This window comes from Ostrea edulis, chromosome 9 (genome assembly GCF_947568905.1).
Source record: "Ostrea edulis chromosome 9, xbOstEdul1.1, whole genome shotgun sequence".
NCBI lineage: Eukaryota > Metazoa > Mollusca > Bivalvia > Ostreida > Ostreidae > Ostrea > Ostrea edulis.
In genome coordinates this window covers 22,469,771-22,541,859 of record NC_079172.1, presented here as the reverse complement: position 1 = coordinate 22,541,859, position 72,089 = coordinate 22,469,771, and the positions used below count along the sequence as shown (strand labels likewise).

At 36.1% G+C, this 72,089-nt stretch overlaps 4 protein-coding genes across 12 annotated transcripts in view; 2 read left to right on the top strand and 2 right to left on the bottom strand.

Moving 5' to 3' along the window:
* The window catches only part of LOC125659644 (SH3 domain-binding protein 2-like), a 34,701-nt gene extending 3,307 nt beyond the window's left edge, over positions 1-31,394 (bottom strand). The window contains exons 1-12 of the mRNA XM_048891383.2: positions 31,229-31,394; positions 17,667-17,729; positions 15,757-15,843; positions 15,488-15,590; positions 14,636-14,756; positions 13,488-13,564; positions 13,022-13,170; positions 10,213-10,377; positions 5,091-5,182; positions 4,657-4,685; positions 392-470; positions 99-175 (exon numbers count right to left, since the gene is read on the bottom strand). Of these exons, the coding sequence (XP_048747340.2) occupies positions 99-175; positions 392-470; positions 4,657-4,685; positions 5,091-5,182; positions 10,213-10,377; positions 13,022-13,170; positions 13,488-13,564; positions 14,636-14,756; positions 15,488-15,590; positions 15,757-15,843; positions 17,667-17,706 (1,019 nt within the window). The 5' untranslated portion in view covers positions 17,707-17,729; positions 31,229-31,394. The remainder of the gene's footprint in view (positions 1-98; positions 176-391; positions 471-4,656; positions 4,686-5,090; positions 5,183-10,212; positions 10,378-13,021; positions 13,171-13,487; positions 13,565-14,635; positions 14,757-15,487; positions 15,591-15,756; positions 15,844-17,666; positions 17,730-31,228) is intronic.
* A 4,343-nt stretch (positions 31,395-35,737) lies between these two features.
* On the top strand, positions 35,738-47,603 carry LOC125659646 (uncharacterized). Of its 8 annotated transcripts, none has more exons than XR_008798491.1 (6): positions 37,953-38,052; positions 38,821-39,075; positions 39,176-39,271; positions 43,742-43,759; positions 46,043-46,111; positions 47,386-47,603. XR_008798491.1 is itself a non-coding variant. In XM_048891390.2 (6 exons), exons 1-5 carry the CDS (start codon positions 37,968-37,970, stop codon positions 46,064-46,066), a joined length of 489 nt encoding a protein of 162 aa, XP_048747347.1. In that variant the 5' UTR covers positions 37,953-37,967; the 3' UTR covers positions 46,067-46,111; positions 47,386-47,603. The 8 variants fall into 8 exon arrangements, 7 of the variants coding, with proteins under 7 accessions (XP_056004825.1, XP_048747343.1, XP_056004826.1 ...); XM_048891390.2 differs by having other exon boundaries at positions 43,742-43,770; XM_056148850.1 differs by lacking the exons at positions 37,953-38,052; positions 46,043-46,111 and adding an exon at positions 35,738-36,030.
* A 2,745-nt stretch (positions 47,604-50,348) lies between these two features.
* Positions 50,349-63,376, bottom strand: LOC125659648 (translationally-controlled tumor protein homolog). Of its 2 annotated transcripts, XM_056148853.1 has the most exons (6): positions 63,224-63,376; positions 58,903-58,973; positions 57,578-57,774; positions 54,783-54,901; positions 52,444-52,550; positions 50,349-50,687 (listed from the first exon to the last, which is right to left on the bottom strand). In XM_056148853.1, the coding sequence occupies exons 1-6, from the start codon at positions 63,249-63,251 to the stop codon at positions 50,685-50,687; spliced, it is 525 nt and encodes a 174-aa protein (XP_056004828.1). In that variant the 5' UTR covers positions 63,252-63,376; the 3' UTR covers positions 50,349-50,684. The 2 variants fall into 2 exon arrangements, with proteins under 2 accessions (XP_056004828.1, XP_056004827.1); XM_056148852.1 differs by having other exon boundaries at positions 50,349-52,550.
* A 3,227-nt stretch (positions 63,377-66,603) lies between these two features.
* LOC125659645 (alpha-latrocrustotoxin-Lt1a-like) overlaps positions 66,604-72,089 on the top strand; it is a 17,604-nt gene continuing 12,118 nt past the window's right edge. Inside the window, exon 1 of the mRNA XM_048891384.2 lies at positions 66,604-66,788. The gene's annotated coding sequence lies outside the window, so the exon portion shown is untranslated. The remainder of the gene's footprint in view (positions 66,789-72,089) is intronic.

Below are 72,089 nucleotides of genomic sequence, written 5' to 3'. Positions count from 1 at the left end.
TACATAAAACTATATATATAGATGACAGAATTATATAGAATGAAGCCAAGCAATAAAGCAATATTTGGCGGTTTGATATCAAATGAAGAGTTACGTACTCCTGCGCTCGCTCTTTCTCCTCGCCTTCATAGTAAATATTCTTCCAGTAGTCTTCGTTATCCTCTTCCTCCTCGTCCTGTACATACAAACTTTAATCAACAGTCTGCACGAGGTATTTCACATGATATCAAATAAAATACGGCATGTCGTATGATTGGAACGAATAGGTACAAATTTCTAAACATGTTTCCATTATGCCTGATATTAAGAAAAGAAGTAGTTACATATGTAGAATGAATTTTTATTAAACTGAGTAGATTTAAAATTAAGAGAGAAACAAAATATTTTCGACCTCTTCTGGTTCTACTGCGATGTTTGCATTTCTGCCGGAAAATGGACTGTTTTCCTTGCCCCTTTTACCTCTTGAATGACTGACAAAAGAAAAACAGTATTTAATCTTAATAAGGGGCCCATGGGACACATCGCTCAAATGAGACACCTTGACCCATATCTAAAGATTTTCCCTATATATACTACTCAAAATTTGATAAGGATCATAGATATTTTTTCTGTTTAAAAAACTTAATAACTGCATAACTGGCAATATTGTGTCCAAGTGAAATCAAAAACGTCTTCAACAAACTTGCACGTGCATTTCATGCCATGGGAAATGCGTTTCTCATCACAGTTTATGCTTTTGCTACCATTGCACGATTTTCACTCAGGCATCGGTGTCTGATTCTTTCTAAAATTTCAAACTCACTTGAGTGTTTACACTACGTTTATCAACACAATGCCCCCTCAACGTGTAAGGCGTCGCCTGACGACAGAACAACTGGGCAGATATATTGGAATGCTTGACGCTGGCTATTCACAGCGTGACGTTGCAAATGCATTAAACGTCAGCAAGAGCGTTGTAAACAGGGCCTGGAACCGACAGCAAACTTTTGGTACAGCAGCACACCGACATGGGGGTTGTCGTCAGAGGTCGACAACCCAACGTCAAGACCATTTTGTGGCTCTTCAGGCACGACGCCATCCCTTCCGGACAGCAACCAGCCTACGTAACTACCTCCTGAACGCCTCGGGGGTGAATGTGTCCACTCAGACGATACGGAATCGGCTTCACAATGCAGGTCTCAACTCGAGAAGGGCATGTGTTCGAGTCCTTCTGACTGTTCGACACCGGCGGGAGCGATTGGACTGGGCTGAAGATCATGTCACTTGGACACAGAACGATTGGGTTCAAGTTCTGTTCACCGATGAGTCCAAGTATTGTTTGGACTTTACAGACAGGAGGCACCGAGTGTGGCGACGACAACGTGAACGTTTCCATGATGCCAACATCAGTGAACATGACCGTTATGGTGGTGGTTCTATCATGGTCTGGGGTGGAATCAGCAGGGATGGAAGAACAGATCTTCATGTCCTGGAGAGAGGAACAATGACGGGGTGTGGTACCGGGATGAGATCCTCGATGTTTACGTCAGACCCTACGCTGGTGCTGTTGGCCCTGAGTTCATCCTGGTGGATGATAACGCCCGTCCTCATCGCGCCAGGGTGGTGGAGCAGTACCTTCAGCAGGAGACAATTGTCCGTATGGACCGGCCAGCGCTCTTGCCGGACTTGAACCCGATTGAGCATGTATGGAACATGCTGCAGGTTGCCCTTTCACGCCGTGGAGCACAACCCACGACTTTGGCAGAGCTCGGAAACGCCCTCGTGGAAGAGTGGAACAACCTTCCCATTGGAAACATCCGGGTGCTTATTGACAGGATGGCTCGACGTTGTCAAGCCGTCATTGATGCAAGGGGAGGCCATACCCGGTATTGACACTTCATCGACTAAGTGTAATGATGGAATATCCCCAAAAACTGTGTAATTCTTTCTCTGGTTTGCTGTTAACTTTTTGTAATGAAATGCCTTTTGGTGTTGTTATCAGATTTCAAGCATTCCGTATTGATAAAAGTTCATGCCGTTCATGAGTTTTCATTCATAACCTGAGTAAACACGTTTCTGAGTAAAATTGATGTCTTTTGTTATGTTAGTGGTAAATTACACACATATAACCTAGTGATCCTTATCAAATTTTGAGTAGTATATTTGCATGTAAAACTTTGATCCCTATTGTGGCCCAAACCTACCCCCTGTGGTCATGATTTTTACAAACGTGAATCTGCCCTATATAAGGAAGCTTCATGTAAATGTAAACTTCTTTGGCCCAATGGTTCTTGAGAAGATTTTTAAAGATTTTCTCTTTATATCTATATATAGAATTGGGGCCTCATCCTAATAACAACAACCACCCCCCCCCCCCTCCTGTCCCGGGAAGGGGGCATGATTTTAACAAACTTGAATCTGCACTATATCAGAAGGATTTCATGTAAAGTTTTCTGGCTCATTGATTCATCAGAAGATTTTTAATGATTTTTCCTATATATTTGTATGTAAAACTATGATCCCTTATTGTGGCCCCCATTGTACCCTGAGGGCCATGATTTTTACAAACTTGAATCTGCACTATGTCAGGAAGCTTTCATGTAAATTTGTACAAGTACTTTCCTAGCCCAGTGATTCATGAAAAGAAGATTTTTGACAGATTTTTCCTATATATTTGTATATAAAACTTTGATCCCCTATTGTGGCCCCATCCTACCCCAGGGGTCATTATTTTAACAAACTTAAATCTGCACTATGTTAGGAAGTTTTCATGTAAATTTCAGATCTTCTGGCCCAGTGGTTCTTAAGAAGATTTAAAAAAAATCTCTATATATTTTTATGCAAATTTTGATCTTCTATTGTGGCTCAATTCTATCCCCGGGGGTCATGAATTTAACAAACTGGAATCTCCACTATGTCAGGAAGCTTTCATGTAAATGTCAGCTCTTCTGGCCTAGTGGTTCTTGAGAAGATATTTAAATGGCCCCACCTATTTTTGTGATTGTCTCCCCTTTGAAGGGGGCATGACCCTTTATTGGAATAAACTTGAAAGCACTTCACCCAATGATGCTTTCCGCCAAGTATGGTTGAAATTGCTCCAGTGGTTCTGGAGAAGAAGTTGAACATATAAAAGTTTACAGACAGAGGGACAGACGACGGACTACAGGAGATCAGAAAAGCTCACTTGAGCTTTCAGCTCAGATGAGCTAAAAAGATGACAAGTTGCAAGTAAAACATACAAGGAAACGAACAAGACAGATGTTCATGTAATCATTTTTAATATTATGTTACACTGTACGTGTCTGGTACAGAGAAAGTAATGTGTTGTATACCTATACATCTTATCCCTTATCAATCCTAGAACTCATCAATCCTAGAACCCAATATCAATCCTAGAACTCATAAACCCTAGAACCCAATAGCAACACTAGAACTCATAAACCCTAGAACCCAATAGCAACCCTAGAACTCATAAACCCTAGAACCCAATAGCAACCCTAGAATCCAATAACAACCCTAGAACACATCAACCCTAGAACCCAATATCAACCCTAGAACCCAATAACAACCCTAGAATCCTCATCAACCCTAGAACCCAATAACAACCCTAGAACACATCAACCCTAGAACCCAATATCAACCCTAGAACCCAATAACAACCCTAGAATCCTCATCAACCCTAGAACCCAATAACAACCCTAGAACCCAATAACAACCCTAGAACCCAATAATAACCCTAGAATCCTCATCAACCCTAGAACCAAATAACAACCCTAGAACCCAATAACAACCCTAGAATCCTCATCAACCCCAGAACCCAATATCAACCCTAGAACCCAATAATAACCATAGAATCCTCATCAACCCTAGAACCCAATATCAACCCTAGAACACATCAACCCTAGAACCCAATATCAACCCTAGAACTCCTCAACCCTAGAACTCAATAACAACCCTAAAACTCCTCATCAACTCTAGAACCCAATATCAATCCTAGAACCCTATATCAACCCTAGAACCCAATATCAACCCTAAAAGTCATCAACCCTAGAACCCAATATCAACCCTAGAACACATCAACCCTAGAACCCAATATCAACCCTGGAACTCATCAACCCTAGAACCCAATATCAAACCTAGAACTCAAACCCTAGAACCCAATATCAACCCTAGAACCTAATATCAACCCTAGAACCTAATATCAATCCTAGAACTCCTCATCAACCCTAGAACCCAATATCAATCTTATAAACAATATAAACCCTAGAACCCAATATCAATCTTACAACCCAATAGCAACCCTAGAACCCAATATCAACCCTAGAACCCAATGTCAACCCTGGATCCCAATATCAACCCAAGAACCCAATATCAACCCTAGATCCCAATATTAACCCTAGAATCCAATAGCAACCCTAGAATTGCAGAATATATTACAGAAAACTAAACACCCGCACCATCCCGTGAAAAAAAGTCACAACCACAGTTCGAATTTTCTCAATAGCTATATAGACCTTTGACCCGAGCGCCTATGAGTTAAACGTATACAATATTTGATATCCCAATCGACCAATAATGAATCATGAAAAGTAAATGGACATCAGATCTTAAACATTATTATGAAATTGTTAAGTTTTTTAAATATAAGAATTGAAACATTGTATAAGTTTTGCATACCTGCTTGAGAGTGACTCTGTTAACTCTTTCTGTAAAACAATTGACAATATATGTATTTGCTAATAAACAGAAAGTTATATTGCATTTCATAGTGAAAAGATGAAAACAACGAACAGTGAACAATCTCGTAAATCTTTAAAAGAATGCTAAATTTAGAGCAGGGCAAACAAAGACCCTTAGAAACACTAGAGGTAGGATCAGGTGCCCAGGAGGAGTAAGCATTTCCTGTTCACCAGTCACATCCGCCGTGAGTCTCTTATTTTGATCAGGTAAACTGAGTAACCGTCTGACTTTATATAAGTTTTAATGCTTAACTTCAAGACAAAATCACAGTCAAATCAACTGTAGCCGCGTTATCTCGTTCTTTTAATGAGTGGTGACATTAATACAATGTTGAAAATAAATTCAAAATAGAAGAAAAAAACTATATTTACATGAACTCTAGCGACCGCTTCCTCAGATTCCCTTCGCCTTTGTCCATTCCTCTGTCCAGTTTCTGTCCTTTGTCCATTTCTCTGTCCAGTATCTGTCGAACAAAATGTATATTCCACAACTTACATTCACAATATTTAGTCATAAAACACTCAACATATCTCCGAAATAACTATCTCGCCTTGTCTTGGTTTCTGTTCGGAAAAAAATCAGGAGATTCCGTAAGTGCAGGAACGAATTGAATGATCTGATTTCTCTGGTCTGAATTTCTCGAAAGAAAAAAAAACTAAAGTGGAAACTTGGACTTAAGTCTGAGATTTTACTCAAATTTTGTCTGCTCAAATAAAATAAAATTCAAACTTAAATCTGCGATTTGTTTTTAGAGATCCAAGTCTATCACATAAGATTTATTAAAAACAATTATACGTAAACACTTAACAATCAATGTTGATGTTGATCGCGAGACAGCTTTTACGATACCCCTCCCCTAATTGCCAGTCTGCAACGTCTTTGTGGGTTTTTAAAATATTTTTTACCGGTGATAAACTCATTCCCCAATGGCACAATCGGTAAACGTAATAGCGTGTACTACGGGTCGCCAGAAAAGCAAGTTGAAGTGAAACGCAGAATAAGTGTCGTATCAGTAGTAAACCCAAATCGTTTCAATGCATTTATTTCTCCATAAAAGCAATGACATGACGTAAACGCCTGCAAAATACCGGTATAAGAAATGCTTAAGTTACTTCTATCATGAAGGATAGAACAACAAAAATAAAATCAAAGGCCTTAAGGGCCTGAGAGTCAACTCTCACTTCACTGTTAACTCTATAAACAATGTACAAGAATAAAAAAAAAAAGTACATGTATTCTATGAGTATTAGAGTATTACATAGAAATATACGTCATTCTCTCACTAGAGATCGGTAGACGCAAGCCTCATTTACATTTCGATTAACGCTTGAAAAAATAGTTCCCAAATCACGTGTCAATTTAATTGCTTGCTGAAAAAGATAAAGATAACGAACAGTGATAATGATCATAAATCCTATAAAAATTACAAAATCGAGAATAAAGCAAACTTGCAATTCTTTTACATGGATTCCAGAAACAGACATAAGATCTCTTCAATTATTTGACTAATTTTGCTATATAAGAAAGTAGCTACAACTGTACTTGCCACAACCGGGCTCTCAGATCTGCTAGAGAGTGTCAGTAATATATGATAAATGTTTTGTTTTCCTTCCTTCGTTATGTTTTTCACTGACATTTGAATGACATGATTTAGCGTAGTTCTGCTCTGTATATTTCGATGTATTCATAACTGTTTGCATTTCATGTACATTTGAATATGATTACATAATCCTCACATGAGGGAAGTAAAGTATGAATGAATGATCAAACCCTAGATTTATCTACAGGCCGGTGTGAATGAATGACCAGCCCTGTCCCCCATAAACCCTAGATTTTATCTACAGGCCGGTATGAATGAATGACCAGCCCCGTCCCCCATAAACCCTAAATTTTTCTACAGGCCGGTATGAATGAATGACCAGCCCCGTCCCCCATAAACCCTAGATTTTTCTACAGTCCGGTATGAATGAATGACCAGCCCCGTCCCCCATAAACCCTAGATTTATCTACAGGCCGGTGTGAATAAATGACAAGTCCCGTCCCCCATAAACCCTAGATTTTTCTACAGGCCGGTATGAATGAATGACCAGTCCCGTCCCCCATAAACCCTAGATTTATCTACAGGCCGGTGTGAATGAATGACAAGTCCCGTCCCCCATAAACCCTAGATTTTTCTACAGGCCGGTATGAATGAATGACAAGTCCCGTCCCCCATAAACCCTAGATTTATCTACAGGCCGGTGTGAATGAATGACAAGTCCCGTCCCCCATAAACCCTAGATTTTTCTACAGGCCGGTATGAATGAATGACCAGCCCCGTCCGCCGTAAACCCTAGATTTTTCTACAGGCCGGTTGCCTCTCTTTCTAATACTTTACTACGTAGTAGTGAGTGGTAGTGGATGCATAAGGTTGAACCGATGAATGGAAAGAACACGCTCTTGTCCGTTTCCCCTGCACCGATTACGATTTAAAGATTTGGTTTTTCTAAAATTATTATTGCTTTTATATTTGATTGTCAAATATTTTCAGACAATTGTATCAACTTCTCTGACTGCCGCATTTTGAAGAAGAAAAATACAAATTGAAAAAACGATGCTATGTGCCTTGATTAAACATAGTTATTATTTAATTTAAGGTAACACCACCCGCATGTAACATATGAATATCAATGGTTCAAAATAGATAAAAAAAAAACAACAATAATTAAATGACATATATTGCCATGTTTTTAAAAATGTCAGACATAGATAAACAGAAGTATGCGTCAACATTAAAAAAAATTACACATGTTCATCATGAAAGGTGAAGATAACGAACCACTCGACCGGTCACATCCGCCGTGAGCCCTATATCCTGATCAGGTAAATGGAGTTATCCGTAATCAAAATCAATGTGCCAAGAACGGTCTAACAATCGGTATGAAACACGCCAGACAGCATTTGACCAAATCATAGGTTGTATTGGCAAACTAGATCGTTACAACGACCATAGAATTTGCAAAATGCTGACTTTAATCGAGACTGTTGAAACCATCAACTTGTTTGTCAGTAGCTTGCTTCAATTTAAAAACTGACCATACAAAACAAGCTCTTGTGTATCGAATCAGTTGAGAGATATAACACCATATGCAGAGGATAATGGAATATTGCTACATAAATTTGGGAAGTTGACGATGATACATACAGCATGATAAATATGCATAGAACTGGTTTTAATGACAAAAATCTAATTTCAACACTTTCAAAAAACTGTTATTTTATAAATGTAGTTAAAGTAATAGTGAATATCAGGGAAATAATAATAGACATACAATAAAGAAATACCAGCATAAGAGTTACTGGCCTTGGCAACATTTTTTGATATATATACATGTACTATATAAATAATCATTTATAGAAAATATAAACTTTTTTCAGTATCAAATAGTTTACCAATTTTTTTATTCACCCTATGAATAGAAATTCCCGGAATGATATATACATGTATTTCTATCATGCAAAGAGTTTAAATAAATTTGATGAAATAGCGAAAACCCTAAAATAAAGCAGGTGTCCTATAGTAATCACCCTGTCTGTCTGTCAGTGGGTACTATATAGTAATCACTCTGTCTGTCTGTCAGTGGGTACTATATAGTAATCACTCTGTCTGTCTGTCAGCGGATACCATATAGTAATCACTCTGTCTGTCTGTCAGCGGGTACCATATAGTAATCACTCTGTCTGTCTGTCAGTGGGTACTATATAGTAATCACTCTGTCTGTCTGTCAGCGGATACTATATAGTAATCACCCTGTCTGTCTGTCAGTGGGTACTATATAGTAATCACTCTGTCTGTCTGTCAGCGGGTACCATATAGTAATCACTCTGTCTGTCTGTCAGCGGGTACTATATAGTAATCACTCTGTCTGTCTGTCAGTGGGTACTATATAGTAATCACCCTGTCTGTCTGTCAGTGGGTACTATATAGTAATCACTCTGTCTGTCTGTCAGCGGGTACTATATAGTAATCACTCTGTCTGTCAGCGGGTACTATATAGTAATCACTCTGTCTGTCAGTGGGTACTATATAGTAATCACTCTGTCTGTCTGTCAGCGGGTACTATATAGTAATCACTCTGTCTGTCAGTGGGTACTATATAGTAATCACTCTATCTGTCTGTCATTGGGTACCATATAGTAATCACTCTGTCTGTCAGTGGGTACTATATAGTAATCACTCTGTCTGTCAGTGGGTACTATATAGTAATCACTCTGTCTGTCTGTCAGCGGGTACTATATAGTAATCACTCTGTCTGTCAGTGGGTACTATATAGTAATCACTCTGTCTGTCTGTCAGTGGGTACTATATAGTAATCACTCTGTCTGTCTGTCAGTGGGTACTATATAGTAATCACTCTGTCTGTCTGTCAGCGGATACTATATAGTAATCACTCTGTCTGTCTGTCTGTCTGTCTGTCTGTCTGTCTGTCTGTCAGCGGGTACTATATAGTAATCACTCTGTCTGTCTGTCAGTGGGTACCATATAGTAATTACTCTGTCTGTCTGTCAGCGGGTACTATATAGTAATCACCCTGTCTGTCTGTCAGTGGGAACTATATAGTAATCACTCTGTCTGTCTGTCAGTGGGTACTATATAGTAATCACCCTGTCTGTCTGTCAGTGGGTACTATGTAGTAATCACTCTGTCTGTCTGTCAGCGGGTACTATATAGTAATCACTCTGTCTGTCTGTCAGCGGGTACCATATAGTAATCACTCTGTCTGTCCGTCAGCACATTCTATGGCACGCATAACATAAACTTCCTCGGAAAGATTTTTGTAAATTTTATACATAGTACTTGGATTAGGCAGAGGAAGAAAGCTTTTTGACAGTTTTGCCCTTACGGAGTTATGCAACTTAGAATTCTCTATATGATAAGGCAATGCCACGGGATAAATTAAGGTTATATGAAAAGATTTTCCTAAATTTTGTACGCAATACACTGACTCTAAATATATATTGCATGGCTCTTTCTGGCCTGCCATTGTTTCTAGTAAACCAAAATATTAAGGACATTATTGAAAGAATATATGTTTGCACACCTGCCTGATAAAAGATACGAGTTAATTCCTTGTATGAACTCAAATATAGAATTCTTTATCAGGATTAATTTAAAACAATCAACAAGGATAGCGCAATAAATTTGGACAATGATACAAATTTCCATTGTTTTGATACAGTTGTCCCCATAACAAACAAAAATCTGTAGATTTTCTGTTTTAAATTGTATACAAATCTATCACACTACTTAACCTGTACTGCATTATTCACCAACAATTTGAAAACACAGGTGCTCGTGTACAAGACTTCCGGTAACAACCCTACCCCTTGTATTTTTGAATGTTCAATTCCTTGAATATTTAGGGTGTGTATTTTCATTATATATATATATATATATATATATATATATATACACATACAATATTGGATCCCCAGCTGGTTTCATTTCCATACCTCTCGCTGGTTTCGATGAAGTATCTCCTTTGGTCTGTCGAGGAGGGACTGATGGTCTGTCCTCCTGACCTGGTAGAGGAGCTGGGGGTCTTTCTTTGTAAGCATCCTTTGCCAGTCCCCTCCGTGGGGGCGGGGCGGGAATCGATATATCCTCGTCATCCGATGCTACATTATGATATACGAAAAAATAATTTTAAAACTCTGCATTTCAATACTCAGAAGCACAAAATATATTCGAGCCTTTGATGTTCGGACGTGATATATAATGTTTAATTTTTATGAAGAAGTGGTAAATATTCTCTTAATGCCAAGTCATAATTATTGTATTGGAACACGATGGAGAACACATGATTCATTTTTCTGTATCTTTAATAGCCAGACGTTTAATGTTCACTCCTTTCATTAGTGGAAAGAGGGATCAGGTTAATCTCGGCTGAATATTTGGACTGATATCTTCACCGAATATCGGAGCAGTAATTCATAATTCATGTCTGGAAATTTACTTTCAGCTTCAGCCGGTTCTAGGAATTAATGTGCACTTAGGTGACACGGCTGTTCACTTCATATCAGTGATTTGACTGTTAAACTGACTCGGTATCACTATTAATGCTGCATTACTTACCGTCTAAGTATGTAAATTCCATAAAACAAACTATCATTCAATTTTCCGTTCAAATGAAGATTTTCATGGCGCAATATTGTATCTCCCGAAACTGAAGAGTTCCTATAGTTTGTTTTTTAAATTAGTGATGTACAATTAGGACTATGTATCAGTAATTTGATAAAACAGACTATAGGAACTCTTCAATTTCAAGAGATAAAATATTGTACCATGGAAGTCTTCATTTGAACGGAAAATTTAGTGACTGTTTTCATTTGGGGATTTTCATGCCTACACGGTAAGCAATACAAAATTAATAGTGATAGAGAGTCAGTTTAACAGTCAAATCACTTATATGAAGTGAACAGCAGTGTCACTTAAGTGCACATTAATTGCTAGAACCGGCCGAAGCTGGAAGTAAATTTCCAGACATGAATTATGAAGGACTGCTCCGAGATTCGGTGAAGGCATCAGTCCAAATATTCAGCCGAGGCGAATCTCAACGGAGATTACAAGCAGATATATACACCACACACGTAGAATCAAGAATGTTGGAAGGGGTAGGCAATCGGCAATATTCGGATGATTCCGTTACGCTTCGATTACACTTCAGTGTGTGAGGTACAAGCCACGTGAGAAGTTTAAAGTGGGGAAAGGGGCTGTCCCCTTTTTGACAACATTCATCGTCCGTTATTTCACACGTAAAATTAGTTATTTACAGTGCACAGTAAGATGCATTGGATGGCTGCCCCCCCCCCCCCCCTTTTGTTTTCTTTCTGTAGTATTGCACGGTAAGAATGTAAACTTGAATTGAAGAATAATTGCATTCATGTAGTGCAGAAGGACCCCAACCCACCATTAAAGATTTTGAAAGCTGGACAAAAGGGTGTTTTTATTAGTTTGTCATGTTTTAGACCAATATGATGTAACCCCCCCTCCTCCCACAAACACTTATAAAAATGCTGCTACATGTCTTCATATTAAAATCCTCACTCGATACGAATTTTGCACATTTTTAGATTGATGTACATTTGGCTTTTAAGTTGTTGGGTTGTTTTTTGGTTTTTTGGTGTGTTTTTTAAGTATTCAAAACTATGATAACGTTAAAGTAAAACAAACACTGCTCGACATAAACAAGAACTCAATGAGGCTCTTACATGTAATTGCTTCCACCCGTCCACGATGTGAAGTACAGCTGTTCTTATAGAAAACTCGTCAAAACAGAAAAAAATCAAGTGTGAAAAATACGTTTTTGAATGCCTTCTTTCCCCAGAATAACCAAAGCACTAGTGCGCTTAGATACTTGCCGATTTCGAGTATTTTAAGTGAGTCTATTGATTTCGCTACATCACTCTGTAAGACTGATACGAGACAATTGACAACGGTACAAAGAGACGGAGTCACTGAAGACAAAACAACTGTTTTCTCGTTAGGTATCTCTTTTGTTCCATGGTAGTGTTGCATTATCTAATAGAACAACTCTTTTCTCGTTAGGTATCTCTTTTGTTCCATGGTAGTGTTGCATTATCTAATATCTATAATTGTTGTAACTATCAATTTGGACATTTCCCGTATTTTACAACTTCTGGAGCCCAAATTCGTTCAATAAAACCTTCAAATGATGAAGTCTGTGTCCTCAATTAAACGAATCGTCGTCTCGCACAGACGAAATAAAGCCCTGGGGCCCATTTTACAAAACAACTTACGACAAAGTCGCAAGTCTTAAATTGTATTACACGATTATTACTTTCAGTGAATGAAGTACAACTTTTCTGAGGCTTAATTTTCCAACATTTAAAAGAATATATATTTTGCATTTGGAGTGAATGATCTTACAATAAACTGGAAAACTCCAGTATGTAAAGCTGGTCGTAAGTCGTAAGTTCTTTTGTAACACGCACCCCTGGATATAAGCATTCATAGTGGAGGATCCAAGATTTGTTAAAGGGAGAGGCAATAAGCTGGGTGTCTGGGGACTTTAGGGTTTTAAGGGTTTTATGTTACTTTTATGGGTTATTCTAGCTATACTTCACACATAAAATCAATACATAACAATAAATAATTGATTTGTTTATTTTTTGTACTTGTTCGTATGTATAATGTCAAATCTTATACTTTTGTTGTTGTTCTACAACTTTTTAAAAATTTTCGTCACAAAAAGAAGGACCTGACTCCGGCCCCCTCTAAAGTCGCTGACTATTGCCTTACCGTCATCTTTTCCTTTGAGTCTAAACTTTAGGGCATAGTCACTCGTGGCTTTGAAGGTGTTAGTATCGCCATATATATCTGTTTCAATTTCTTGATACGTCATGGACTTCTCGTCTTCCTCCGCAGCCACCGCCTCTTTTTCCGCTCTCCTATTACAGTGTGTTACAAAAAACGAGAGCATCAACCCTTGAATTGTTATTGCAAAAAGTATCTATCATGTCAATTTCATAAAACATGCTGACTTTGTTATCATTTTTTTTTTTACTATTAATTATTTATTATTATCATATGTCACAAACTGAAATAGCTCGCAATTCTTATTTTCACAATTTCACATATGAAACTTATTCTATAATAGCGAATGAGTTTCATCTCATTGTATTCAAACCACATTGTCTCAATTTCCTTCAATCGAAACTATATTTACTCACAAGTAATATTATAAACATATATACCATTTACTTACTTATACATATAATAATAATTATCTGCCTTTTGTCCATTAGCCTTAACCAGTTGACTTTTAATATGTCTCATCCATTCCTGGATAAAACAGGAAGATTATTAGTTATATTGCATATCAAACAACAAATGGTTATCAGATGGGTACAAGCGATCAAAGTAAGAGTTAGAGCAGCAATATTTCAAATCTTGCTTTTCAAGTGATTGTCAAATTCCACAAGCACTCGACGTTTTAAATATAACTATAATATAATATTTTTCCTGTACACAAACTAAGAATAGTTTGTCTATACAGGAAGACAATATTTGTTTTATATATATATATATATATATATATATATATATATATATATACATATATAACGTTGAGTACCTATGCCAAATTCCTGCATGTCAAAAGAGTTTTAACATAGCTAGCTATCTTACACTTGAACCTAAAACCTATTTACCTACTGTTTCCCAGAAATTGGCAAGATGTGTTTGTGAAACACTGATGCCCCCGAAGCAATGTAATTATGGTACCAAATGAAAGGTCTTGTCACAAGAAATGCATATGTGAATATGGAAGCCCTCTCACTAACCATCAAAAGTGATGGTCTAGGTTAAACGTTTTGAAATGTAGGTAAAACTCTAAGTTCAAGGTCATTTGTTAGGTAAAAACATTGGTATCAAGTGAAAGGTTTTGTCACAAGGAATACATATGTGAAATATGATAGCCCTATCGCAAACCATTCAAAAGCAATGACCCCAAAGTTTAAGTTTTTCAAAAGTAGGTCAAACTCCATAGTCAAAAAGTCAACATTTTCAGTTGTTTTTTTAAAAAAGTCTAAAAGGAGGTAAAACCTCGATGTCAAGGCCACAAGATCAAACACTTTGGTATCAAAAGAAAGGTCGTGTCACAGTGTGTACATAGGTTAAATATGAAAGCCATTTCACCATCCATTCAAAAGTTATGGCCAAGGTTGAATTTTTTCCGAACAGACAGACGGACAGACCGAAAACTATACATCTCTGATTACCGCGACATATTGTTTAAGTTCTGTAGTACGACAGGTAAATAAGAAAATATATTGTTATTTTACCAGTGCACTCCGTAATCTATTTAGATTTATTTGTCCCTTTATAATTTTTATGCACTTCCTCAAGACTTGCCTTCATTTCTTTCTCGGATCCTGCAGCAAAGAAGTAAGTCTTATATTCAGGCGAGGCGTGGACCACTTTGAAGGCAAATGGGGCTACTTTAGGGGATACCTTCTCTTGTGCCCGAGTGACACTGAAACAACACCATTATTAAATCTTACTTACAGGTTATACACACATAAACATTACTTACTACTGTTCTTATGAACATTACTTACGAGCTGTACATATAGATATTACTTACGAGCTGTACTTATAAACATTACTTATAAACATGACTTACGAGCTGTACTTATAAACATGACTTACTACTGTACTTATAAACATTACTTACTACTGTACTTATAAACATGATTTACTACTGTACTTATAAATATTACTTACTACTGTATTTATAAACATTACTTATAAACATTACTTACGAGCTGTACTTATAAACATGACTTACGAGCTATACATATAAACATTACTTACAAGCTGTACTCATAGCTATTACTTATAAATATGACTTATGAGCTGTACATATAAACATGACATACGAGATGTACTTATAAACATGACTTACAAGCTGTACTCATAGCTATTACTTATAAACATGACTTACGAGCTGTGCATATAAATATTACTTACCAGCTGTACTTATAAACATGACTTACGAGCTGTACCAATAAACATGACTTACGAGCTGTACATATAAACATGACTTACGAGCTGTACTTCTAAACATGACTTATGAGCTACACTTATAAACATTACTTACGAGCTGTACTTATAAACATTACTTACGCGCTGTAATTATAAACATTACTTATAAACATGACTTACGAGCTGTAATTATAAACATTACTTATAAACATGACTTACGAGCTGTATCCGTAAAGAGTAAACTTCCCAGCTGGCCGTGTGCTATATTCATTCTTAAAGTAATAGACACACCCATCACTTATCACCATGTAAATCTGCGGCCCTGTGAAAGAGAAATTATCTGAGAACTAGGGAAGTTCTTCTGTAACCATAGGTTTCTAATGAGAAACGTTTTGGCTAGATGACTCGCAAATTGCAGTTTTATAAACTTCATGTGTGGTAAAGAAATGTATCATGTGTTATTCATGAATTGGATTTCTGAGACTTACAACGAAATTTTCCTAATCTGTTGATGAAACTCTGTTTTCGTAACCATCCGCAATGCCGGTAGTCTTCCTGTAAGAGATCTTGACAACCTGCGGGCGAACATTAAAAAAATTAAGAGGCGCATGGGCAGTTAGGCTCACCTGAATCACTTCTTACTTTTGAAGTCATTAAGGAAACGAATTTCATGAACTTTAGACCCTTATTCTGACTACAATGTAAGTCAAATGGACAAAACGTTTGACCTGTGGCCTAGTAAATTATAGACGTTATATTTTTAGAATGTTTGTCAAAGATCAATAGAAAGAGTATGTAATACCTACTATCTCCATTGTATATTTTTCCAGAAAAGGAATGATCTGAAAGTTGTTTTTTTTTTTTTTTACTATGAATAGACTATAAATTTTGTGGTAAGAAGCACTCTACAAAATTACATTTACACTTTTACATCTGGGAATTGGATTGGACATAACGACCGATTCACGACTGATTATATTCTTGTGTGTGAATTTAACCCGGCGGTAAATTAATATCGGACTCTGTTTAAACCTACTGTAAGTTAGTAATTTTTTATTGATACAGTTTACTGTAAATTGTTACAGCTTTGAATTCTTTGTGATTGATTTCTGTTGGTCTTCTGTTATTCTGACTCTTAACAGAACCAGTCTGAGAAATTGTTCTTGACGTGAAGACATTTCGAGAAGATACTTCCATGTAAATATCATATAAAACCGTTGGTATTTTTCCTAGTGGGCTTTCAGTGTCATTATTCCATCCCGGTGACCTACTGCATGCAAGTATTTATTCACCCTAGTATTAGAAAACTAAGGATTCGTCGCAGTTTTAGATCTACGGTACTTAAATCTTCCATCTTATTTTGTTTTTATGGAAATAGAAGAATTAACATCATTCACGTCACACTCAAATGTAAATCTGCATTTTGAATTATGATTTTTTTTTAGAAAAAATATTACTGAAAGTCATAATCGGTGACATGACATTTTTAAAAACGGTTTCTATGCGAGATTTGTATATTCCATTGAAATATATAAACTCTGAAGTTACATATTTTATCAAAAACACGTCCGAAATACCCAATGAATTGAACATTTAAAAATACAAGAAGGGGGGTACCGGAAGTCGTGTCCACAAGCACCTATGATATGAATCAGTGCAGAAGATAATTTTTATTATTAGTATTCTGCCGTTATCACGCACGTAGTTAAGCTTCCTGAAGCCTAAAAAATGTAAAAAGATACAACATAGATCCGATCGAAATGAATATATATTCATGGTTCGAATGTCCTCCATTGTTTATATAATTATAGATAACTGGGGAAAAAATCAAACTAGAATCAATTGTTGGAGGGGTATCATCGGTTAATAGCCTTCATATACGATTTCACAGGTATATCATGACGTTTATTCGTCACACGTTTTCTGTCGCTTCCCTTCCCGCTTTCGATGGGCCTGTCTGCATGCTAAGCATACATCAAAACATTTATAGTTTTAGAAGAATTGTTTCGTTGTTTCGTAAACATATTAGAAGAATAAGCTTTCTGTCATATTTTAAGTTTACATGTATATACACTCTAACCTTTAATCTATTGTGACCTACATTTTGATTGGTTAATTTGGATTTTGAATTTCGAAATTCGAATCTCGTATTTTAAATTTCGAATCTCGAATGAGCCTTCTGGGGTTTCGTAGATTTACCCACAATAACTTATATTTCCAAGGAAATCATGCTTTTTTATTTAAAAGATTATGAATATTTTGAACATAAAAACGTTTTGAAATATGTTCATGGAAAATGACGCTAAAAGTGATGCAAAGATGACATTTTCCGCATGCAAAATTCAGAATGAAGCAATAATACATGTCCCTATAGTATGATAAGGAAATGATACAATACCTATATTATCTAAAGGTTGAGGAATTTTGTTATCCGACATTCTTCACATTCTTAACAAACTACCTACAAAAGAAAAAGAGAGCACATCTTATCCTCTTACCACATCAATAAAATAATTGACATCGTGTATACATATTACATACCCCCCCCCCCCCCCCCCCCCCAACACACACACACACGCACATGAATATCACAAAACCGATTGATATACAAAAGTGATATTTTTATTAGAGTATACGCAATCGCCTTTGTGATATTATCATATTATATTTGTGTAGATTTGTCTATACCTCTGGAAATTATATATATACATATATATTTATATATGTTACTATAATACTACTATGTATACATTTTTGTAAAGCTTCTGAAGATGTAATGAAAGCGCGAAAGCTTTACGGAGGATTTTTGTGTTTTCTTTTCATATATCTTTTTAGCTCTTCTGAGCCAAAGGCTCAAAGAGCTAATGCTATGGCCATTTGTGCGGTGTGCGGTGTGCATAAACTTTTTAGAAAAAGGGCTATAACTCAAGAACCCCTTGGCCAATTTTTTTCAAATTTGTTACAGGGTATCATTGGCCCAAGGGCTTTCATACATACTAAATAGAGGTATGTGACCCTTTAACAAGGGGAGATAATCAGGAAAATACAAACAAAAGTAGTGGTTGCTAAAAAATCTTCTTCTCAAGAACCACTGGGAAGATTATCACCAAACTTACACATAAGGATGAGGATATGTTGTAGATTAAAAATTGTTCAAGGCATTACCCTGGGGCAAAGGGCGTGGTCTCAAGGTCACTTCAAAGTTGACCTAAATATATATTTCCTTAAATCTTTGATATTTTAGTCATTATAAGGACTAGGATCATCAAATTTTGACAGTTGATGCATCTTAGGACCTTGTGTCAAGTTGTCTCAAAAGTAGGTCACGGTGACCTACTTTTTGAATTTTGCAGGTATTTATTTTTAAATTATTTTTGATGCATATCTTGGACACTTTGAAGCCTATGATCATCAAAACTTGTCAGTTGGTGGATCATGGGACCTTGAAATGCGTCAACTGAAAAATAGGTCACCATGACCTACTTTCTGAATTTTATGGCTTGTCATTTATAGATATATTTTAAGTTGTTATTTCAAATACCGAGAGGTTTAGAATCATCAAATCTTGTAAGTTGATGCATCTTGAGGCCTTGAAACATATTTATAAAAAAGTAGGTCACAGTGACCTACTTTTTGAATTTTGCAGATATTCAAATTTCACATTTTCAATTTTAGATGCATATTTTGGGCACTGTAAAACCTAGGATCATCAAACTTTGTCAGTTGATGCGTCTTCAGTCTTCGGTTTGTGTCGACCGAAAAGTAGGTCACCGTGACCTACTTTTGGTATTTGACAGCTAAATTACTATATTTCAGACACTATTTGACCTACAATCATCAAACTTTGTCAGTTGATGCATCTTGAGTCTTCGGAGTGCATCGACCAAAAAGTAGGTCACTGTGACCTACTTTTGGCATTTGACAGTTATATTTATATATTTCAGACACTATTTGACCTACAGTCATCAAACTTTGTCAGTTGTTGGGTCTTGCATGTTCGAAGGGTTTCGACCAAAAGGTAGGTCAACTTGACCTGCTTTTGGAATTGGACGGCTATATTTATATATTTCAGATACTATTTGACCTACAGTCATCAAACTTTGTCAGTTGGTGCGTCTTGCGTGTTTAAAGGGTGTCGACCAAAAAGTAGGTCACCTTGACCTACTTTTGGAATTGGACGGCGAAATTTATATAATTCAGATACTATTTGACCTACAGTCATCAAACTTTGTCAGTTGTTGGGTTTTGCATGTTTGAAGGGTGTTGACGAAAAAGTAGGTCACCTTGACCTACTTTTGGAATTTGACGGCTATATTTATATATTTCAGATACTAGTTAACCTACAGTCATCAAACTTTGTCAGTTGATGGGTCTTGCATGTTCGAAGTTCGCTGACCAAGAAGTAGGTCACCATGACCTACGATTGGAATTTGACAGCTATATTTCAATATTCAGATACTAATTGGCTTAAAATCATCAAACTTTGTCAGCTGATATTTCTTGGGTTCTCAAAATGTGTAAACCAAAAAGTAGGTCACATTGACCTACTTTTTTTGAATTCTTAGGATTTAACTAAAGATTTAGAATACTAAGAGGCTAAGAATAGAAATGGAGGGGTTGTACAATTTATCAGAAGAGCGATTCTAGGCCCTTGGGCCTTTTGTTTTTTAATATTGTTATCCGATTACTGAGACTCTATTTCAATTATATATGTATATATATATATATATATATATATATATATATATATATATATATATATATATATATATGCAAGGTGAAGATAACGAACAGTGATCAATCTCATAACTCCTACAAGCAATACAAAATAGATAGTTGGGCAAACACGGACCCCTGGACACACCAGAAGTGGGATCAGGTGCCTAGGAGGAGTAAGCATCCCCTGTTGACCGGTCACACCCGCCGTGAGCCCCATATCCTGATCAGGTAAACGGAGTTATCCGCAGTCAAAATCAGTGTGCCAAGAACGGCTTAACAATCGGTATGAAACACGTCAGACAGCATTTGACCCAATGCGAGGTTGTATTGACGAACTAGATCGTTATAACGACCATAGAATTTGCGAAATGCTGACTTCAATCGAGACTGTTGAAATCCCTGTACCATCAACTTGTTTGTCAGTAGGTTACCTCGATTTAAAAACTGACTATACACAGAACAAGCTCTTGCATATCGAATCAGTTGAGATATATAAACACCATATGCAGGTGATAATGGAATATTGCTATATAAATATGGGAAGTTGACGATGGAGAAGCTGAAATCATCCCGTTTGTCATACAGTTGAGTTGTCAGTTTGCCGTTAATGTCTACTTTCAATAAAATATCTAAGTTTGAAGCAGAAGTGGACGACTCTGTGGTGTCCTTTATTTCGAGCTCACAGGGATATATCAAATCGACATATGAATGAAAGCTATCATTGTTAATAGACAAAACGTCATCGATATATCTAAAAGTCGAATTGAAGGTTACAGCGAGAGATTTTTTCTTCTCACGTAGAAGTTTTTGAATAAATTCTGCTTCATATGAATATAAAAACAGGTCAGCTAACAAAGGAGCACAATTCGTGCCCATGGTAATTCCAACAGACTGTTGGAAGACCTGATCACCAAAGACCACGAAGATATTGTCAATGAGGAACTCTAGCATATTTTTTATTTCAACTTCAGAGTACTTGTGCGTGGAATCAGAGTGGTGTTTAACAAAGTAAGTTTTTGAATGACTGATCACTAGATATGAATATTTCCGTTCTCCGTTTTTGTTGAAGAAGCAACTGTCTATGATGTCAAAAAGTCTAGTCTTTAATTTATCGTGAGGAATGGTCGTGTATAGTGTTGAAAAGTCATAGGTTTTAATGCTATTGATTTGGAAAAAATTCTGTGATTTCAAGTTTACTAAAAGTTCTTTAGAATTTTTTAGAATCTTCATTTGATTAACACCACTTCTGGCATATGTAGTCGCACAGTAAGTTTGAAGTTTCTCCTTCACAGCTGTTAACATTTTCGTGAGGAGCAAAGATAAGGGCTTGGTAGAGCACTTACTGGATCCAGCAATGTATCTTTGTTTGTAAGGGTTTTTATGTAGTTTAGGAATCCAGTAGAGGTACGGTAACTCATATTCATTCGACCCATTGACTGGAATATTCAATGTGTCTAAAACTGAAGCTTGGTTTTGAAGAATTTCGTCTTTTGAAATGGCAGTTGGAGTATAAGTATGATTACCAAAAGTGGAATTAATGCCAAGTTCGCTTAAAATACAGTTGTAATAATGAGCCTTACAAACAAAGACAATGTTGTTACTAGCTTTGTCAGTTGTAACCAAAACATATTCCTCATGTAACCTATCTAATTCTTTTATCACTTCTGGTTTACTAAACACAGAAGGATAGATGGTACGTACTTTTGTTTTCATGTGTCTAATGCGGGATTTTAATATCCCTCTTATGCTTTTAACCCATTCTGACAATGTATCAAGTTCTTTTTCATATTTAGCCCATCGTCTGGCATAATCTTCGACAGAACTCATAATAGAGATGAAGTTCTGTCGCCAATTAAAAGACCGAGGTTCTCTGTATTTAGGACCTTTAAGAATAAGTGATTTGAGGTCCTCATTTTCAACTATATAAGTTGTTATCTTTGCAAAAGGGACAACACGTGTCATACAAAAGTCAAGTAGAACGATGATTTGAAATGCATGTATCCAGATCATCAGAGGAAACAAAATCAGACATTCTTCAAAATTTAAGTTGTTGTTTAATTTGTATGTAATTTTTACAGTTTCCTTATTTGGAGATAGCTGTTTAAGAATGGCATCACATTGTTTTGTTGTGTGCAGTGAGAAATGGACTACCCTACTGTACTCAATCAAACAAGACAGTGATGATGTTGTAAATTCACAACCGAGGAACTAACACGGATGTGTTAGTCTTAAGTAAACTCGTCTTTTACACGAGGCTTTTTTTAATGCTTGACGAACAGTTCTTACTGTATCATCAAAAATATGATCTTTATCATCCGGTTAGAGTACAAGTATAATAAAAAGAATATGTCGGGAAGCAAAGTTATTTCAGAGAAAATGACGTTTAAATGGGAGGTCTTCCGCCTCCTTGATTTTGTGGTTTGTCTGATAGGGGATAGATTCACGAGAAAAGACACAGCGGGATATCATCATGCATTACACACTGGGAGATGAGACACTTTCCAAATATTTCCAAACTTGCGTGTTACACATTAAAATATCTCAGAAATCTGAAGAAAAATGGGTCTTTTCATGTCCCTGGTCTATTTGAACTATATAAAAACTAAGAGAAATATAGATGACTGTAGATGGGCGTTTGTCGTGTGACGGGTCTGTGTTGGCGTTTGTTGAGATTACAGTATGTGTCGATCTGTTAGCGTTCATGAATTGGGGGAGGGGGGAATTCGGGATTTCTAAAACACTTTATATATCTTTTCAGATCTGTTAGGATTTTTTCGCATATTTTCGGGCACACTTTATGAATTTGTCTTACTAAATTGGAATTGTACTTGTTTTGAATTTCCGATATTACGGTTATCGCAGAGATCAAAGAATGCCGCGTCCATTATTCTCCAATATATACACGTGCTGATTTTTTCAATAGATTATCAAAACAGTAATGCATATTACTCTTCTACAAGAAATACAACAACTTCCACAAGAAAAATAAATAGATTGCTTTAAAATGTAATATTTATTGAGAACCTATCCATTCTCGTGTCCTGATTAAATGTTTTTGTATCCCCGTAAAACAGCTGTTAAATGTAGACCTTTCTGCGATCCTACCTACTGTTTACACTTTGTATTTTGCTAATACAACAATAAAAATCGATAACTGATAATGTTTTTATCACTATCATATAAATTAATCGATGTATGTTACAAACAATTGTTTGTGTTCCGAGATCGAACAAATACACAGACAAATTGACCCTCTTCCACGTGTGCATGCAGTCTTGTAGGACTTTGCATTCAGAGCAAATCGCATCGATATAATCCGTCAACATCAAACTAATTTAATATTTCAAATATCTTTTGAAATAGTAGACCATACATTCTCACTTTTTTCGTTTCGTCAGCGAAAAAAAAAGCATCCCGTTTCGGAAGTTGCTATGACATCACGTGGTGACCTAATTCGTAGCACGGCTGTATGTTTCTGAGAGGTAGTTATTTTTTCGTGGATGATGCAGTATAACTTCCTCACCTCGGCTTTTATATTTCAAAACAATATTTTATATATTCCAACCTCAGAGGTTATCCTGCAACATCGACAACCCCCCCCCACCCCCCCCCCCCCCAAAAAACCCACCAAAAAACAAGAGCAAAAAATATCCAAACAAAAACAAAAAACCGCGTACTCTTATAGGGCACGTTGCAAACAAGCATTGATATCTTTTTCGAAAATAAAAAAACTAGGCAGAAATCAAATTACACTTTTCGAAAACAAGGATGAAGTCTTGGAATATTTTTAATAGCACACCCAGCTGTTTGACAGAAACATGCAAGAATAAAGCACATTGCCTTTCACCACACACTGAGAGTTAAATATTCTCTAACGAGGAAGGATTTCGTCCTATAAAACAAACTGCCCTTTCCTCAGAAGAACATTGTCAATTACATATGTTTTTCAGACTAATTTTATCATACACACTTAGTTTTATACTACTTAGTATGTAATACTTATGGGCTCCAATATAAGGAAGTATGTGCGTTAGACTGAACAGTTTGTGAACTCCGAGTGCGCGTAATCACTAACGGTTGTTCATTCATAAATTGCAATCTACAAGACACTTTGGCAGATATGTGTTATCTATAATTGTGAAACCCATGAGCATGCGCTTGTTAAATATCTATTTTTAAAGATATTTAAATATATATATATATATATATATATATATATATATATATATATATATATGTATAAATACACACACACAAAAACCAACACACAAAAAACCACACTAGAATGACTAACGAAATCTATGCCATATTTCAACTGAATGTCTTTTGATGTAATTGCTTTTGCCAATGGCGGATCCAGAAATTTTAGATTGGGGTGAGGACCAGGACAAAGTTACGGAGTTCTGACAAAATAAGACATATGTTTTTGGACGTGTGTGAGTGCCCCACCACTGGATCTGCCACTGTTTCCTATATTTATATGATTGGGATTTCATCAAGACTAATTGAAATATCATATGCTTTGAATGCGAAACTGAACTTTATGATGTAAGTGAAGCCAAGTAGATTCCATTCGCTCATTGATTCTAAGGTCCGAATGTAGTATTTTTGGACAGAGTCTTGTTGTTGTTGTTTTTTGACGGGTTTAAATTGATCAACACGAGATATGCTATTTAGACATCATAAAGAGCATTAGAACTGAACAGCAATGCAAATCTCCCTTTCCTTTGATGTAAGTACAATATAATTCACATATATTTCAAACATGACAAATATCTTACAAAATGATTATCCTTTTAAATGCTCGTAATTTTAACGTCACTTGATAAAAGACGAGAGAGAGAGAGAGAGAGAGAGAGAGAGAGAGAGAGAGAGAGAGAGAGAGAGAGAGAAAGCTGATAAAAGTGTGAAGTGCACAATTTTTAAAATTTTACCTGCGTTCTGAGGACAGACCCACAAATTGTGAAATCTTTCAATACAAGATTAGTGATGACAAGTCGTTACTGATATTCTGTTTTTAATTTTTTTTGGACAATTTGAAAGGGAGTACTGGATAATCCTTTATAGGCGTCCCTATATAGATACCTAAGATAGTATATACATGTATACTGTCTGTACTAGAACGTGTGTGTATTCTCTGTAAGACATTGTGAAGATATCTTCACTTAACAAGGTTTGTCAGAGAGAGAGAGAGAGAGAGAGAGAGAAAGAGAGAGAGAGAGAGAGAGTACTTCTCAGTGCATGTATGTTTCATGCTGACTGTACTACTGTGTATGTTCCTATGAAAGTGTGTCCTTCATTAAGAATAGGACATTATTCGCTCAACAACAGTTTCTACTGTAATGAAATTACAAACTTTATGAGAAAATACATGTAAATACTAAGATTCATCAATATACATGTGTAGTGAAACGTATTTATGTATATGTATGTACTCAAGTAAATGACCCTTGAACCTGGTATGTCATATCCCTAACCCTTGACCTGGAGTTCCAGCACAAACAGCCTTGTCCACCTACCTATCCAGCAGTTGGCCTACTATATTGAACCTGTGAAGATGTGTCTCTTTTGTGTGTTATGTGAATCGTATGTCCTGTGTCAGAAACCTTACCATCTTGTATTTATCATCATATCATGTAGTATCTCCGCTACACGATACATGTAAATACTAAGACTCATGAATATACATGTTTATACCAAGACTCATGAATATACATGCCAATACTAAGACTCATGAATATACATGTTTATACTAAGACTCATGAATATACATGTCAATACTAAGACTCATGAATATACATGTGAAAACTAAGACTCATGAATATCCATGTAAATACTAAGACACTTGGATATACATGTAAATACTAAGACTCATGAATATCCATGTAAATACTAACAAAGACACTTGGATATCCATGTAAATACTAACAAAGACACTTGGATATACATGAACGTGTTACCAAAACCTCCTTTCTGTGTCGCCTACAGAGCATGATAAAGACATAGGGGACACTTGTTCGTCGTCCGTCTGGGGGGGGGGGGGGGGGGGGGGGGGGGGGGGGGGGGGGGGTGCGGGGGGGGGGGGGGGGCACAATATATGAACAGACATTCACAGTTTTATGATATTTTGTCAGTCCTGTGTCCTTTTATTACATTTTATTTTTCAATGTAATACCTACCGGTATATGTACGTTTTTAATAAATAATCCCATAAAAACGAACTGCCGAAATAAGCCATCATTCAATGACTCCATATATACACTATATAACCAGAACCTGAGACAGGTTTAAGAGATGGACATAAATACACAGTATCTGAGACAGGCTAAAGGTGGACATCAATACACAGAATCTGAGAGAGGCTAGAGTTGGACATAAATACACAGGATCTGAGATATGTTAGAGGTGGACATAAATACACAGTATCTGAGGCAAGCTAGAGATGGACATAAATACACAGAATCTGAGAGAGGCTAGAGATGGCCATAAATACACAGGATCTGAGACAGGCTAGAGATGAACATAAATACACAGAATCTAAGACAGGCTAGAGATGGACATAAATACACAGAATCTAAGACAGGCTAGAGATGGACATAAATACACAGAATCTGAGAGAGGCTAGAGATGGACATAAATACACAGAATCTGAGACAGGCTAGAGGTGGATATCAATACACAGAATCTGAGAGAGGCTAGAGATGAACATAAATACACAGAATCTGAGACAGGCTAGAGATGGACATAAATACACAGGACCTGAGACAGGCTAGAGATGGACATAAATACACAGATTCTGAGACAGGTTAGAGGTAGCCATAAATACACAGGATCTGAGAGAGGCTAGAGATGGACATAAATACACAGGATCTAAGACAGGCTAGAGATGGACATAAATACACAGGATCTAAAACAGGCTAGAGGTGGACATAAATACACAGAATCTGAGAGAGGCTAGAGGTGGACATAAATACACAGGATCTGAGAGAGGCTAGAGATGGACATAAATACACGGGATCTAAAACAGGCTAGAGGTGGATATAAATACACAGAATCTGAGAGAGGCTAGAGATGAACATAAATACACAGAATCTAAGACAGGCTAGAGATGGACATAAATACACAGAATCTGAGAGAGGCTAGAGATGGACATAAATACACAGAATCTGAGACAGGCTAGAGGTGGACATCAATACACAGAATCTGAGAGAGGCTAGAGATGAACATAAATACACAGAATCTAAGAGAAGTTAGAGATGGACATAAATACACAGGACCTGAGAGAGGCTAGAGATGGACATAAATACACAGATTCTGAGACAGGCTAGAGGTGGCCATAAATACACAGGATCTGAGAGAGGCTAGAGATGGACATAAATACACAGAATATAAGACAGGCTAGAGATGGACATAAATACACAGGATCTAAAACAGGCTAGAGGTGGACATAAATACACAGAATCTGAGAGAGGCTAGAGATGGACATAAATACACAGAATCTGAGAGAGGTTAGAGGTGGACATAAATACACAGGATCTGAGAGAGGCTAGAGATGGACATAAATACACAGGATCTAAGACAGGCTAGAGGTGGACATAAATACACAGAATCTGAGACAGGCTAAAGATGGACATAAATACACAGAATCTGAGAGAGGCTAGAGATGGACATAAATACACAGAATCTGAGAGAGGTTAGAGGTGGACATAAATACACAGGATCTGAGACAGGCTAGAGATGGACATAAATACACAGGACTTGAGAGAGGCTAGAGATGGACATAAATACACAGGACCTGAGAGAGGCTAGAGATGGACATAAATACACAGGATCTAAGACAGGCTAGAGGTGGACATAAATACACAGAATCTGAGAGAGGCTAGAGATGGACATAAATACACCGATTCTGAGAGAGGCTAGAGATGGACATAAATACACAGGATCTGAGACAGGCTAGAGATGGACATAAATACACAGAATCTGAGAGAGACTGGAGGTGGACATAAATACACAGGATCTAAGACAGGCTAGAGATGGACATAAATACACAGAATCTGAGAGAGGCTAGAGGTGGCCATAAATACACAGAATCTAAGGCAGGCTAAAGGTGGACATAAATACACGGGATCTAAAACAGGCTAGAGGTGGATATAAATACACAGAATCTGAGAGAGACTAGAGATGGACATAAATACACAGAATCTAAGACAGGCTAGAGATGGACATAAATACACAGAATCTGAGAGAGGCTAGAGATGGCCATAAATACACATGATCTGAGAGAGGCTAGAGGTGGCCATAAATACACAGAATCTAAGAGAGGCTAAAGGTGGACATAAGTACACAGAATCTGAGAGAGGCTAGAGGTGGCCATAAATACACAGATTCTGAGAGAGGCTAGAGATGGACATAAATACACATGATCTGAGACAGGCTAGAGGTGGACATAAATACACAGAATCTGAGACAGGCTAGAAATGGACATAAATACACAGGATCTGAGACAGGCTAGAAATGGACATAAATACACAGGATCTGAGACAGGCTAGAAATGGACTTAAATACACAGGATCTGAGACAGGCTATAAATGGACATAAATACACAGGATCTGAGGCAGGCTAGAGATGGACATAAATACACAGGATCTGAGAGAGGCCAGAGGTGGACATAAATACACAGGATCTGAGGCAGGCTAAAGGTGGACATAAATACACAGGATCTAAGAGAGGCTAGAGATGGACATAAATACACAGGATCTGAGACAGGCTAGAGATGGACATAAATACACAGATTCTGAGACAGGCTAGAGATGGACATAAATACACAGAATCTAAGACAGGCTAGAGATGGACATAAATACACAGGATCTGAGACAGGCTAGAGATGGACATAAATACACAGATTCTGAGACAGGCTAGAGATGGACATAAATACACAGGATCTGAGACAGGCTAGAGATGGACATAAATACACAGATTCTGAGACAGGCTAGAGATGGACATAAATACACAGAATCTAAGACAGGCTAGAGATGGACATAAATACACAGGATCTGAGACAGGCTAGAGATGGACATAAATACACAGATTCTGAGACAGGCTAGAGATGGACATAAATACACAGAATCTAAGACAGGCTAGAGATGGACATAAATACACAGGATCTGAGATATGTTAGAGATGGACATAAATACACAGAATCTAAGACAGGCTAGAGATGGACATAAATACACAGAATCTGAGAGAGGCTAGAGATGGACATAAATACACAGAATCTGAGATAGGCTAGAGGTGGACATAAATACACAGGATCTAAAACAGGCTAGAGATGGACATAAATACACAGATTCTGAGACAGGCTAGAGATGGACATAAATACACAGAATCTGAGAGAGGCTAGAGATGGACATAAATACACAGAATCTGAGCGAGGCTAGAGATGGACATAAATACATAGAATCTGAAACAGGCTAGAGGTGGACATAAATACACAGGATCTGAGACAGGCTAGAGATGGACATAAATACACAGAATCTGAGAGAGGCTAGAGATGGACATAAATACACAGAATCTGAGAGAGGCTAGAGGTGGCCATAAATACACATGATCTAAGAGAGGCTAGAGATGGACATAAATACACAGAATCTAAGACAGACTAGAGATGGACATAAATACACAGAATCTGAGAGAGGCTAGAGATGGACATAAATACACAGAATCTAAGACAGGCTAGAGATGGACATAAATACACAGAATCTAAGACAGGCTAGAGATGGACATAAATACACAGAATCTGAGACAGGCTAGAGATGGACATAAATACACAGGATCTGAGAGAGGCTAGAGATGAACATAAATACACAGAATCTGAGGCAGGCTAGAGATGGACATAAATACACAGAATCTGAGACAGGCTAGAGATGGACATAAATACACAGAATCTGAGACAGGCTAGAGATGGACATAAATACACAGAATCTGAGAGAGGCTAGAGATGGACATAAATACACAGAATCTAAGACAGGCTAGAGATGGACATAAATACACAGAATCTAAGACAGGCTAGAGATGGACATAAATACACAGAATCTGAGACAGGCTAGAGATGGACATAAATACACAGGATCTGAGAGAGGCTAGAGATGAACATAAATACACAGAATCTGAGGCAGGCTAGAGATGGACATAAATACACAGAATCTGAGACAGGCTAGAGATGGACATAAATACACAGAATCTGAGACAGGCTAGAGATGGACATAAATACACAGGATCTGAGAGAGGCTAGAGGTGGCCATAAATACACAGAATCTGAGAGAGGCTAGAGATGGACATGAATACACAGGATCTGAGGCAGGCTAGAGATGGACATAAATACACAGATTCTGAGACAGGCTAGAGGTGGCCATAAATACACAGAATCTGAGAGAGGCTAGAGATGGACATGAATACACAGGATCTGAGGCAGGCTAGAGATGGACATAAATACACAGATTCTGAGGCAGGCTAGAGATGGACACAAATACACAGGATCTGAGAGAGGCTAGAGATGAACACAAATACACAGGATCTGAGAGAGGCTAGAGATGGACATAAATACACAGAATCTGAGGCAGGCTAGAGATGGCCATAAATACACAGAATCTGAGACAGGCTAAAGATGGCCATGAATACACAGAATCTAAGAGACCATAGTGGTGGAGAAATATGAGAATCTTAGAGAGGCTTTGGGTTGATGAAATAACTGAATGTGAATCTGGGGGTGGGGATCGGAGCATGTTTACACTGTAAACGTTTGTAAATGTAAGTGGTAGATATTGTTTTGGGTGCTTTTGAATTAATTGGTATGTGCAAATGATGATTCCAGGACTTTGAAATAGGAGATCATCTGTAACAAGTAAATGTCAGAGCCTCCATGCATATCTAAAGTAGAAAACACCTCACTGACAATATATCACCCAGGAGATGAAGGAAACGTTTCTCTCTCTCTCTCTCTCTCTCTCTCTCTCTCCCTCTCTCTCTCTCTCTCTCTCTCTCTCTCTCTGCTGTTACAGCTAAGCACACCGACATGTTACAGACATCTATCATATACTATACAAGACAACACATATTAATATCATAGATATGTGTGTGATAAGGTCCTATGAGTGAAGATAATACATTTGGTATAAAATTACGATCTTAGGAATGTAAACAAAGTATAAAGTCATATAATGTTTACTGAGTAAACAAAATACTTACGAGAAATCAAACATTTAGAGAACCATACCAGACTGTCGTACAGTAAATCATGTTTTCGGTTTGTTTTGAACAAGGAAGTCCTTTTCGAGATTCGAGTCTTTAAAATGTTTTACATGAACCGTGTTTGGCCATTGGTTGCGACGATGAAAAGAAAACTAGGTCAAGTGACAAATCTTTTTAAATGACGATAAAGCAGAGGGGCGGATGTATATCTCCTGACGGTGTTATTAACGAGCTTTTAAACGTTCCATTTACGTATTAAATTCACAGGCTTAAGTATATTGATGGGGAAACCTTTTCTTTTTAAAATTTATGGAGGATATATAGACCTATATGCTACGCTTTTTCTTTAAATTACACCCATGAAGGAAAAGTACATATATAATACATCTGAAGGAACACAAATATTCTTGTATTTCAAAGTCTGGGTTTTTTTTTTTTCATATCCAGGAAGAGTTACTGAAACCGCACAGGAAGCGAGGGGATCATTTGACTTGCTGTGCAGCTAAACGGCATTAAATTTGACTTTGTTGCTCTTGAAAAATTAATTGTACCACAGCGTTGTCAAGTTTGTTGTTAGTATATAGTGCGATATATACATGCATTTACAGCCTACGTTGGTTTGGAATTGTCAGGTAGAGAGAAATTCTACCTAATTTTTCAATTAAGTTTCTGATACGTACTTTAAATAAAACTTACCAAACTTTACATGTGAAGCCCGGGTCTTGACCTTAGTGTGACCTCAGCGTGTGATATAGGACTTCACATTACATAACATGTGAAGCCCGAGTCTTGACCTTAGTGTGACCTCAGCGTGTGATATAGGACTTCACATTACATAACGTGGCATTCCAGTACTATACATGTATACACCATACTAAGCTAAGATAGACAAATCAAATAAAAGGCGTTCAGTTGCTGTCTACTGGTATTATACTGAAGATACGGCCGATTACTTTGACCATTTGAAAACAAAACAGTACATGTACCTTGACTGAAAATATTCAAATGACAATAAAAGACATCATATTTACAAACTATTCATTCATTACAAATTGTGTGTCAATTGTGCACACAAACATGAAATGTACCTGCATAAAAGATATTATTTTTCTAAAATGTAATATTTCATATATTATCACTTTCTACATAATTGTTACGGGGTTGTATTCGTTATATTGCATGGTGTACATAATGTATATCTGTTTCAGTACATACATGTATTATGTGCATTTAGAAATCTACATTGTGTGCACTGATTGATGCGGAAATAAAGATTTTCTGTGGAACAAATCACATTTGAATGAGATAATTAAGAAATAGAATTTTTGAAAATACATGAGGATATGAACTGTGACGCTTCACGCCGATAAACTTTATGAATGCGCTACAGGAAATATGTCACATGAAGCGACGTAGTAAATTCATACCCTCAGTGTATTGTCAAAACTGGAAAAAAAATTGATTTACATTCTACTTTCATTTCCCCAAATTACATAACGTTGCAATATAATTGATATTTGAGCATGGAATTTCATACGACTCCTCGTCCTCTTTAGAAATAAATCTGATATATAATAATTTTCAAGCTCATTAACTTTTATCTGGTAGCTGGCTATCAGTAATTATAACTTTTATATTTTGTAGTAGCTGGCTACGAGTAGCTATGTTTTCTTACTTTTAGTAACTGGCTACTAGTAGCTAACTTTTCCTGGTTCAAGTAACTGGCTACTAGTAGCCAACTTTTCTCTTTTTAAGTAGCCAGTTACTAGTAGCTGGTTACTAGTAGCCAACTTTACCAATCTGTAGCGATAAGCAGTAGAATCGTTTTCAAAACACCAATATAATTCGCATGCACCTTGTTTTAAATACTGTCAATATCGTGGAACGTATTCTGACAATGGCAGCAAAAACCATAATATTTGTATTTTCTAGGAAATATTAATCACTCACAGGAAGTCATCGTCATTCTTAAGCGAAGACAGTTTTTGAATAAATTTTGCATCATATGAATATAAAAACAGGTCATATTTTTTATTTCAACTTCAGAGTACTTGTGCGTGGAATCAGAGTGGTGTTTGGCAAAGTAATGTTTTGAATGACTGATCACTAGATATGAATATTTCCGTTTTCCATTTTTGTTGAAGAAGCAACTGTTTATGATGTCAAAATGTCTAGTCTTTAATTTATCGTGAGGAATGGTTGTGCAAAGTGTTGAAAAGTCATACGTTTTGATGTTATTGATCTGGGAAAAGTTTTGCGATTTCAAGTTTACTAAAAGTTCTTTAGAATTTTTTAGAATCCATATTTGATTAACACCACTTCTGGCATATGTAGTCGCACAGTAATTTTGAAGTTTCTCCTTCACAGCTGTTGATATTTTCGTGAGGAGGAAAGATAGAGACTTGGTAGAGGACTTACTGGATCCAGCAATGTATCTTTGTTTGTAAGAGTTTTTATATAGTTTAGGAATCCAGTATAGGTATGGTAACTCGTATTCATTCGGCCCATTGACTGGGATATTAAATGTGTCTAAAACTGAAGCACGGTTTTGAAGAATTTCATCTTTTGAAAGGGCAGTTGGATTATAACTACTATTACCAAATGTGGAATTAATGCCAAGTTCGTTTGAAATACAGTTGTAATAATGAACTTTACAAACAAATGTTATGTTGTTACAAGCTTTGAAACCAAAACATATTCCTCATGTAACCTGTCTAATTCTTTTATCACTTCTGGTTTACCAAATACAGAAGGATAGATGGTACCTACTTTTGTTTTAATATGTCTAATGCGGGATTTTAATATTCCACTTATGTTTTAAACCATTCTGAAAATGCATTTTAAAGTTCTTCTTTTTCATATTTAGCCCATCATCTGGCATAATCTTCGACAGAATTCATAATAGAGATGAAGTTCTGTTGCCAATTGAAAGACCGAGTTTCTCTGTATTTAAGACCTTTTAGAACAAGTGATCTGAGGTCCTCGTTTACAACTACATGTACATGTATATCAACATCACCAGTAATGCCATGTCCAGCTGGACTATAGTTGAAAGGAGACGAAGAACAAGAACACGTAGGTGGATTAAGTATAAGATGGTCTATATCTAGGCACTGTAAAGTTTGTTTATAATTAAAACGTTGGATGCAATAGTAGAAGTATATTTGTAGGAAATACAGGGTGTAGACTTAAACTTGAAATAAGTTGGAATACACGGCTGAACCCTTTTATGAAGAAGAATGTTGCTTATGTTGAAGACATCTATTCTTTTGTTTGTAAAGTTGAGTTTAAGGAACTGGTGGTATGATTTGGAAGGAATATCGTCCATGACCCGTGCTGGTTTAAAGAGCCTGTGATAGGCAACATCCATAATCATAGAGTTAAGTCTATATTCAGGTGTTGGAAAATTCAAGTATAGACTAGCTGTTGCTTCTTGAAATAACGTATGTAAAACTCTCAATGGAACAGAGTAAAATTTTGTACGAATATGATGTGGACCTAATTGTCTGTTGACGTAAGGTAAAAGTGAATCAAACGTGACATCATTTATACTTAGTCTTTTATAGGAACGATGTCCATGACTGCGTTTCCGTGTTTGACTATTGGGAAAGAGTCCCATCACATTCACGTTATTTCCTTGTGGATTAGTCAAATTCCCCACATCATATACATTATCATTGCATCCATATGGAAATGCAGTGCCTATGGTACTGATCCAGTGATCTTCTCGTTGTCTACGAAAAGGGGTGCTTAATGTTGAATTGTTTGTGTGATGGTAATTTTAATCCGAAATACTTACCCTCATGGACAAGATGGAGTGATCCGGTGCATTAAAATGCTTGTAAAGAAGTTGGTTACCACCATTATTTATTTGAAATCTGTGTCCCGATATTCTTTTATCAAGTGAACCCTTGGTTTCTCCCACATAAATTAAGCCACATAAGTTACATGCACACTCAATAGCGTAGACAACGTTAGAAGATTTACAAGTCAGATAATCAAACGTTTTGGTACAGAAACTACGTCCAGTGAGATTACTGCTAAATGAATTTCTAGTGATCATTATATCACAAGTTTTACATTTTTTTTACAGAACATTTTGAGATTGAGCACATAAGGTCTGAAAGGAATCATCAAATATATCTCTTAAAGGAACATACCAGTCTTTAATTTGGGTATACGAATTTTGGTTTCTGTACCAAAGCTGACAATATGACGATTGCACATCAGACAAATCTTTGATACCTCGAAGGATAATCCGAGGGACACCAACCGATCTGTAGGAGTCTGTGCCCCTTATAGGCTCCATAGAGTGACACCTTTGTATACTGGGCCAGACCTGCTGTGACAAGGTACCTCGGGTTTTGTGGTCTCATCCGAAGGACCACCCCATTTAGTCGCCCCTTACGACAAGCAAGGGGTACTGAGGACCTATTCTAACCCGGACCCCCACGGGACATTATATTGTTTGAAAGGAGCGACAATATGGCGAAGTATGACAGGACATTATGCTACAATTGTCGGCAGAAATGGTTGAGTGCAATGTGTGTAATAATTAGTATAATATCTGCATCTCTTTACATCTAACAGAGGCTGACAAACTACTTGTTATTCTATTATATTTTTTGGCTCGTATCGCACCCAAAGCGACAATCTATATGGTCGGGCATTCGCCGCATTGGTTCTGCAGTGCATTATAATATTCCGTTCATGTTGGAGGAGGTACATCGTTATGAACCTGTCTGGCTTATTTCGTTTTTGTTTCCCAGTTTTAGGGACTGTGTTGTATTTTTGTCAAGGTATGTACTTTCTTGCATTGAATTGAAGTAGAAGTGTTCCGAAAAGAAGCAATGGGCGGTATATTATTTCATTTTAACGTTTTAACAAAACAACGATTACATTTTAAAGATTCATTGTAACATTACGCCTAAATGCTTTTTTTTTTTTTTTTTGGTTTGTTGTTTTATTTTTAATGTAAACGCCTTTGCTATTCATTGCAACTGTAAGATTGCGCCAATTCTACGTTCACCGTGGTTAGAGCTTGGTAATAAACACACAGCGAGATACACACAGTTACATTAAGCACGCGGGGTATGATTTATATTCATGATTGTGTTAGGTATCCTGAAGCTTGGATGCTGTGCGAAAAATACACCAAATATCTTAAGCTTTGGGCTCTCAATGATACCATTATATTAATGGTTATTGCGAGGAAATGCAAGACAAAAGTTGACGACGGTATTCTGTATCTTAATGTAAAACATACACCGACATTTAAACGTTGACCGTCAGATTATCTTTATGTTCCCGAGTCTCAGATTATCGTTATGTCCCCGAGTCTCAGATTATCTTTATGTCCCCGAGTCTCAGATTATCTTTATGTCCCCGAGTCTCAGATTATCTTTATGTCCCCGAGTCTCAGATTATCTTTATGTCCCCGAGTCTCAGATTATCTTTATGTCCCCGAGTCTCAGATTATCTTTATGCCCCCGAGTCTCAGATTATCGTTATGTTCCCGAGTCTCAGATTATCTTTATGTTATCATTATGTCCCCGAGTCTCAGATTATCTTTATGTTCCCGAGTCTCAGATTATCTTTATGCCCCCGAGTCTCAGATTATCTTTATGTCCCCGAGTCTCAGATTATCTTTATGTCCCCGAGTCTCAGATTATCTTTATGCCCCCGAGTCTCAGATTATCTTTATGCCCCCGAGTCTCAGATTATCTTTATGCCCCCCGGGGTGGAGTTGTAATCCTATGGATTTGTCTGAATGTCCGCACATTATTGCTCATCAAAGATTTGAGCAATACACAGTGTTATGAAAGGTGAAGATAACGAACAGTGATCAATCTCATAACCTCGTACGTTTTAACAAAACAACGATTACATTTTAAAGATTCATCATTGTAACATTAACAATTTAATATACAGAATACCGTCGTCAACTTTAGCCTTGCATTTCCTTGCAATAACAACATGGTGCTCGGTGAAATGGAGGTCAAGGTCAAATATAATATAATCAACCGTCAAACATTGTCTACTGCTAACTTGTAATACTAAGTTACTGAATGACGAGAGGTAAGACCTTGACAGAGTTGCTTCTAAACGGTAGGGGTCTAATTATCATATTATATCGAAATTTTCGCCGAAATTTTCAAGCGATGCAGTTGGTAAAAAAGAAAATCAAGATGGCGGCGTGATATACCTTGTGAATATTATGTTGACAGGAAGTAAACATTTTTTTTATCATATATATATTTAAAACCAAGATGGCGGCGTGATATATCTTGTGAATATTATGTTGACAGGAAGTAAACATTTTTTTATTATATGTATTTAAAACGTCGAGTGACTGTGTGATGGTGTATAGTATACGGGGAAATTAAACACATTGGGGTTTCTAAGGTTTATCACCGCGAAAACAGCTGGAAATGTAAATGTTTGGCTATCACTGCAATGCAGGCAAATTTTCATAAAGTGTGATAATTTTAAATGTATGGTTATGCAGATTTGTTTCCAAAATTCCATGTAAGTTAAATGAGGCATATGATATATCTCTTTTCATGTAATTGTAAGTTGGCTGAAAATTGACACAAGCGTAATACGTCGCTAGGCGTCTGAAAGCTACAATACAACCACGTGCTTCTAAACAGGGATTGACCTGGGCCGACCGATAGTTATTCTAAATAGGAGGCCCTGCAGAAACTTAATTAATGTATTACATGTGCTAGTGCTAATGACACAGAATTCATTTAATGTTTGTAGTGACAGAGAGGAGTTATTGTGCTATTTTCTCCATATCTGCATTTCCATGTTTACAGGTGACTACTGCAACTATTAGCACCCTTGTTTAGAATAAGAACGCTGTAACTGTACTAAAAATAATGAGATGGTCTGCTGTAACCTTAACCTTTGACTCCATGAGCAAAATTATTTAGGCGTCTCTCTTAAGATGGCGGACAGACGGACGGACAATGTGATTCACATAGGACCTCCACATTTTTAAGGTCTTGGCTGACAGTCTGATTCCGACACATTTCTAATAGCAAGGCCTAATCAAATGATACATGTAGATATCAGAATCTTACGGTGACTTGATATAGATCTAAATAAATACACACTACATTGTACTTCAAATGACGAACAGAAATGCACAACTACTGTGATAGGATAAAAAATGTGTATTGATGGATAGATTTATCAAACAAATATAACAAATCGTTCACATAATGTCATGTTATTTTTGTGATTCTCTCTCTCTCTCTCTCTCTCTCTCTCTCTCTCTCTCTCTACCTATCTCTCTATCTACCTACCTATCTATCTATTTATCTATCTATCTATCTATCTATCTATCTATCTATCTATCTATCTATCTATCTATCTACCTACCTATCTATCTATTTATCTATCTATCTACAATGTATTTATATATCTGTCTGTCATCTATCTATCTTTCTTTTGCATTATATCATAATACAACTTCCTGAGTTACATATACATGTACGTCACAGTAACATTACAAGACTACCAATAATAATTGCGCATTATCTGATTAGCATGCCTAATGATATAACTTCATTATCATCAAGATGTCTCCAGTGTCGTGCAGTTTAACGTAACATCTCAGAGCGGGAAAATGCTGACCGTAGGAGAGACTTTTAGAGCCTCGTGTGATGTGGGCGGGTACACACCAATAGACCTTATAACCAACCTACAGGTTCACTGGAAATCCGAGAATGGCGACATATGTCTATATGGAGAGAAAACAAAGGATGCTCCAGAAAAATATGTCTGTTCCTCCATTTCCGGCCAGGGAATTAGTAGTTTTGTCCTTGCAGTACCAGGTATTGTGCAGCATGTATATACTCTAGTTTGCTTCTGATTTAAGAGAAACTTGTAATACTAAGTTACTGCATCAACAGAAACAACTGAATTTCTTTGTAGACGTATCCATGGAAGACAGCGGTAATTATACTTGTGAAGTCGAGGAGAAGAAGACATCGTCAGCAATGAAGTCTTCAGTAGAACTTCAAGTCATAGGTTGGTTGACTGATGAAACCTTCGGTAGACCTTCAGTTTGTAGATTGGTTGACTAATGAAACCTTCGGTAGACCTTCAGGTTGTAGGTTGGTTGACTAATGAAACCTTCGGTAGACCTTCAGGTTATAGGTTGTTTGACTAATGAAACCTTCGGTAGAACTTCAGACTGTAGGTTGGTTGACTAATGAAACCTTTGGTAAAATTTCAAGTTGTAAAAATATGTAACTTGGTTGACAGTGAAACCTTCGGTAGATTTTCTGGTTGTAGACACAAGCATGCAATTATATCGCATAAGTTCGAATTTAATATTCAAGAGTAAAGGTATAGAACTCTAAATAAAAGGTACCCAATAAATCAATTCGGAAAAATGCCTATTATTTTTGGTCGACGTTTAGCTGGGCCCTGGCACTATACCACTAAACAAAATGTTTGATCATTGCAACAAGGCTGAAGTCATTACATACATGTAGAATGGGCAGCATTATATATCATTTCTAAGTTGAATTTCTTACCCCAATTCATAAACTGAAGTCCGTAATAGCTCCAAGTGACTGAAATTTGTAAATCCGTCAGCACTTTCACTTACCACAGCCATTTTGACGGGTGCCACTAACTACCCAAATTAACATCATTATCATAAATCGTCTAACACCTGTGTTAATATGGTTTGGATAAAAATAGACATAATAAAACATTTGTATCTTTATAAAGACTTGTTATTAGCATAATCTATGTACTATAATGAATTAATATTGATAAAAATTAGTATTTGAGTCACTAAATCGCTATGGGTCCTTTCATCCTTTTTGGGTAATTAGTTGTACCGGTCAAAATGGCTGTGGTAAGTGAATACTGTACATTCTATGTAAATAGATTGTTGCAATGCGCAAACATTATGTTTAGTGGTATAGTGCCAGGGCCCAGCTAAAAGTCGACCAAACAATAGACATTTTTCCGAATTCATTTCTGCATATCTTGGGAAGCATACGGAATCTGGGGATGAACGTTGGTAGTAATGTAGATTGATTGTGTATGAATATATTAGAATACAAAGTATAATTTTACATCAATTGGTTTATTGTTTTTACATCGGCTAACTTGGGTACCCTATATTTAGAGTGACATAAGCGATACAATTGCCTGTGGTTGTAGGTTGGTTAACAATGAAACTCTTGGTAGACCTTCAGATGATACATTCTTTGACAATGAAACTTTGCAATTGGTTATATAGTATTCATATATCGGCGGTCCTCGTTATTGATTTTGTAACATATATTTAGTGGTGGTGTGCACGACTGTGAATGAATGAGATCCATTAATGACATTCTATGGCCTGTTAATTAGTCCCGGTGCTAATAGAGATCGGTTTGAAGTGGGAATGACAAGTTGATCACAATGAGCTCCCTTGATGCGGCAGTAACTGAGACGTACTTCCATATACAATAGTATATATCTGCTGAACGAGATGAAAAATGTTGAATCGGGTCCAGTTGAGAATAGTAGTTAGTATCCGGCGCGCCCTCGCGTCCATCGTGGTCATTGTTTACCAGTAGAATTTTTGCTGTGGTAATAAACATTCAAGTGAGGTTGATTTCCTTAACTTTTAGCTTTATCGCTTGTTTTCTAAGTCAACAAACTGATGACACTTTGTATCTTTTAGCTATTATATTTTGATAAAGATATGTATTTTGACCTAAATTGCTTATATGTATATGAGAAATCACAATTTTATGTGCGAGGATTCAGACACTGTGTGTATATCCTCTCACATGGAATTAAAATAATCATTTGTCGTAAAAATAGAAACCACTGCACGACGGTGGTCTCCACTTTTATGACAAATAATTATTTGCTAAAGAAACCAAACTAGAGTCCCTCCCCAGCGTCTTATATTAATCAGCCGTCAGGCTTTTATCAATTATTATGTACATAATTCAATATACATGTGTACTCAAATTGTTGATAAAAAAAATTTTGATATACAAATGTATGTGTTCTGCGTATAGTCAGTTTTGAAATCGAGGCAAGCTACTGACAAACAAGTTGATGATACAGGGGTTTCAACAGTCTCGATTGAAGTAAGCATTTCGCAAATTCTATGGTCGTTATAACGATCTAGTTCGTCAATACAACCTATCATTGAGTCAATGCTGTCTGACGTGTTTCATACAGATTGTTAGGCAGTTCTTGACACACTGATTTTGACTACGGATAACTCTGTTTACCTGATCAATATATAGGGCTCACAGCAGGTGTGGCTGGTCGACAGGGGATGCCTACTCCTCCTAGGCACCTGATCCCACCTCTGGTGTGTCCAGGGGTTCGTGTTTCCCAACTATGAGTTATGAGATTGATCACTGTTCGTTATCTTCACCTTAACTCTGCCCCCACCCCCCACCCCTCGCTCCTCCAACATAACTGCTCCAAATGCCATAGTAAATGCAAGACCCTGGTATGACTGGTACTTAATACATTCGGAAGTGTGCGATATAATTTCAGATAAATCTGGTGTGTCTGCTGTTTATGAGAATGAATATAAATTATACATTGAAGTACAGTTCGTTGGAATAAATCCATGTTAAACCACAGGCGTTGGGGCATGGATCTTGCACCTTCCCCAACTTTTTTTTCCTGACCTGGTATCGACACATTTTTTTTACACCTATGTTTTGAAAAGATGCATTAAAGATTATTTAAAAAAAAAAAAAAATATTTTTCGTCTCTGTTATGTATGAGTAAAGTCTCGTTATCGTTCCTTGCTGAAAACATGATTTTTACTAAAACGTAACAAAGATGAAAAAGAGGGTGTTGCACCGAAGCGGGAATTTCCCTAATCAAAGCTCCGTGCCAGCATTCGTGACGTATAACTGACCGTCATTCATATTTATACTCTGCGCGTATTTACCATTTAAATACCAGGATTCCCTAGTACTAGGAACAAGCCTACTACATTTTATGTGTCAATACATTATACATGCAGTTTAACGATAATTTTTTAAATCGTAAAAATTAAATTGTCTTCTCTTTTTCCCTGAATATCAGATACAATGTTTACGGTTACATGTTACGAGTGTATCAAATCAGTATTTAATATTCTATACTACTACAGTCCAAAAGCTCTTATACTCGTATGTATTATTTTCTACAACCAGCAATTGCCAACTGTACATGACCCTGGCCACAAAACAAAATATCGGAAGTTTACTACGCATTAATAAAGTTCAACATTATTCGAAGTACATGCACCTGTAAAAATTGATTCAACATAGAAATTTGCTACTGGAATACATATAAACTTAAAATGTTTAACGGTTATTTACCTTGTTTGGCCTTAAAGTTTTACGTCCAAAGCTTTGAAAAGTTCACAACGGTTTTTCGTAAAAGGCACCATGCCTTTGTCAACAACTTTCATTCAGAAAAAAACATACAAGTTCTCGTTAGCAGCCTTGACTATTAAAACACAGGAAATGCATGCTGTATTCGGCGTGTTTGTTAAGAGTCCTATTCACAAACTAAACAGTGTCCAGGTTGAAAGTTTATTTCAAACTTGGCGCATGGTAATAAACAGAGATTTGACATGAAGCATTTATAAAACCTGGAAGCATGTTTCAATTAAGAAAAAAAAAATCTAGATGGAAAACGTAATATGAACCAAAAAAAATAAATGTGTTCATGAGAGAGTCGAACCCGGTCGTTTTAAAAATTGAAACATCTTTACATATAAGAGTCGACGACCTTATCCACTGAACCACGCAGTAGACCATACATTACCTAGGAAAATTAACGTACAGGTGAAGTTGAAAATAATACCAGTGAAGTCGTTTCGATTTTTTGATTTACAAAAAAAAAAAATAAAAAAAAAATGCCCTCGTGAAACAAAATTTCAAAGCGACAGTTTTATGCAGGAAAACTCGAAGAACATGTTCATGCTAAATTTATTTTGTTTCACGGAGGCAGTTTTTCTGAAATTCGGATATACCCCTCCATTTTAATGCTAAAAATCATATTTATCGCTTATTGCTTGATTTAAACTCGAAGTATTTTGTCTAATTTCGTCAATACATGTCATTTAAACTTATTTTAAAAAAAAATTGAATCAAGACATACGTTCCAATTGGTTTTATCATATATTTGAATAACTTAAATTTTTCGATCTTTCATGCAACACCTTTTGGGAAATTAACATGAGACGTGCAACACCTTCTTTCATAAGTAAAGAAAAAAGTGTGTAGATCCCGGATCAGAGAAAAAAAAATTAAGATGGGGTGTGTGTGGAATGATCCAGCTACCCCTATGTGACCCCCATCACGTGCAACTTCTAGTTGTATTCCGCTCCTCATAATTTTTCCGAAGAAAATTTATCGCTTATTTTCAATCGTACCCTGTAAATGGCTTAATGGAGAGAAGAGAGAGAGGGTCTACATATTGTATGCATTAAATGAGTAAAATCTACATTGTATTTGTTTTCAGAGCTAACAACTGTGACAGGTAAGCTATGTGTAAGTCTACATATTGTATAAATGTCTGCATATTACAGAGTAGTGTTCTGTAGTACAAAATAATGTCAAGAAAAAAATCATGCCGCGGTCATTATTCTGCGATATACTTTTATACGTAATAACTGATTATGGGGAAATTGATACATATCTCACTTGCACTTGATGTTTTGCTAATACAGCAATAAAGTTGATAACGGATAATTCAACTTTATTATCATAAATCAATCAATATATTTGTAGAAGAAATCCATAAATGACTGCAGAACATTTGTCATTCGGTATAAATCAATCGTCTTGCGGCGAGATTTGCATACGTAAATGTTTCGTATTGCAGAGGAACATAATGAAATTTACTTACACAAGTTTATTTAAACAGTGACCTTTGGAACCAGGACAGAATCACAATAGAGGTTAAAAATTTACATATAGATCCACAGAGTCAAAAAGCAATTATGAAGACAAGAGCAGCATGCGCTCAATATGCACGAATCCACGCGTAGCGTAACCCGCTGAAATTGGGGATACCACAACTTTAGATTAAACATGCACATGTATACACAGTGTTGATTCAAACTTTATTATACCAGCATGGGGCCATTAAAGAGTTTATCTAGATGTTCGTAAATCAAGAAGAAAATGTAACTTGCCAGGTGAGAGATGTGGTCCATGGGCCTCTAGCTTGTCACAAGTTTTGGTTGTTACGTTGTGATTCAGTGCGAGCGAACATCGTCTTAATTAAAGTATTTACAAATACTGATGTAAGTACTAATATGCAAATATTACTTTATGTAAGTTGATTGATGTATATTATTTAACGTTCCTGAATTTCCACTCATATCGAGACATTACTATTGCCGGTATTTAGGCACACAGGCACCTGAAGTGTGGATAGCTTGTATAGATCTTATGTACATACCCCCCCCCCCTTCTAAAAAGAATTTTTTATACAGAAACAATAATTTATCCAAAATATGTTATTTCCCCACCGATCACCCTCATAAGTCGTTCTGAATAGTCAGTTTGTACCTTGTGTAAGCTTTAGAGATGATCACTTGGGAGATACTAATGTAGTACGTATAGAGCAGAAGTGGACGACTCTGTGGTGTCTTTTATTTCGACTTCACTGGGATATATATCAAATCGACATATGAATGAAAATCATTATTGTTTATAGATAAAACGTCGTCGATATATCTAATTGTCGAATTGAAGTCCACAGCAAGAGATTTTTTCTTCTCACGTAGAAGTTCTTGAATAAATTCTGCTTCATAGGAATATAAAAACAGGTCAGCTAACAAGGGAGCACGATTCGTGCCCTTGGGGATTCCAACAGACTGTTGGAAGACCTGATCACTAAATACCACGAAGATATTGTCAATGAGGAACTCTAGCATATTTTTTATTTTAACTTCAGAGTACCTGTGCGTGGAATCAGAGTGGCGTTTAACAAAGTAATTTTTTGGATGACTGATCACTAGATATGAATATTTTCTGTTTCCATTTTTGTTGAAGAAGCAACTGTCTATGATGTCAAAAAGTCTAGTCTTTAATTCATCGTGAGGAATGGTCGTGTAAAGTGTTGGAAAGTCCTACGTTTGAGAAAAGTTTTGCGATTTCAAGTTTACTAAAAGTTCTTTAGAATTATTTTAGAATATACATGTACATTTGATTTACACCACTTCTGGCATATGTAGTCGCACAGTACGTTTTAAGTTTCTCCTTCACAGTTGTTAATATTTTCGTGAGGAGCAAAGATAGGGGCTTGGTAGAACATTTACTTTATCCAGTATGCAAGTCATCTTCGCAAGCCAAGTGTCCGATTCGCTTACTCTCATCGGAAGATGAGAGTAAGCGAATCGGACACTTGGCTTGCGAAGATGTATGTAAGTAATGTATGTATGTAAGTACTGATATACAAATCTTACTGTATGTAAGTACTGATATACAAATCTTACTGTATATAAGTACTGATATGCAAATCTTGCTGTAAGTTTAAGCCATTTTACCATTTATTCGTGAAATAAGATACTTCTCAAATTGAAAGACATATCTTATCTTGAAAAGATAACTCTTTGGAAAAATATCTCTTTAAGTAGAGATATATTTCATCTTATTAGACAGATATCTTTCACATTATAAAAATATCTTTCATTGAGAGAAATATCTTGCACATTCATCAACTGTTTTTGCACGTTTTTACTATGGCCACAAGCAAAGAACGAGAAATTGAAATCCTCTTGATTTTCATGTCTAATATTTTTTTCTGTTGAAGTGTGGTTGTAATGTGTTAAGGTGACCACATCCAGGCGCGTAGCCAGACAGAAAATGAAGTGTACGCAAAGTAAGGCAGGGGGTCTGGGGTTTTATTGATTACAATCACCAATTTTTTTTAGTATACAACGGGTTTTTTGGCTGTCAATTTTCGAAACAAACGAATTCAAACAAGACAAAAAGAATCACAGATTTGTTTTAGGAAGCTTGATATTACCAAATCACCAAATGTTAAATTGACACTTGCTTTACGAACTGCGTTGACTTATTTTTTAGTTGTTGCCGACAGGTGTATGAGTATAGACACACATGGTATATATTGCTAATAACAAAGGGTATTCCAAATCCGTCTACTTAATGAACATAAATGATGTACATTAAAATCGATTCGACATTTGCTGGACCAGGTATTAATAAGGGAATTATGGATACGTGTTCAACACAGACCTGTAATAATTCTGGTATAATAAAATACACTCAAAGTGCTAGTCCGAAATATCTGACGTTTTCCTGGATTTTTTATGATTTTGATATTTACCGTGCCAGGAAAACGTCAGAACCGGCGCCATTACGTAAACTGGAAATTCGCCGTCTGCACCTGGAGGCGGCATTCTCGGGCCGATTTTAAATACTTGCGAGCCGAATTTAATGTTAAAGTCATAATTAATCAATAAAACGATGCTTTTTGTACTAACTAATATCGATTAAAAGAAAATATCACTCCGAAATTCGATAACATAAGCACACAATTGTAGTCAACCGAATTTTCGCTGTCATTTGAGCGAACGAGTCACGTGACTCAAAACTGTTAAAATGTTTTCATGAGGCTGTTTATGTTATTAAAGAACTCATAAAATCGATATTAGTAAGTACAAGAAGCATCGTTTTATTGATTAATTATGACTTTAACATTAAATTCGGCTTTTTAGGGATTTGAAATTCAAGAAGCTTTTTAAATTGGATTGAATAGACATGATGATTGGAGTTAATCATAAATCGGAAATACATAGCGCAAAGTTACACTTAAAAATGTAAAAATAATTTCTCTCTGTTTTTTGTTTTTTTAGCAAATGTGTACGCAGTTGCGTACTTGCGTATAGGCAGCTACGCGCCTGACATCAATGCCGCCTATGGCTTCATATAAGTTACTAATTTTACACACATTTTTATAGTAGTAAAGTGTAAAATACATGCATGAAGAGATAGAAAATGGCCGGACAAGTGCGTTGTGTTTCTGAAAAAAGATGGAAATCATAGCACATGTATTTACACAGCGTAGCTTAATACTGCTAGCTGCAATAAATCCCATAATTTCTGTATTTACTATCACTTTTTTATTTATAGAAAGAGAAATGGCTACCACTCCCATCACTCATGTCGATGAAACAACAGGCTCCTCTACAGGACGTGCCCACACGTTCCCTCTACCTGTTCTTATATACCTATCATCATTTCTTGTATACCACATGTAATATTTCTATGTTGCACTCTCATATTAATTGATATTGATGTCATTTGTCCATGAATTATAAGATTATTGAGTAATAAAAATAGTTAAATGTGTTATTCTTTGGAATAATTTTTGGTATGGTAGTGCATTATTCTAGAAATGAGGTATGCAAGGAACAATCTACGAGAACGCCCAGTGTACGTTCCGTGAAATTAACAGAACTGTCAATCAAAGCGGAAGAAATTGCACGGTGATGTTGTTTGTTGTGAATACATGTGCATACAGTACACACATACACAGCATGCCTGCAGTAGCCTGTTATTGTCACAAAGAACATTACAATGTGTCCTTGATTTTGTTTTTACAAAATACTTATTGTTTGTCATATTTTTTTTTTTTATACTTAAGGTAACTCCATACTCGCAGTATTATCTGATACAAGTTTACAATGTGTATGTATTTCCATTCCTTAAAGTTAAAACTAACAAATTATCAAATAAAATATATAGGTCATCACACTTTTTAAGATTCGAGACGTACATAAACAGAATCATATATCACCATCAGAAAATTGCGATTTTCCTAAAACAGCGTTATTGAAATTCCATACAAACTGGTTATGACGGTATAGTAGCATTTATAACAATTTCATGAAACGGTATCTTCACAAAAATATACAAAATGTCTGTAAAAAATAAAGGAAATCCATCGCATAATAGACTTGATAAAGAAATCAATAGAAACAGAGTTATCACCCTTGGATTCAATATTTTGAAACGTATCATTGATCTATAACTTAAGACTTTTGAAGTATTTCATTTTGAACAAGATTTTTTTTACAATAACTATAGGAAAAGACACCTTCCTATCATGCATGAATCTATATAAATCATTGATTTTGCAAAATCTGATGACATCACAGTAGGGTGGAATTACTTTAAAGCTGGTGATGTCTCAATGCGAGTGGGAAAAAAATCAAGTGAAGGTAGTGAGTGAAAATGAACATAAATACCATAAAGAATACAAAATTGAGAGTTGGGCAAACACGGAGTCCTGGGCATACCACAGGTGGGGACATAGGTATAGGAGTAAGCATTCATTCCTGACCGGTCACACCACCCGTGAGCCCCAATACCTTGATCAGATAAACGGAGTAATTAGTATGTACATACGAACGGCCTAACAATTGGTATGAAACACGTCAGGTAGCAGCTTGCCTCGATTTAAAAATTGATCATGCAGAACATGCTCTTGCATATCGAATCAATTGAGAGATATAAATACCTTATGCAGGTGATAATGGAATATTGCTATAAAAATAGCGGAATTTACTATAGAGGAGCTGAAGTCATCCCGTTTGTCATACGGTTGCAAGTTGTTTTGCGTTGACGTTTGTGTTCAATAAAATCTCCTTATATGAAGCAGATGGAATACGGTGTGGTGTTTCTTATTTGGAGTTTACTAATTGGTTGTACATTAATCCGAGACTCCTCCGACTCTTATCTCCACTTTTATATTGTAACATGTGTTAAAATGTTCAATTGTTAACGCACGATAACGGACGCAGACCATTTGCAATAGGTTACCAGAGTTTACTTTCCATTCGTGGTCTGCGACGATGCTGCGTCCTCAATTTGCATGAAAAGTGAAGATCAACCTCATAAAAATACAAAATTAAGAATGGGGCAAACATGGACCCCTGGACACACGTGTCAGAGGTTGGATCAGGTGTTTTGGAGGAGTAAATATCCCCCGTTGATCGGTCATACCCGCCTCGAGCCCTCCATCTTGATCAGGTAAACAGCAATCTGTAGTCATGCACACTGTAGATCTGGTGGCATCTAAAGATCATTCCATGACAGACCCCAAATTAGTTCAGTAACAAAAACTTAACAAAACTCCGGAGACAAGAAAGGAGAAGCTTAACAAAACTCCGGAGACAAGAAAGGAGTATTTCTCATCTAAAGCACATGAAAGGTGAAGATAACGAACAGTGACCAATCTCTTAACTCCTGTAAGCAATACAAAATAGATGGGCAAACACGGACCCCTGGACACACCAGAGGTGGGATCAGGTGCCTAAAAGGAGTAAGCATCCCCTGTCGACCGGTCCAATATCCTATGCTATGGAGGAAAATCAAACCTGGGTTAATGAATTGTACGTTGAAAAACTGTTACTTTAGGAAAATTACTTTAAAAAAAAAACCTCATTGTAGGTAGAAAAACAAACTGCAGTCATTTACAGATCGTGATTATAGGTATACATGTATATGCTCCAATTTTTTTTTGGGGGGGGGGGGGGGGGATATAAATACAAGTTAACAGTATTCTGTAAATAAAATGGGATGGGGGCTTGACATATGTCTTTATTTGTTTAAACTTCCATTTATTTAAGCGAATTTGATACATCGATTAGATATAATCATTCCAGAGATGTTGCAGATTTTACGTAACAACACCATTATTCACTTTCTTGTGAGATGATAATTCGGGAAATTTTCAACTGGGACTGGGTCCTTTTATCGGACCCGCATGCAAGGATATCAGTTAAGGTCGCGTAGGACTCTTGCCATCCATTTTCACTGTTCGGACAAACTTCAAAACTTATGCCATTATCTGTACAGTGTAGTTGTTTGTCATACAAGTTTAGTTCAAATCCCAACCCACAGGCTTTAACCAACCATGTGCGTCTCTAGTTATAAGAAATAAATATCATAATCTAAAATAAAATGATCAGATCATTTGGGTGAAGCAAGAGTCCTACAATATAGGTATTACTTCTCCAATTGATATCAAATCAAGTAACCAACAGTGCATACTGAAACCATGAAATGAACAAGACCAGCAAGAACTCAAAATGTTTTTAAAAATTTTATCGTATATATATCATTATATACCTTAAATTGCACCTCTGACAATTCGCCAACAATACATGCTATATTTAAGAACAGTCCCCCTTGGTTTGTATCACAGTTATACCCATAGTCTTATCACAATATCATTATTTGCCATGTCCTCTAATAAATACCGACATCAACATTGCTATAAGACTAAGAGATTGCTGTCACATTAGGAAACCAGCAGAATCCAAATATTGCTCACTTTCAAATCTTCACAAGTACATTTTATCAATTTCCAGTTTTGAATATCTTGAAACTTGGGTGTTTTGAGTCTTTCTGTATGGGTGGCATGTTCACTGAAAAACAAAACAATGAAATTATATTTTCGTCCAAAGTGATCATTTATTGAATGCTTGGGCTAGATTGCATGTTGGGTACATATAGTATTTTTTTTTGAAAATGATTAAAATCAATATATGCAACCAGGGGTGCATGAGCCGAGTTGCATGGGATACATTGTAAAGTCAGGAATGATGTGGCATATTTATAATTGTGAATATTCAGATTTAAACTTTTAGAGTTATCATGCAGATCCAGATATTTCTAAAATTTTCAATCTTTTTTCAGGACTGTGACCTTGACCTTTTTTCTCCAAAATCAATAGGGGCCTTGCTTTGCTGGTATCCAACAATAAATACAAGTTTCATTTGATTCAAATTAATTTTTTTTTTCGATTTATCCTCCTGAAACCAACATTTTTTTGAATTTTAAATCTATTTTCGGTCACTGTGACCTTGACCTTTGACCTATTTTCTCCAAAATCAATAGGGGTCTTCCTTACATGGTACATAATATCTTTAAGTATCATTTGATTCGGATTTAAACTTTCTGAGTTATCATCCGGAAACCAAATTTTTCTGAAATTTTCATTCTATTTTCAGTCACTGTGACCTCTGACCATTTTTCTCCAAAATCAATAGGGGTCTTCCTTACCTGGTACCCAACAATATATCAAAGTTTCATTTGATTAGATTGTAAACTTTTCGAGTTATCATCCGGAAACCAATTGTTGACGCCCAACCACCCGCACGCATCACCAAATCAATAGCCGAGTTCAACTTTGTTGCAACTCGGCTAAAAACACCCTGCCCTAACTTCTTAAATTATCTCCCCATGGAAGGAGATATGATTTTTCAATTGATTAGAGTGAATCCTCTTTATCAAAGCAAGCTTTGTATTAATTTTAGTTAACAAGAGTACTGCAAACGGTACATAATACGCCCATGAAATGCTTACATAGGGTGTTTTTCTTGTGCTATAATTTGTATAACTTTGCTTCAGGTAGTATCAGCCTCATGAGGCTGTGACAAACTTTCATATGAACAAAGGGTCTTAGCTTAAAAATCGAGATTTCTTCAAAATGGACCAAGTTCAACAACCTGTAATTTTTTCAAAAATGGAAGAAAATAAAAATCCTTCCCCAGATGTACGTCTAAAATACCCATACCAACACGACACAAAATAAGATGGTCCTCACTTGAAAACTGTGGGAAAAGTTGGGCGGACAAATTATCTACCCTCCATAGAATATTAATTTCCAAATAGACTAAGTTCAACAACCTGTAAATTTCTCAAAAATTGTAAAAAATCAAAATCCATGTAACATGCACATCTTCAGTACCCATACAAACACTCCACAAAACAAGAAGGCTCTCACTTGAAAACTGTGGGAGGAGTAGGGCGGACAAATTATGTACCCTCCATATAATAATTATTTCCAAATAAAGGGGCAAAACTCCTGGAAAAAAGGTCGAAATGGATCAAAATTGCAGTATGATCTAGAGTGACCCACAAAGAAGCTACACAGCAAGTTTCAGCATGATATGTAAAAGGGAAATGAAATTATAAAGAGAAAACCCCGAACGGACGGACAGACATCGCTGTACCATAATACGTCCCGTCTAAAGACGGGCGTATAAAAATGATCTAGGTATTATTCAGAAGTCGAAAATGTGAAAAGCTTAGAGAGATTTGATCCGAAAAACTTGGGTGTGTTACAAAACTTCACACATCATTCATTATCCAGAAAGTAATAAAACATTAAAGTCTTACATATTTGATTTCTTCGATTCCATCCTTTAAAAACAACATGTATGGGGTGATTCCGTCCTCTCTGTAGTCCAGAAGAGCTACATGTCCATCTGGATTCTGGCTCTCACCTACGAAAGTATCACAACTGAATAAAAAAAAAAAAGTACATGTGCAATAAAAAGCTCACTTCCATAGTATGACCATGGGTTCCTTGTTCTACAGCCACATTACTGGTGAGGGTCCTGGTAGCACTCCAAATGAATGTTAACAGTTTATAAACATCGTATATCAGAGTTATCTTATAACAGCTCTATAAATACCTCCATTGTTTGTACGTATAGGTGTAAACTTTATCTGTGACCCTCGCTTTTTATTTTTTGCATTACTTAATTGAAGTCATAAAAATTGTTTAGCGTTTTAATTCATGACTGCATAGAATTTTTTTTTTTTTAAAAAGATGCCACTATATTCACCATTTCTTATTTATCTCCCCTTTACCAAAAGATTCTTTACGACAAATTTGATTGAAATCAGCCCAGTGGTTCTGGAAAAGAAGTCAATAATGTGTGAAGTTTACAGACAATCGGAATGACAAACAAAAAGGTGATCAGAAAGGTTCACCCGAGCTTATATCTCATGTGAGCTAATAAATCAATAACCAGTTATACTGCAATTTCATTAAGTTCTATAATTTTTTTTAACTCGGTTTCTTGTACTAGACAACACAATGGATCCCTCCAATCATGAAAGGTCTATAGTGTCAACCTAGTCCTTCCTGTTCCACCGTATGCGACCATTATCCTGTCATGAATACTGGCTATTAGATGGTGGTGTTTATATTGCTGAGCGTCTGACAAAGGAACAATCCCTACCTATTAATTCTATTTCTTAAGTTTGACATGGTCATGGCATGAGCAGGGATCAAACTCATGACCTCCCAGTTATGAAGCGAATGCTCTACCACTGACCTACGGCAACCCTAGCCATTAGATACTGTGATCTCCTATTGTGGCCCTAACCTACCTCCAGCAGCCATGATTTTAACAAACTTGAATCTACACCATGTCCGGCAGCTTCCATGTAAATTTGAACTTTTCTGGTGCAATGGTTTTTGAGAGGAAGAGTTTTAAATGACCCCACCCTATATTCATGATTATCTCCCCTTCCGAATTTGTACCAAGTTTGCTTGAAATTAGTCCAGTGGTTCTGGAGAAGATAAAAATGTGAAAAGTTTACAGAGCTTCCAGCTTAGGTGAGCTAAAAATGCAAAATTTGACAAACTCTCATGTAGTATACATCTTGAATCAGTCACTAAAACAATTTAAAAGCATCACTGAATTTTTGTTTTATGACCTTGATCTTTTAAGATCTTAAGAGACAATACATTTGAGTCTTTCGTGGCATCTTTGTAGAAGATGTTATGACAATACAATCCTTACATTAAAAGCAGTTTTATTACCCCCAAAAAATTTCTCCTATGTTAAACAGGGCTGAAATGGTTCACCAAAATATCAATTCTGTTCAATTGTTGAGCATCAATTTCAATGTTTGATTCACATTGCAGATCTTTGGTTTTATTACTTTTTTTAAAATTTAGTTTGCTAAAATACATTGAGCTCAAGCTGTGTTAATTTTTACATGCCATTTTACATATCTTATGCCATTTAATTTCATTTAATTATGTTTTAATTATATAAGATGCTATATAAATTTTATTATATCATGCATAAGGGACAAAATGGCCTCTGAAAAAGTTCAGACTGTTGTTGGATGCGAGTCTGATGAAAACAAAAGTGAACTTAAAAACAGTAAACAGAGCACATCGCCATCTCACCAAAGCAATGGAAACATTTTACTTATAAATTTGTAACTGAATCTTTGCAATTTAACTTTTTCTGCACATTATTTGTTACTCTATAAAATGCATTGTATTGGAAATATTGAATCATGGCATAAGTATTGCAATACATATCATTTAAACCACTTTCAAGGGGCACATTGTTCAGACCAAATGTTAAAACTGGAATTGCATCATTGATGTATTCCAACTGTCTGAAAAGAAACTTCAGCACTCCTTTTTAGCCTTTGAACACACAGTACTAGATCGTAAGTATATGAGAAATTTATTGTAGATTACTTTTGATAGATATACTTACCAAAGAAAAATTTAAAGTTTTTGAAGTTTCCTAAGACCTCTTTTATACAGACTGGTGCTTATACTTACCAAGGAAAAATTCAAAGTTTTTAAAGTTTCCTAAGACCTCTTTTATACAGGTTGATGCTTATACTTATCAAGGAAAAATTCAAAGTTTTTAAAGTTTCCTAAGACCTCTTTTATACAGGTTGGTGCTTATACTTACCAAGGAAAAATTCAAAGTTTTTAAAGTTTCCTAAGACCTCTTTTATACAGGCTGGTGCTTTCTTGACAAATGCATCTGCAGCTTCCTGTCCCTTTACCTCTGTAATTTTAGCCTTGAGTCTACAAAACAAAACAAATGACCACTACTCGGATCGAATAACACATGCGAGTTTACCTCTGTGATTTTAGCCTTTTGTCCATAATCATCATCTGATACTTTGTCAGATAGATAAAGATCTAACCAGTATGACATGTGCTGAATCGATCAAGTGAGCACTTGAAATTACGGCAAAGAACAAATCTAAAAACCAAACCAAACGCATCTTCACAAGTCAAGGTTTATAGATTCGTCACCTTGCACTAACCCTTGACATCAGTCACCAGGGCTCGAAATTAACATATGCCCGTCAGTCTGTGACTGGTTAAAAGTATGGCGGACTGACTAACATTTGTTTTAGTCAGTCCAATGGGACTGGTTAATTTTCTAAAGCATCATTTTGGAAAATATACTTGTGAAATTTTATACACACATTTGGCATGCTTCAATCTGTAGATAACAGACAAATCTGATTCGTAAATATAAATCCCAAATTTAAGTGTTACAATATTGTCTGAGGCATATTGAGTTTAATTTCTGGAAAATTCTGTTGGACTGGTAAAATTTTCTGCGGACTGGTTGAAATTATGCCCCACAAGGTTCGAAATTAACTTTCTCAAGCACTAGTCTGTACGGACTAGTCACTATTGATGTTCACTAGTCCGCAAAGCATTTCACTAGTCCGTCCAGTATATCATATTAAATGATCTTCATTTTATTCAATAGTATTAATTAAACCAAACACATCACAGTTGCATGCAATTCAGTTTCTGACACCTACAGGAGAAAAAGACCACCATACTTTATTTTGCATTCAAGATCTTCCGAAGCATACAGTAACCACCAAGTTAATCCTTTTATAAACGTCCATAAGTGCGTTCGATATTGACGTTCCTGTTGTTTTCGTGCTCAGTTCTTAGAGTAACAGGAGTTTGAAATTTTATCAATAAAGTCAATAAAATTCACTCGATTGACCAAGCCATGAGCTATAGTGTTACGAGCTCCTGTGTTAGAGTAGCGAATGACGAGAACATGTGCGCACAAACGTGCTTGTTCTTAGATCACACTACTTGCAGTTCTTGCACCTTGAACCCGTTCTCGTGATGCGTACTCGGAGTTCAGAACCGGCAAGAATTTGTGCTTGTTCAAAGAACGGCGGTCTCGAACGCACTCCATGTGTTTGGAAGATCGGGATGTCATAGTCACGCAAACACTTAACCATGCAGGTAATCGACCATAAGTTTCAAACATCTAAGAGACTCGAACAAATCTTGCTAAAATCTTAACCAATTCAAGATTGATTTTCGTATTTTCACTAGTCCGTACGGACTAGCGCTATAGAGTGTTTACTAGTCCGAAACGTTTTTTACTAGTCTCAGACTTACGGACATGAGGTAATTTCGAACCCTGCCCCATCAGTCCGACTGGACTGGTGACATAAAAAGTTAGCTTCAAGCCCTGGTCACCATTCAAAAACGGCTTGAGACGGAGCATATGATTGGTTTGTAGCATGGAGCCAATCAGACAACAGTTTTTATAATTGGTTGAAAAGGAAACTAAACATGCATGATGCGGCATCGGCAACATGTTGTAAAATTTGTGACCGTGGATTGATTTTCGGAAATTTATTTTTTTAAAAGAGTCAATTAAATGAAGTTTTAGAATACCAGCCGCATGAAAACGATGGATTGTCCAAGTATGTTTGTCGATTGTGTTTCAACAAATTGAACAAGTTATTTAAAATTGACACAAATTGACAAATAGCTTCAACATTTAAGGGACGAAAATGTGAACTTTTAATTATGTTACATAAAAAATCAACACGCAATGTTCTTGATGTTAAGAAAAGTACCCCACAAAGACCATTGTTTACTTTGTTTTTGCTCTTACCAAACCTGCATCTTAAAGAAGGAATCTCATTGGATGATTTGATTTTAGCTTATTGCATCATCCTCTGTCCCAAACCCAGGTTTTGAATGGTGACTGATGTTAGTGCGAGGTAACGAATCAATAACCCTTGACTTTTCAAATTAACCAAATGTGTGTGTGTGTGTTAAAGATGGGTCAGTTGCGCGATGGCAAACAAACTAATTTTTAATTTTGGCCCAGTACTAAGCATTTTATTTTTTCATATCATGTCATAATCATGAATGCAATCCTTGCTTTTTTACCAGCAAGCTCAAAAACTGTTTTGACATCGGTGATCTTGCCGGTTGACTTGGGTAAAAACTGCACATGGCTTACTTTTGATTTAGATGTGGTCCCCAAAACGCTTTAAATCAAGCTTGTAGATAACTCTCCGAAAAGTGTTTGGTCACTAAAATATACGATTACTGAACCCAATACAATTATGACCATTCCTTTTCTCGGAAACTACTCGCCATGTGGGCGAGCGAGACAATAAATTTAAGATTCCCCCACAAAATTTTACTCGCAATTGGCGAGTGCTAAGTTTAAACCCCGATAACTCGTAAATGTTTCATACTGCCTCAAATTACGATGCCATTGCAGTTTGTTGGACATTTTTTGATAGTATTTGGCATCGGAAGTGGTACTATTTATTGATACCAGTAATATAAAGAAAAATAACAATGTTGGCATTTTTTCTAAGGAGAACTTTTCATATCCAATAAGTTCTATATTCCTGGCAACTTTGTTATTAATTATAAAGAAACTCTCTCTCCTATTGCAAAACTTACGCCTTCATATAGTCTTTGATGTATGACTGGTAGCTTTTCTTGTCAAATTGTGTGGGTTGTAAGTTTGAGGCTAGAACGATATTACATCCGGACACCTTGTTACCGGAGTCATCCACACCTTCATCCCCTTCTCCACCTTCCGCTGAGGGGTTGGCTCCGATGTCGATGTTGCCAGCTCCTTTATCCAGAGTCACCGTCTACAGTAGACAAACACAAAATCGTATTCTGATGTTCTTCTTCCTGAAGCTCATTCATTTTACTATACACATAGAGTTCTTCACCAGGCTGTAAATAAGTGCTTGCCCATTCATCAATGGGACTACAGAGCCTCTGTGAGCTCTTAGACATCTAATTCTGATCACCCACTTGGTAAAATTCCATATGTAATTTCCCCCCATTTTAGTTTTTATTTGCCGTAAATCGAAGATTTTTATAAGGGGTTGATCTATACAGTAGCTCCTCTTTAATCTGTCCCAATATTTTCTCAGAAAGCTACAGTTATGCAGCTAATTTCAGGCCAAATTAATGACCCCATATGATTAAAAAAAATTCTCTAAAAACAAATAATATATATGTTTGTGTGTAAAATAACTTATATGTGCATTATTTTCAGCATTATGCCCCCAACTGATTACTGTTGTTCATTCTCATCAATTAAAGTTTTTAATAAATTGCAGTGAAACTGAAATTTGCATCTGTAGTAATTGCCCAAAGCAGACTTTTCAGTTCACATGGGAATTCAATGAATGCTAGGAGACATATTTGGACACAAGTATAGTGAGAAAATATGTTTGGACTATGTTAAAGGGACTGATTCACGATTTTACCCAAACTTTTGTTTTCACTTTTAATGATCAAAATCTACTGTCTAATGTGTTTGAAAAATTTCACATGAAAATCAATGTTATACATCATCACAGAAGCTCATTTTAGAGAGTTTATTATTTGTTTTGTAAACAAAGATTGGGGGGGGGGGGGGGGGGGGGGAACCCACTGTACAATAATGACTAGGTTTCCCCAATTTCATCAAAATGTTGACAATTTTCCCCAATTCGAAAGCCACAGGACCCTTTTGAAAAGTGTTAAAAAATCACTGCCCTTATACATCATCATGAACATGAGAGTTAATCTGATGCTGCAGATATTTTTACCCAAATGTCAGACTCTAAAAGACATGAGTCTACAGAAAGGTAGAAAAAGCGGAAGGGGGTGGGGGTCTAGGGGTCCAAAGAAAAATCATGTCTGCTCTAAATAGCCAGCTAGTTCACAGTTAATTTTACAATGCATTTAAATGATCAATGAATTTAATTCTAATCTATACATACTTTTCCCTCAACCTCGTAGAAGAAGTCATCCTTGATGGTGAATTGATATGAATCTGTGAAAAGCTCGTCTCCTGTAAATACAGTACAGTGCAAAAGTTATTTTATTGTCTTCAGGTGTGACATACTTCAATACATTTGTAATTATACCAAAATTATTTAAATGCATAGCACAATGTCACAATAGCCAACTTACTTTCAAACCAAATATATTTTTTTCCCCAAAAATGATGAAAATGAAAACCAATTTGTAACAAGTGCCCTTGAATTGCACCAAACTTGTAGTAATCCATTTTCACATAGTTTTTATAGTAAACATTAAACATAGTAATTTAGACATTTATTTACAGTGATTTTTTGGGGGGCCAAAATGCCACCAATATTCGGCTGTTTCCCCTCACTAAAATTAGCTATTTTTTCCCAATTATATATATATGTTTTCCCCAATTTTTATATCAAGGGAAATTAGGACATTTTAAAAAAAAGGTTACCGTATATTGCTGACAAAGAGTAAATACATTTTTTTCTTCAATTTTATTCTCCAAACCACTGCACATGCAAAAGGTTTTGTAAAGAATATGTAAAACAATAGAGGCATCCATGTAAGCAGATATACAGCGAAATATATAGTTTCCTGATACACATTAAGCCATATTGTTGACAATTTAGTTTGACCGCCATTATATGTAGGGTCAGGCTAATAACAGGACGTGGCCAACAGTATAGGGTTTTACTAAAATCCGAAAAATACAAACAGGAGAGACATTCAGGAAACTTGATTATTAATATAATATTTACAAGATTATGGGTACAAATACTGGTGAATTAATAATTTATTATTTTCTTTATGAAGTTAGACAATAAGTATTTCTTAGAAAAAGTAAATAATATCTATACAAGGTGTACTGACTTTCACTACATATTTAATGTTAAATAATGATTTATTTTATGATTTTAAATCAAATCTGAAATAAACCTCAAACAAAAAAATTGTTATTTGATTATTTTAAGCATCTTTACCATTTTAATTTACTATGAATGATTTTTCCCAATTTGAGGAAAATGTCGCTAATTTTTCCCAATTCAAAAGGAGGGGTGGTAGTTTGAAAAACAAAAAAAAAATCACTGATTTAGTATAATGAAACATAGAACACCAGTCTATGCAAAAGACATCAGACCTGAGTGTCCGATGTCTCAGTGTCTGGTTTTGAGCTATACTATTTTGACGTGGAGTCATTTAAATGTTTGTAATAAGTAAAAAATATCGCACAAATCTAAATATGTAAATGAATGTGATTAAAACCGCATAGTCCGTCTAAAAGTATTATGCGGCAGCGATCCCCGGTAAAAGAAAAGCTGTTAGGCCTACTAAAGATAAAATATCAATAGTATTACTCAGTCTTCACGAAAAACTGTGAAGCACAGGCCCTTCGGGCCTCCCAGTATAATAATATTGCAAGCCCAAACAATATTTTAATGGCCCAAAATGTTTTTTATAATTTGACCACTTGTCATTTGCAAGGTACAAGCATGTTCTACTGTAGGAAAATACATATCCAGATCACCATAGTTAAAGAACAACTGACATTATTATATCTTATTTTATTTTTCAACAGATGACATCAGAAGCTCATGTTCTACTGTGTTTTGTATACACCACTTACAAAACATTGTTTTCTCCTGAATTAAATCTCAGCAAAGGCCCACCCTTGGTCCAATGGGGCTTAACTCTTCGATTTCTTTTTCTCCTTGTACTAATAGTTTTTTTTATTTATTTATATCTGATGGTTGTGATTGTGAAATACGCTTGTGAGGTTTGGAATTTCAGACGAGCCCCCTCCCTACATGGGTTGAATATTATTTTACGTCCCTCTTGAAAAATATTTCACTCATATGGAGACGTTACCACTGCAGGTGAAGGGCTACATAATTTAGGCCTATGCTCGGCGCTTATGGCCATCGAGCAAGAAGGGATCTTTATCGTGCCACACCTGCTGTAACACAGGACCTCAGTTTTTGCCGTCTCATCCAAAGGACCGCCCCTATTAGTCGCCTCTTACAACAAGCAAGGGGGTACTGAGGACCTATTCTAACCCGAAACCCCACGGGAATCCCAACACGGACATTGGAAGTTAATGTAAATATATAGTATGTGCATGTATTTTTTATATATGCACATACTATATATTTACATTAACTTCCAGTGCCTGTGCCTCCCTATACTTCATAAAAAGCAGGATGGTTGATCATTTATCGATGCGAAATTTCATTGCTACATGCAAGTCATGACAAAGTCTGAGTCAATCTCACGCTCTATTTGTAATATATACAAAACATACAATAAAACATTTATAGGCCCTCCAGACTCCTGGGTTAAATATTTTTAGAAGCCCGATCCCGATTTTACTGGCCTCGGGCCACCGGTTAACGTCGAAGACTGATTACTATAGTATAATAAGATTTCCTTGGTTCTGCATTTTCATGTGTTTCACATTTTTACATTAGGTTTTTCGGTCTGACAAAATTTGGTTCGGTCCTGTGTGTTCATTGATTACACAGGACCGAATGTCCTGTGTGGTCCAAAAAACTTTCGCATAGACAGTGGATTTTTGGGTTTTCTTTTTTCTTTTACTTTTGAAAATAAGACTGTCACTTTTTTGGATATATGCAGGGTTTATAGGGATTTTAATGACTTGCAGAGAAAATATAGGAACCTTCAACTTTATACGAACTTATAGGAATAAATAGGAACTTGACACCCTGACATGTACAATTGAGTACTGTCGGAAATATCAACACCTTCCCTTAAATTGCTTAATCAAAGAACTTATGCAAGAACTGACTTTATCAGGTTGGGTACACTTCCCCATAGCGAGATATTTTCGCTAAAACGCAATTATCCCTCTCTAGCGAGAGTAAATATATCTAATAAAACCGAGAAAAACACCCGTGGAGTACATCTCTTCGTGTTTCACGTTAAAAGAAGAAAAAGTGCTAACATGTCTGATACTTTTGCAAATATATTAATCAAAACAAAAACACTCACAATGTATTTTGGATTTCAGACTGTTTCCCTCTTACGCAGCAACTTTGATATGCAATTTCTTGACTATGTTGTCAATTCCATAGAAACAATTCGCATCATGTTGAGTGTGTCGCACTTATTCAGCGTTGCACGGGATTTGCCATTATTTTTCAATAAAGACGCCACAACACCTGTTTAAGGTAATGTTTACTCTCCGTAAAGAGGGATAATTGCGTTTTAGTGAGAATATCTCACTATAGGGGAAGTGTTCCCAACCTGTTTATGAGTTTGACAAGGAAACGTGGAATGATGTGCTTCATGACATTTTGGTATCAGGCTTTGTTATCAATGGTAAGTTCATATTAAATATAATTCTGCTAGCCAAAATTTTTTTTTTACCTACCTACCTCAGAAACTTTGGGTCGGGAGAGGGGAAATGAACATATTTTTAAATAAGGTAAAACACCGAGAAAAGTCGGAGCAATGTTTTATGTTGGCTATTAAATGCTGTGTATCCAAACTAAGTTTCAGGTAAGGCAAGCGAAGTGTACTTAATTACTTTCTTATAATCATGGCTCGAAATTAACATATGCCCGTCAGTCTGTGACTGGTTAAAAGTCTGGCGGACTGACTGACATTTGTTTTAGTCAGTCCGATTGGACTGGTCAATTTTTTAAAACGTCATTTTGGAAATCATACTTATGTTGGCATTCCTCTGTAGATATCAGAAATATAAATCTCACACAAGTGTTACCAATACAATATTGTCTGAGACATATCAAGTTAAATTCCGTTACTTTATTTTAATAACATGGGCGAAATATGTTTATTTATTTCTGAAAAACTCTGGTCCACTGGAAAATTTTCTGCGAACTGGCTGAAATTATACCCTATTAGTCCGGCTGAACTGGTGACATGAAAAGTTAGATTAAAACCCTGATAATGTGGGTACAAACGTACAGTTTACATCATGTAGTCAAGCTATGATTCAGATTGGCCGAGGTGTGTCGAGTGTCAGCTGTTCTCCCAGCTCCCGCAATCCCGTTAAATGAAGACTTCTATTGATTTTGTTTTCATATCATGTTGTGATCGACAACATACCAAATTATTGGTTAAGATAATCTTCTGTAATTCAATTCAAGTAACTAAGTCCACATAGGCCAATATTTTGTCACCATAAACAATAGACACTTTCACCACCCAGTACCATTTTATAGCTAATTTTACCTTCAAATACAAGGAAAGCTATTAAAGATAGAAAGTAAATAGGAAGAATGGTTAATTATGAGAATATCCTACCTGTAATTAAGTCTTTAAACACGATCATTTTGACGATGAACTACGATTTAATGGCCACAAGTATCCAAATCTTGTGTTGTCGCCACTGAGGACCGGAAGAAAAGAAAGATTTTCTAAAAATTAACTCGATCGTAAATACATTCGGATTTTGAGGCATCACCACCGGTGCCATTCTCTAAAGCTTACAAAAAGCGTGAAACGATTACATGAATCGAAACAGGCATGACATAGACAAGGAATTCACATATTTCAGAGAAATTATTGCCACCAAAAAAAAAATTATCAAAAAAGGGTGGTGGTTTAGTAATATCCATACTTCAGATGTCTGTGCTATTTAGTAGTCATTTGTACTATTTTCTATTATTTTTAATAAGGTGAAATTAATAAAATGACACAAATTTTTAATGATTTTTGGAAAAAAATAAAGTTCTCCCAATAAAGTAATTCAAAAATTAATCAGAAGATTTTGTCATTTACTTCTCCGGGAGTGGAAGAAATTATTACTTCTTTTATCGTTGAAAAATCTTTTCTAAACAAGATACCACGATTTACCTTAAGTTTAAAAAATTACAGAAAATAGTAAAAATGACGTACATAGGAGACATATTTCAAGCATTATAAAATCCAGTCCGGTCTGAGCTTTTGGGGACTTTGCCAGAGCTGGAACCTTTGGGGGCCTCAATTAAGGCTGCCCCAGACCCCCTGCCTGATGAAGGGGCGCACCCTAATTTCATTCCCGAACCTGCCCCTTGTACATCTTTATTCTCGATAGAATTTGTACCTAGCCTGACCGGTCTTTTCGCTCAATTTCTATACCGACTTAGCTATGAAAACATTGCATTGAAAAAAAACCAACAACATTGTTTTGGAAATAGACTAGCTACATACATGTATTATAAAACTATGAATAAAAATCACGTTAATTTTTGAGAACGGAAATTCAGGGTTTTTTTGTTTTTGTTTTTGTTTGAATTCCAAAAAAGATATCATTACTTATTCATTTGTTTGACGCATGCAATGAACATTTTCTCGTCTTCTTTACGACAACTAACAGTCTTATTAGCCATCGTAAAATAATCGTCTAGAAGCCAGCAATTCTATTAATTGACTTCATTTTTGGCAGTTTGAATAATTTCTAATCGTTCTGTTGAATGTTTGGGATGAAGAGATCCTTTAGCGTTTTCATAGATACTAACACAGATAACAAACAAATAAACGTGAGACCATTTGCAAACTTTGTATTGGTTTTCGTTATCTGAATACAAAGATATTGAACTTTTCTTTTGGTTATTTTCACCCGACAGTAAATTAAATGTGTTTTTAGATAGAACCCTACACTAGATGCCCAATTTCCCCCTTCACAACAAATTTTCAAGTCCTATAAAAAAAAAATTAAATATTCATACTCTTTTATGATTTAGATATCTACAGGGCCGTAAATTACATGGAGGCGGAGGAGGCAGCTGCCTCCTCCAACTTTTGAGCCAAAAAAAATTAAAATTTAAAGTTCATTAGAATTTATGTTGTTTCCAATAACTAAGAACATGATACCTCCCTTAAAAAGCATTCCAAATCTTTCTTTTAGAATGAGTTAGTCAAGTAACATCTTAGAAGGCCCTAGAATCAAGGATTTTGCACGAAACGTGTTCAGTGTGCACAAAATGTGCTCAGCGTCTGGGGGCCTGGGCGGCCCCCAGACCCCCGCCTAATTTCCTGCCTCCTCCAAATTGAAGGTTAATTTACGGCCCTGTATCTATGTATATGAACTTTGTATTCTTTGTATGCCCTCTGGGCCCAAAATTGGAAATAAATTACTTACTTACTTACGAATACTTTATATCTTACGAAAATTTATCAATAACTATGGGGCGTTCGTGAACAAACCCTTCACCCTCGATTTTTTAAAAGCTCATCTGAGGTGAAAGCTCGTGTGTTATGGGTGCTGCTTTAGTATTTAGTGCTTTCTTCTTCATCTTTTTTTTTTTTTTTTTTTATCCCAATGGTCATTAATTTAATTCATTTTCATGAAGTAAAAAATTAGAATGGTTGACATTAAACATCTACTGTAATTACAAATAACACTAAGGATGTGCTTTGTGAGTGAAAACCTGGGAAAGAAAGCGGTAATTTAAGTGTATGCTCATCTTTCAGAGAATATCCGCTATCTTAAACGTCACCGAATATTATAAAACGTCACAATGTACAAGACGTCATATTAATGTGTACGACGTAACACATTCACCCTCGCGACCAACCATAAACATACTGTGCGCTTGCTTGCGAAACGTTAGATAAGATAGCCTAGTACCCGAGGCCTGCTTGCACTCGGAAGGCCTCGGGTACTAGGCTATAGATAAGAGTAATGCAAATGGAAAATCAAAATAAGATGATCTCTGGAAATGTTTTCCGTTCTATGGCAGACGACAATGATTTGAAAAATGACTTTGTACCTCATGAACAGGTTAAGGACACCATCTTGAAAATTGAAGTTTTAAAAACTGCTAATGAAAATGTCTCTTCATTCCTGCCGTCATGGGCTGATGATGACTATTTCATGCAGTTACACAAACCGAAGGAAACAAAGAAGAGAAATGTGTTTGAGACAATTAAGCATGGAAACTGGAGAGGCAGTGCTGGAGAAAGAATCAGAAGACAAGGCAATCACTGAGAGCGGACGGGCAATACCGAATGTAGAGAACGGATAAATCACATATTCTGTTCCTGAGATCAGTGGCGAAGATTTTGAAATAAAAACAGACGATGTTGCAGCATACATCCTGAGTATTGTCGAAAAGGCATGCGCAATAGTTCGCCAAGATATAACAGTCCAGAAACTAGATCAGGATGACGACAGTGTTATAGTAGAAACAAAAAATGTTCACACTTCAGATGCGAGCCAGGAAAACGAATGTCTACAAAAACATGCCGAACTAATGAAACCTGTGAAATTACAAGAGTTAAAACAGAAAACCAAGCCAGTCAAAAGTGGACTGGACAAACCTGGGGAGTCTACTGCATTAGAAACAGGTGTAACAGGGTTTCTGTCGAATTAAACAACAAAGTCCTGTATGGGTTCTTAGATGTCGATCACCTCCATTTTATTGCCAGAATCTAAGCTATAGGTATATATGTATGACACTCTGAAACACATCAAACAAATAATTATATTTACAATCATATACATCAAAGTATTACTTATTTACACAAATTACTTCTTTAAAATATGTTACCATAATATTATAAAAGCTTAAAACACTGATACTAAATGATATTTCTATGATGACTATACAGGCATTATTCGTTAATAATAGAATATATCATGAACACCATCATACCATTCTATGGGAATAAGTGATGTGAAGAGTTATCGTTATTTGTTAAAATATTTTCTTTCTTTTTTTTATATTCAATTATCTTTCTTTACGACTTAGACTTCAAACCCGGTGAGAGTTACCATTCTTAATTCGAGCACGTACTTCCTGTTTACCTGTGAGTGTGTTTCACGCATCGGTCGATCATTGTTCCAATCATCCATTTTCTACTTATAATAGAGATAGCACACACTGTAAGTAGTCTTTTGCAGTTCATTATCATGATTCTCTTAGCCTTTGAATACATATTTACTTTATTTTGGTTTGTTAGCTATTCTTGTATATTATATTTAGAAGTGGCATACATCTGAATATTTTCTATGGAACGCCGCGAGTGTCATATGTATCTTTCACATAAATGTACCATTCTCTACCCAGAGTTCCATGCGCTCCCAATCTAATTAAAATTAGATGTTAGATCCGCTCATATATTCGTAGCGAGTATGTGAGCGGATCTAACCTCTAATTTTAATTAGATTGATGCGCTCCTCAAAGCTTGCGTAACGCGCCCTCTAGTGAGAGAATGATAAATGTACGCGCTTAACAAATTTTTCTACGGAAACAAGTTTGTTGTAAAATTAAATCCAAATTTTGACTATTTTCTTTTTGTAACATTTTTAATTATTTATTTATTCATTTGTAATTTAACAGTATATTTATTACTCCTTTTGCTTGTTTCAGTTTTTACCACACATGAAGTACATAATAAAGACTACGCACCGTCCTATTGTGTCTTTGGTTATACTATCTGCAAAAGTAATGGTAGAATAAGTGACGTGGCAATAATCCCTCATTTAACAAAACATGTCCATGGAGATGGACTGTAAATTATGAAGTTTACATAAATAAACTTGCATCATATCATTCTCACTGTGCAAGTGCTATATGGAATTAAATCTACCAAATCATCAAGTTTACTGCAAATTAGAAATAATATTAAAGTTAGAAAATAAGTTTACCTTGTTAAACAAATTATCAGAAATGATCAGTCAACAGTCAAATATCTGTTATATATTTTCACCAACTTCTCTATAAACCAACTAGACAAAGAATGACCGAACACCACCAAGAACTTTTGGAGGGAAAAAGAACTGGTCAATAAAACACCAGCTAACAACACTATAAAACCAATAGAAACTTCGAACACTTTCAAACCTATATTTAAGTTTAATTATAATGACCTACTTAAGGCAAAATTCAATTAATCAGAACAGGTACTGCCTGTTCTACTTGGATGAGCATAAAACACATCTCAATGTAGTGGTTATTCAGATAATGTTTAATTTGAAATCTATATACAAATTTGAGTAGATTTATTAATTTAAATCAATTAATAAACACTATTACACAGGGAAAATACAAAAGTTTATTCCCCGAAAGCTGTTTCTATCGAGTATAGAAACCTTTAAAGAGACACTACAGCTCATTTTCCACATTTTAATAAAGTGTTTTTAAAACCATGTATTGATAAAATGATAAATTTCATATCGATACTGACAATTTTGAACAATTGGGATGCATCAATTTACTCTCAACTGCGCTTTGAAGATCGTTCGGAATTCAAAGGTTTCTTCATGCTGACTCGGACTTTTGAATGCTTATTTACATCACGTGGTTTTGAATGACAGCAAAGGTGTTCTGAAGGAAATTATTTAAATTCCCCTTCAAGGGGGTCCACACTCACCTTTCAAGTATAAGATTATTCCCTGCTCCTTATAATAAGTAATTATAAATCATTATTTCAACAGAAACCTTCCATGTTCCCACTGACCGATGTTTTTACAACTAACACGTGTCGTGTTCAGATAAAAATAGCACTTACTTTTAAACGTGGTGTCTTCGCAGCTAGTCTCAATGGCAGATTTAGGGGGCCAGGATCCCCCTCCCTTTTTACCCCACAGATTGTGAATGGAAATCCAAATTTTACACCAGAATGGCCGATTACTTTGGCTAATCTTTGACCTTCACACCCCTCTTCGGAAATCCTAGATCCGCCACCGAGTTACATGTGTTTCTCCGAGCTCTTTGTTTTCCAACGGTCAAACTGATACCAAGGTAAATTTTATTTCACGTATGAGTTTTATCTCATTCTAATTTTACCTCTTTTCTCACAGAATCTGTCAAAATTCTAGATCTATCAACTACACTTTCTCTCTCTGGACATGCTGCACTGTTTACTGTCTATGCGCATGCGTCTGAAGATTGAAAGGAGGAGACTCGATATTTTGTGTATAGGCCATCAAAAAGTATTAATTTTTACGTTAAAACGATAATATTTAACTTTAGATAAGTGTTATTTTCGCAAAGTTCATACTTTCAACAATGCAACAAAAATTGAGAAAGCGCTGGGAAAATTGTCATTTCATGATTTTTGCGCAAAATGAGCTGTAGTGTCTCTTTAAACTTGCACCAGATTCTCAGGATGCCACCAAGAGCAAAGAAGAGAAGACCAAGCCCGTGAAATGAAGGCCTTTGCAGTATACATGTACATGTATAGTTTCCTCTGCACCACGGGACTTTCTCCTGCGGAAGAACCTCGTGTGCTGAGACCGCGGAGAACATGGAGGGATCGAATTCTCAGGTTGTTTGGATTTAAAAGATAGACACTCTGAAAATTATGAAGATAGAAACGTGATTTTAAAGGATTGTTTGGTACTTTGCAATTGTATTACGTTTGTATGTTCCTGGTGTTCTAATGTGGGTTAAATTTGTTTTCAAACTGTTATACCTTGATTGTTCTCATTCTGACTCTAAATACTGTGAAACATTATGACGTCAGCACATCGTCTTAATTTAGTTAACAAATGGTGTACCCAAGGCGTGCACAAAACAAAACCGTCCAAGTATTTTTAATGAATATAAAAGAGCAAAAATCACTATTTTTGTATGACATGATAAAATGCATGCGTGTGTGTGTGTGTGTGTGTGTGTGTGTGTGTGTGTGTTTATATTTTCCCCGACTGTAATATAGTCATGTATGATGTAAATGAGAGATTAAAACCTGAATGACTTGCACGCATCCGGTGTTTTGTTGTTTTTGTTTTTGTTTTGTTGGCTGAACGTAACGGAATATGTCATTTGCAAACACGTGATATATCCATGTATGTGTAACAAATCGTACATCTTTAGTGGAACTCCAAGGGTAAGGTCTTATATCTCTCACCATAACTGATGAAATTACAATGAAATAATGTTTACACACAATAGCAACTAATCGTATATGTAAGATGTGTTGATGCAGGCTTGTGTAGAAAGGGGTGGGGTGGGGGTTACATTGATTTAGTACTTGTGGAATCGGTTCAAAATGTAGAATGCGTATAACGTAATTGTTCTAGAAAGAGAATTGAATTAAATTTATGAATTAGTCAAGAACATAGGGGCTAAGCCCGTTTTGGCCCCGAATTCTTCAGTTATATTTATGGTATTAAAGAGTTCGGGCCCAAAACGGGCTTAGCCCCTGTGGTCAAGAATTCAGTCATGTTTGGTAAAATCAGAAGAAGAAAGAAAGAAAAAACCCGTCTAGATACCCCCTCTATTTGTCTTTTGAAGTATATTTATAATTGATAAGAAAACATGTTATCATATCTCTTCTAAGTCTTACATGTATAATCTCCAGTGAAAATTTCTTAATTCTTAAAATATTTATTGTTTTAATTTTCAACTTAAGTTTTTCTTTACTGATTTTTAGCATACATGTACATGCCCGCCAGGCGCGTAGCCAGAAAAAAACTGTAGTGTACGCAAAACATGGCAAGGGGTCTGGGGGCCACCTTGAGGATCCCAGTGGGCCCAGGGCAAAGCCCTGGTGGGAGCCCCCTGCCCAGGAAACTCCTTGGTTTACCAATAAAATCTCCTACATTTTGTGTACAGAAACAGGGTTTCTTGTCAATTTCCTAACCCCACAGAATTCACAAAATAATTTTCTAAAGTGTTTTATTAAGCCAACTCACCGTTTATACATTGTTTTTGGACTGACTTTACATTCGTTTTACAATTTTTTTCCGTTATTTTCGACTGGTATATACATGTATATGGTAATGATGCTGATAATAAAGAATATCTTAATCCGTATTCTGCATATATAATGTACATTATTGATTGGTTGTATATTGTTTAAAGTCCCTCTCGAGAATCTTTAACTCATATGGAGAAGTCACCATTTCTGGTGAATGGCTACAAAATTTTGGCCTATGCTCGGTGCTTATGGCCTTTGAGTAGGGAGTGTTCTATATCGTACCACACCTGCTGTGACGCGGTTTTTACTGTCTCATCCGAAGGACCGCCCCATTTAAACATTCGACACGATGTTAATGATTTGAAATTCAAAAAGGACTTTAAATTTGATTGAATGGACATTTTGATGCTGATTCAATTATAAACCGGTACTACATGTATATAATGCATTAATTTTAGACACAAATATTTTAACGGCAAATACCTCTCTCTCTCTCTCTCTCTCTCTCTCTCTCTCTCTCTTGAACATGATGTGTACGCAGTTGCGTACTTGCGTATAGACAGCTGCGCGCCTGCCCGCGCGTGTGGGTGCACGCGCGCCTATGTTGGTGATGGTGAAAGTGCATTAAAATGCATAATTTGATAATACAACGCAGGGTGGATAAGAAAGTTTATAAAACGAGGGGACCTCTAGATCTAACTTTTCGAATGTAAAATGAAAAATTCATTAGATATATAAAATCCTATCTGACCTTATATTGCATGTACAAAATACACGTTTGTCTAATTTTGAACACGTAATTAACTAGCTTGGCTCGGCAGGCACCGCCCACAATTGATTACGTTTTCCTACTATCGCCAAAATGTAATATTTCAAGACGATTACTCACGTGTTTTATATTGAACAAGCGAAGATCATTGTTATTGGTGAATGTAGTTGGTTCTTCATTTGGCATATTTAGAGAATTTATTTTTTATGAATAGGAAACATTGTCGTGATGTAGCCAGATCTCTGAGTAGATATCTCTAGATAGTCTCAGGTTCGTAGATTTATCTATCAAAGATAATGTGATATGATACGGTATGATAATCACTCTGAAAATGAATTATAACAATGGTAAAAATGTATATATATATATATATAGAGAGAGAGAGAGAGAGAGAGAGAGAGAGAGAGAGGGGGAGAGAGAGAGAGAGATCAAAATACACATTTTAAGCACAATTCAACAATTTAATATCACGTACATAGATAAAATACGACCAAAAGTACTTGCAGTCAGTAGAAGATGAAAAATACAAATGATGGATAGATACAACATGTCTTCCTTCTTGAAATTAATATCAGTGGCCACTGATGAAAATTGGAGGGGAAAAAATGAAGCCTGGCAACAAAAGAAAGTTGTAAAGGGAATATTTGCATATCAACCATGCATTTTAATAAAACATGTCAATGGCCTATCTTAGTGACCCCCAATGCATTAGTAGGGGATTTCCCTAATAGTCTAATAATAGTTCATCAGGTATATAGTGTCCTTTATATA

Bases quoted from the DNA above. Each gene is read 5' to 3' on its own strand.
- LOC125659646 (XM_048891385.2), top strand. From the start codon at position 37,968: ATGACACAGAATTCATTTAATGTTTGTAGTGACAGAGAGGAGTTATTG. The intron at 38,053-38,820 runs GTGACTACTGCA...ATTATCATCAAG, and splicing joins CTGCATTTCCATGTTTACAG to ATGTCTCCAGTGTCGTGCAG. The intron at 43,771-47,385 runs GTAAGTCTACAT...TTTTATTTATAG, and splicing joins CTGTGACAGGTAAGCTATGT to AAAGAGAAATGGCTACCACT.
- LOC125659648 (XM_056148852.1), bottom strand. From the start codon at position 63,251: ATGATCGTGTTTAAAGACTTAATTACAG. The intron at 57,775-58,902 runs GTATGTATAGAT...TGTCTACTGTAG, and splicing joins TCTACGAGGTTGAGGGAAAA to ACGGTGACTCTGGATAAAGG. The intron at 52,551-54,782 runs GTAAGTATAAGC...ATACTTTCGTAG, and splicing joins AAACTTTGAATTTTTCCTTG to GTGAGAGCCAGAATCCAGAT.